Source organism: Ranitomeya imitator, chromosome 9 (assembly GCF_032444005.1).
Source record: "Ranitomeya imitator isolate aRanImi1 chromosome 9, aRanImi1.pri, whole genome shotgun sequence".
Classification (NCBI taxonomy): Eukaryota; Metazoa; Chordata; class Amphibia; order Anura; family Dendrobatidae; genus Ranitomeya; species Ranitomeya imitator.
Genome location: NC_091290.1, coordinates 31,655,763 through 31,727,851, shown reverse-complemented (window position 1 = coordinate 31,727,851; position 72,089 = coordinate 31,655,763). Strand labels below are relative to the sequence as shown.

The 72,089-nt window shown below is 42.7% G+C and overlaps 1 protein-coding gene across 1 annotated transcript; it reads left to right on the top strand.

Annotated features, from left to right (window-relative positions):
- Nucleotides 1-22,485: 22,485 nt before the first annotated feature.
- C9H11orf24 (chromosome 9 C11orf24 homolog) lies at nt 22,486-55,276 on the top strand. The gene is made up of 4 exons (XM_069739985.1): nt 22,486-22,660; nt 43,619-43,835; nt 52,305-52,415; nt 53,703-55,276. The coding sequence occupies exons 2-4, from the start codon at nt 43,679-43,681 to the stop codon at nt 55,124-55,126; spliced, it is 1,692 nt and encodes a 563-aa protein (XP_069596086.1). The 5' UTR covers nt 22,486-22,660; nt 43,619-43,678; the 3' UTR covers nt 55,127-55,276.
- The last annotated feature ends 16,813 nt before the right edge of the window (nt 55,277-72,089 follow it).

Below are 72,089 nucleotides of genomic sequence, written 5' to 3'. Positions count from 1 at the left end.
CACAGGTGTGCCCTGTCAGGTTTAATAAGTGGGATTTCTTGCCTTATAAATGGGGTTGGGACCATCAGTTGTGTTGTGCAGAAGTCTGGTGGATACACAGCTGATAGTCCTACTGAATAGACTGTTAGAATTTGTATTATGGCAAGAAAAAAGCAGCTAAGTAAAGGAAAACGAGTGGCCATCATTACTTTAACAAATGAAGGTCAGTCAGTCTGAAAAATTGGGAAAACTTAGAAAGTGTCCCCCGAGAGGAGTGGCAAAAAACATCAAGCGCTACAAAGAAACTGGCTCACATGAGGAACGCCCCAGGAAAGGAAGACCAAGAGTCACCTCTGCTTCTGAGGATAAGTTTATCTGAGTCACCAGCCTAAGAAATCGCAGGTTAACAGCAGCTCAGATTAGAGACCAGGTCAATGCCACACAGAGTTCTAGCAGCAGACACATCTCTACAACAACTGTTAAGAGGAGACTTTGTGCAGCAGGCCTTCATGGTAAACTAGCTGCTAGGAAACCACTGCTAAGGACAGGCAACAAGTAGAAGAAACTTGTTTGGGCTAAAGAACACAAGGAATCGACATTAGACCAGTGGAAATCTGTGCTTTGGTCTGATGGGTCCAAATTTGAGATCTTTGGTTCCAACCACCGTGTCTTTGTGCGACGCAAAAAGGTGAACGGATGGACTCTACATGCCTGGTTCCCACCGTGAAGCATGGAGGAGGAGGTGTGATGGTGTGGGGGGGCTTTGCTGGTGACACTGTTGGGGATTTAATCAAAATTGAAGGCATACTGAACCAGCATGGCTACCACAGCATCTTGCAGCGGCATGCTATTCCATCCGGTTTGCGTTTAGTTGGACCATCATTTATTTTTCAACAGGGCAATGACCCCAAATACACCTCCAGGCTGTGTAAGGGCTATTTGTCCAAGAAGGAGAGTGATGGGGTGCTACGCCAGATGACCTGGCCTCCACAGTCACCAGACCTGAACCCAATCGAGATGGTTTGGGGTGAGCTGAACCGCAGAGTGAAGGCAAAAGGGCCAACAAGTGCTAAGCATCTCTGGGAACTACTTCAAGATTGTTGGAAGACCATTCCTGGTGACTACCTCTTGAAGCTCATCAAGAGAATGCCAAGAGTGTGCAAAGCAGTCATCAAAGCAAAAGGTGGCTACTTTGAAGAACCTAGAATCTACCATATAATTGTCTAAGGGTCACTTCCGTCTTTCTGTCTGTCTGTCATGGATATTCATTGGTTGCGGCCTCTGTCTCATGGAAATCCAAGTCGCTGATTGGTCGCGGCAAAACAGCCACGACCACTCAGCGACGGGCACAGTCCGGAAGAAAATGGCCGCTCCTTACTCCCCGCAGTCAGTGCCTGGCGCCCGCATACTCCCCTCCAGTCACCGCTCACACAGGGTTAATGCCGGCGGTAACGGACCGCGTTATGCCGCGGGTAACGCACTCCGTAACCGCTGCTATTAACCCTGTGTGTCCCCAATTTTTACTATTGATGCTGCCTATGCGGCATCAATACTAAAAAATGTAATGTTAAAAATAATAAAAAAAACTGCTATTCTCACCCTCCGTAGTCCGCCGAGCCGCACACGCCTGCCACCATCTTCCGTTCCCGGCGATGTGAGACCGCTAAGTCATCTGGGTAATTTCGCAATGCATCATGTGAATGGAAGATGGCGGCAGCCGTGCACGTATCGCCGGAGCTTCGCTGGATCCCAGGAGGTGAGTATATAACTTTTTATTTTAATTATTTTTTTTTAACAGGGATATGGTGCTCACACTGCTGTATACTACGTGGGCTGTGTTAGATACCACGTGGCTGCTATATACTACATAGACAGTGTTATATACTATGTGGGCTGTGTGATATACTCCATGGGCAGTGTTATATACTACGTGGCTGTGCTATATACTACGTGGGCTATGTTCTATACTGCGTGTTATATACTATGTGGCCACTGTTACATACTACGTGGCTGCTATATACTGCGTGGGCAGTGTTATATATGTGGCTGCAATATACTGCGTGGGCTGTGCTATATATTACATGGCCAGTGTTATATACTGCGTGGCTGCTATATACTGCGTGGGCTGTGTTATATAGTACATGGCTGTGTTATATACTGCGTGGCCACTGTTATATATTGCGTGGCCTGTATTAACGCATCGGGTATTCTACAATATGTATGTATATAGCAGCCACATAGTATATAGCACAGGCCACGTAGTATTTTTCTGCTATATACTAAATGGCTCCTATATACTACATGGCCTGTGCTATATATTATGTGGCTGCTATATACATACATAAATACATATTCTAGAATACCCAATGCGTTAGAATCGGGCCACCATCTAGTATAAGACATAATTTCAGTTGTTTCCCACTTTTTTGTTAAGTATATAATTCCACATGTGTTAATTCATAGTTTTGATGCCTTCAGTGTGAATGTACAATTTTCATAGTCGTGAAAATACAGAAAAATCTTTAAATGAGAAGGTGTGTCCAAACTCTTGCTCTGTACTGTATTTATGGATTTTAATTTTTCTCTATGACAAAGGCCATTATTACCAATAATACCACTATACTGGGCTAAATTAATACTGCCACATCATGAACACTAACGTCACCGCTACATAGTGAATACATGACAAAACACACTGTACAAAAAACAATAATACCACTATATGAGACTAAATTAATTGTCACAATTCCACCACTCATTGTTTGCTGGACACAGTGAGCGTACTGAGCTTTCAGTATTTGAGTGACATCCCAGTCGTGCAATCTGAGGCAGGGGCATACTGAGCTGTCGGTATTGTGAGTGACAGTCCAGCCATCAATCAGGGCAGGGGCGTGCTGGATTTGTTCCAGGTGTTTTCCGTTCTAGGTGATTACCTGGCTGTCAGTATCTGATTAGTCATAGCTTTAGCTCGGTAGTGTGTGCCTTGTTCTCTAGTGCTCTGTTTCTGATATTTTATTACCAAACCTTGCCTTTGACCATCTGTTTGCCTAGCCCCTTTGTCTTGATCCGCTACTTTCCTGGAATTCTGACCCTGAATTTTGACCTGACTACACATTTGTCTTACCCCTCTGTTTAGGATTAGTTTTCTTGGTATCTAGCCCTGGACCTTTTGACTACCCTGTCTCATGGCTTGTCCGTGAGTAGTGACTCAGCATCACGTTTGTAACTCAGTGTCCCATTACAACTGGCCATATACTTTTTTTCCCCAGATGGTGAATCTAACTCACATGATTCAGGATCTGGCTAAAAAGCACCAGAATCTAGAATCGTGACAGTTCCAGCTGCAGGGTCGATTTTGTAGATGAGTGTTTCCTTGAGCTCTCTGCCGGCAATAGCTATGATGTCTGTACCTTCTGACTTGCAGTTGGTTTGTCCTGGATCTGTAGTGGCCCTTCCTGATAAATTTTCGGGGATAAAGAAAAAAAACACTTTAGGGTGTTCAGTGGGAGCTGTAGTGTATTTTGTACTCTACAACCCCAGTCTTCAGGGGATGAGTCCCAGTGGGTGAGAATAATCATGTTGTTACTGCGAGTGGGCCCTTGGACTTGTGCATTTTCTGCGTCCCCAGAAGCCCTGTTCAAAACAGCTGACGTGTGCCAGGAAAGATGTGGGTTCATCAAAGGGAGGGTGTCCAATAACTATTACGCCCGATGTCGGAAAGGGGTTAATACTGCCACACCATCAAATCTATATAGTGAATGGATACTTATACATAAGAAAACACTGTGGAAGGTCCAATATTACCAAAAATGCCACTATACCAGGCTAATTAAATATCACCAAGCCATGAACACTAACCTCACTGCTAAATAGCGAACACATGATACTTTTACATAACAACAAACCACACTGTGCAAAGATCAATATTACCAATAAAACCACTATACTGGACTAAATTACTACCGCCACACCATGAGCACCAACTAAATGCATAATACAACCATTCATAATGTGCCAAATGTTTTCTATTAGTGAAAGTTCTGGATTGTCAGGGACCGGTTCGTACCCTGAACTCTTCTTCTGTGAAGCCATGATGGTGTGATGGATATGGTTTGCCACTGTCTTTCTGAAATATACAAGGTCTTCACTGTAGTAGATGTTGTCTGGATGGAGCATATCTTGTTCTAACACCTCTGTATACTGCTCAGCATTGATTGCACCTTTTATGCGTGCGCCGTCGATGCCATAAGCCCTAATGCAGCTCGCATACCATCAGAGATGCAAGAACTGTGCATGGATAACAAGCTGGATGGTCCCTCTCCTCCTCCGAAGGACACATCCTCTGTGGCGCCCATAAACAATACAATTAATCCGACCACAGAACCGGTTCCATTTTCCCTCAGTCCATTGTTAATAAGCTTTGGCACAGAGAAGACGTTTCTGGATTTTGTTTGATATATGGCTTCTTCTTTGCATGATGGAGCCGTAACCTGAATTTATAGAATTCAGGGCGAACTGTGGAATGGTGAACATATGGATTTCTCTAGAATTTCTGAATCTTTTGATGGTATTATGTGCTGTAGGTGGTGGGATATTCAATCTCTTCGCAGTTTTCTGAAATTGTTCCACATTTCTAGATACGTTTATTCACAGATTGGTGAACCTCCGGCGATATTCGCTTCTGAGAGACTCTGCCTCTCTGACATGCCCTTTACACACATGGCAAATACAGACTATGGATTGGGATCCAGAATCAAGTAAAATCAAATGTTTATTAATTATTCAGTAATAACTTTAAAATATAAAAAAAAACACTAGGTGCCTCACGTCAACTGGGGAACACAGCAACACGTATAAATTACAAATACAAAAAGTGTACTAGACACAATACATACATTTATATTGGTTTTCATGTGAGGTTACTGTACATGTATAATTTACACATTTTTTTTCTTCTCGTAAGCTTTGGATAAGTGTGGGAAAGTGTAGATGCAGCAAGTTAAGAAGGTGCTTGGTGCATCTTACATGGAGAAGCATTTCACTCACAAAGTGCATAGTGTTTAATGATGTACAGTGGGGCAAAAAAGTATTTAGTCAGTCAGCAATAATGCAAGTTCCACCACTTAAAAAGATGAGAGGCGTCTGTAATTTACATCATAGGTAGACCTCAACTATGGGAGACAAACTGAGGGAAAAAAATCCAGAAAATCACATTGTCTGTTTTTTTAACATTTTATTTGCATATTATGGTGGAAAATAAGTATTTGGTCAGAAACAAACAATCAAGATTTCTGGCTCTCACAGACCTGTAACTTCTTCTTTAAGAGTCTCCTCTTTCCTCCACTCATTACCTGTAGTAATGGCACCTGTTTAAACTTGTTATCAGTATAAAAAGACACCTGTGCACACCCTCAAACAGTCTGACTCCAAACTCCACTATGGCGAAGACCAAAGAGCTGTCAAAGGACACCAGAAACAAAATTGTAGCCCTGCACCAGGCTGGGAAGACTGAATCTGCAATAGCCAACCAGCTTGGAGTGAAGAAATCAACAATGGGAGCAATAATTAGAAAATGGAAGACATACAAGACCACTGATAATCTCCCTCGATCTGGGGCTCCACGCAAAATCCCACCCCGTGGGGTCAGAATGATCACAAGAACGGTGAGCAAAAATCCCAGAACCACGCGGGGGGACCTAGTGAATGAACTGCAGAGAGCTGGGACCAATGTAACAAGGCCTACCATAAGTAACACACTACGCCACCATGGACTCAGATCCTGCAGTGCCAGACGTGTCCCACTGCTTAAACCAGTACATGTCCAACCTGGGAAACACACATTCGCCAGAAGACTCGCTACACTCATCAGGAGGGCGTTAAACTAGAAGAAGAGGGGACGGGAAGAAAAACATTAGACTCGAACAAAGACGACCCAGGAAAACATACTCAGAAGGGAGGTAAGAACATTTCTAAAACAATCCACAGTGAGGAGATTGGAACAAAACAAAATCCTCTAAACTGCATGCTCGCAAACGCCAGAAGCCTGACAAACAAGATGGAAGAACTAGAAGCAGAAATATCTACAGGTAACTTTGACATAGTGGGAATAACCGAGACATGGTTAGATGAAAGCTATGACTGGGCAGTTAACTTACAGGGTTACAGTCTGTTTAGAAAGGATCGTAAAAATCGGAGAGGAGGAGGGGTTTGTCTCTATGTAAAGTCTTGTCTAAAGTCCACTTTAAGGGAGGATATTAGCGAAGGGAATGAGGATGTCGAGTCCATATGGGTTGAAATTCATGGAGGGAAAAATGGTAACAAAATTCTCATTGGGGTCTGTTACAAACCCCCAAATATAACAGAAAGCATGGAAAGTCTACTTCTAAAGCAGATAGATGAAGCTGCAACCCATAATGAGGTCCTGGTTATGGGGGACTTTAACTACCCGGATATTAACTGGGAAACAGAAACCTGTGAAACCCATAAAGGCAACAGGTTTCTGCTAATAACCAAGAAAAATTATCTTTCACAATTGGTGCAGAATCCAACCAGAAGAGCAGCACTTTTAGACCTAATACTATCTAATAGACCTGACAGAATAACAAATCTGCAGGTGGTTGGGCATTTAGGAAATAGCGACCACAATATTGTGCAGTTTCACCTGTCTTTCACTAGGGGGACTTGTCAGGGAGTCACAAAAACACTGAACTTTAGGAAGGCAAAGTTTGAACAGCTTAGAGATGCCCTTAATCTGGTAGACTGGGACAATATCCTCAGAAATGAGAATACAGATAATAAATGGGAAATGTTTAAGAACATCCTAAATAGGCAGTGTAAGCGGTTTATACCTTGTGGGAATAAAAGGACTAGAAATAGGAAAAACCCAATGTGGCTAAACAAAGAAGTAAGACAGGCAATTAACAGTAAAAAGAAAGCATTTGCACTACTAAAGCAGGATGGCACCATTGAAGCTCTAAAAAACTATAGGGAGAAAAATACTTTATCTAAAAAACTAATTAAAGCTGCCAAAAAGGAAACAGAGAAGCACATTGCTAAGGAGAGTAAAACTAATCCCAAACTGTTCTTCAACTATATCAATAGTAAAAGAATAAAAACTGAAAATGTAGGCCCCTTAAAAAATAGTGAGGAAAGAATGGTTGTAGATGACGAGGAAAAAGCTAACATATTAAACACCTTCTTCTCCACGGTATTCACGATGGAAAATGAAATGCTAGGTGAAATCCCAAGAAACAATGAAAACCCTATATTAAGGGTCACCAATCTAACCCAAGAAGAGGTGCGAAACCGGCTAAATAAGATTAAAATAGATAAATCTCCGGGTCCGGATGGCATACACCCACGAGTACTAAGAGAACTAAGTAATGTAATAGATAAACCATTATTTCTTATTTTTAGTGACTCTATAGCGACAGGGTCTGTTCCGCAGGACTGGCGCATAGCAAATGTGGTGCCAATATTCAAAAAGGGCTCTAAAAGTGAACCTGGAAATTATAGGCCAGTAAGTCTAACCTCTATTGTTGGTAAAATATTTGAAGGGTTTCTGAGGGATGTTATTCTGGATTATCTCAATGAGAATAACTGTTTAACTCCATATCAGCATGGGTTTATGAGAAATCGCTCCTGTCAAACCAATCTAATCAGTTTTTATGAAGAGGTAAGCTATAGACTGGACCACGGTGAGTCATTGGACGTGGTATATCTCGATTTTTCCAAAGCGTTTGATACCGTGCCGCACAAGAGGTTGGTACACAAAATGAGAATGCTTGGTCTGGGGGAAAATGTGTGTAAATGGGTTAGCAACTGGCTTAGTGATAGAAAGCAGAGGGTGGTTATAAATGGTATAGTCTCTAACTGGGTCGCTGTGACCAGTGGGGTACCGCAGGGGTCAGTATTGGGACCTGTTCTCTTCAACATATTCATTAATGATCTGGTAGAAGGTTTACACAGTAAAATATCGATATCTGCAGATGATACAAAACTATGTAAAGCAGTTAATACAAGAGAAGATAGTATTCTGCTACAGATGGATCTGGATAAGTTGGAAACTTGGGCTGAAAGGTGGCAGATGAGGTTTAACAATGATAAATGTAAGGTTATACACATGGGAAGAGGGAATCAATATCACCATTACACACTGAACGGGAAACCACTGGGTAAATCTGACAGGGAGAAGGACTTGGGGATCCTAGTTAATGATAAACTTACCTGGAGCAGCCAGTGCCAGGCAGCAGCTGCCAAGGCAAACAGGATCATGGGGTGCATTAAAAGAGGTCTGGATACACATGATGAGAGCATTATACTGCCTCTGTACAAATCCCTAGTTAGACCGCACATGGAGTACTGTGTCCAGTTTTGGGCACCGGTGCTCAGGAAGGATATAATGGAACTAGAGAGAGTACAAAGGAGGGCAACAAAATTAATAAAGGGGATGGGAGAACTACAATACCCAGATAGATTAGCGAAATTAGGATTATTTAGTCTAGAAAAAAGACGACTGAGGGGCGATCTAATAACCATGTATAAGTATATAAGGGGACAATACAAATATCTCGCTGAGGATCTGTTTATACCAAGGAAGGTGACGGGCACAAGGGGGCATTCTTTGCGTCTGGAGGAGAGAAGGTTTTTCCACCAACATAGAAGAGGATTCTTTACTGTTAGGGCAGTGAGAATCTGGAATTGCTTGCCTGAGGAGGTGGTGATGGCGAACTCAGTCGAGGGGTTCAAGAGAGGCCTGGATGTCTTCCTGGAGCAGAACAATATTGTATCATACAATTATTAGGTTCTGTAGAAGGACGTAGATCTGGGTATTTATTATGATGGAATATAGGCTGAACTGGATGGACAAATGTCTTTTTTCGGCCTTACTAACTATGTTACTATGTTACTATGTTACTATGTCTGGGCCCGTCTGAAGTTTGCTAGAGAGCATTTGGATGATCCAGAGGAGTTTTGGGAGAATGTCCTATGTTCTGATGAAACCAAACTGGAACTGTTTGGTAGAAACACAAGTTGTCGTGTTTGGAGGAAAAAGAATACTGAGTTGCATCCATCAAACACCATACCTACTGTAAAGCATGGTGGTGGAAACATCATGCTTTGGGGCTGTTTCCCTGCAAAGGGGCCAGGACAACTGATCCGGGTACATGAAAGAATGAATGGGGCCATGTATCGTGAGATTTTGAGTGCAAACCTCCTTCCATCAGCAAGGGCATTGAAGATGAAACGTGGCTGGGTCTTTCAACATGACAATGATCCAAAGCACACCGCCAGGGCAACGAAGGAGTGGCTTCGTAAGAAGCATTTCAAGGTCCTGGAGTGGCCTAGCCAGTCTCCAGATCTCAACCCTATAGAAAACATTTGGAGGGAGTTGAAAGTCCGTGTTGCCAAGCGAAAAGCCAAAAACATCACTGCTCTAGAGGAGATCGGCATGGAGGAATGGGCCAACATACCAACAACAGTGTGTGGCAACCTTCTGAAGACTTACAGAAAACGTTTGACCTCTGTCATTGCCAACAAAGGATATATTACAAAGTATTGAGATGAAATTTTGTTTCTGACCAAATACTTATTTTCCACCATAATATGCAAATAAAATGTTAAAAAAACAGACAATTTGATTGTCTGGATTTTTTTTCTCAGTTTGTCTCCCATAGTTGAGGTCTACCTATGATGTAAATTACAGACGCCTCTCATCTTTTTAAGTGGTGGAACTTGCACTATTGCTGACTGACTAAATACTTTTTTGCCCCACTGCATGTCTATTGGATATAAGGCATATTCAGTAGAGAAATCCAGTGTTAAATTCAGCGCCCTCAGAAGAAGTCAAGCGAAACGCGCATCGGGGTGAGGGACACAGCCAGCATTCACATCTCCCTTGGCCTTCATGTAGGTAATCTTCTTGGACCATATCCTTATTCATTCATTCATTTAACACTGGATTTCTCTACTGAATATGCGCTATTTTTTTTTTTCAATTTTATCATCTTTTACATACACTTCTTGATCCTGGATCCCAAACCAGAGTTTGTATATGTTATGTGATGTGAAGTGTGACCTTCGAGTATAAGGTCTCTTCGGCTGATGTGTTGGATCTTTTTACACACAGTCAAGTGACTATTTGAAAATTGACCTTCAGGATGTTTGTCATTAGTACCACTTATTTTTCCAGCCTTTCGCTAACCCTAACCCAACTTTTTTTTAGAGGTGTGTTGCTCCCATCAATTTCTAAATGAATTAATTTTTTCAAATGAAATGGAAAAATGTCTATCGTTCACCTTCTGATCTGTGTTCTGTTGTGAATAAAATATGGCTATAAGAGGTTTCCAAATCATTGGATTCTTGTTTTCTTTACACTTTAGACAGTCACACCATTTTTTGGAATTAGGGTTTTACTTCTACATAACACTGCACAATATTCCCAATAAAACCACTCTGCAAGGCTAAATGAATACTGCCACACCATGAACACTACCATTACAGATTATAGTGTAAATAATGACACTTTACACCTCTGCAAACGATGTAAAAAGCACTATAAAAGGCCAGTATTTCCACCATAAAGTGACCATATTGTGGTAAATAACAGCTCAGCAAATTTCAGTTATTTCACTGCAGTTACAGATGGAACATCACTTTTACCACATTTTTCCATCTGGTCCAAACCTCCATGGGGATTTCTTGATGATTTCTATCTACCTCTCAGGTGTGTGCCTTGATTATTGTTTTTTAATAGTGATGAGCGAGTGTATTCGCTGCTCGGGTGGTCTCCAAGTATTTATGACTGCTCGGAGATTTCGTTTTCATTGCCCCAGCTGAATGATGTACAGCTACTAGCCAGGCTGAGTACATGTGGGGGGTGCCTGGTTGCTAGGGAATCCCCACATGTAATCAGCACGGCAGCTCAGTGGTTAGCACTGCAGCCTTTCAGCGCTGGGGTCCTGTGTTCAAATCCCACCAATGACAACATCTGCAAGGAGTTTGTATGTTCTCTCCGTGTTTGCATGGGTTTCCTCCGGGTACTCCGGTTTCCTCCCACATTCCAAAAAAAACCATACTGATAGAGAATTTATATTGTGAACCCCATTGGGGACAGCAATGATAATGTGTGCAAACTGTAAAACACTGCGGAATATGTTAGTGCTATATAAAAATACCACCAAACAAATGTAAATATTAGACAAAGATAACAGAAGTAAACACAAAATGTAGTTTTTTAAGCCCTTAACGACCGCCGATACGCCTTTTAACGGCGGCAGTTAAGGGTACTTAAACCACAGCGTAGTTAATTAACGGCACTGTGTAAAAGTGTATAGCACCCCCCCAGAGTCAGATTTTCTCCGGGGTCTCGGCTGTGGGGGTAGCCGAGACCCCAGAGAACATGATTCAGGTTGGTTTTTACCAACCCCCGGGTTGCGATCGCCGGTAATTGTAATTCAATGGGGCCGCAAAAACAACGGAAGGTTGTTTTTGCGGTGCACCGGGACTTCCAGTTTTGCGGGACGCCATTTTTTTTTTTCAATACTTTTGCCATATTATTGCAAACCCAAAAAACGGCGATCCACAAGTTTTTTGTGGTCAGCCCGCAAAAAAGGTCCGCAATAACGGGCCGCAAAAAAAAGCAGATAAGTGTAAAAGAAGCCTTAGGTTTGGGATTAGGGTTAGGTTTGGGATTAGGGTTATGGTTAGGGTTGGAATTAGGGTAAAGGTTGGGATTAGGATTAGTGTTATGTTGGGGTTAGGGTTGTGATTAGTTATGGTTAGGATTGGGATTAGGGTGAGGGGTGTGTTGGGATTAGGGTTGAAGTTAGAATTGGCGGTTTCCACTGTTTAGGTACATCAGGGGGTCTCAAAACATGACATAGCTGCACCATTGATTCCAGCCAATTTTGCGTTGAAAAAGTCAAGTGGTGATCCCTCCCTTCTGATCTCTGCCATGCACTCAAACAGTGATTTACCTCCACATATGGGGCTTCAGCGCACTCAGGACAAATTGGACAAAACTTTAATGGTCCAATTTCTCCTGTTACCCTTGTGAAAGTAAAAATTTGCGGGTGAAAAGATCATTTTTGTGAAAAAAATATGATTTTTTATTTTCACAGCTCTACATTATAAAATTCTGTGAATCACTTGGGGGTTCATTGTGCTCCCCACACATCTAGATAAGTTCCTTGGGGGGGGGTCTAGTTTCCAAAATGGGGTCTCTTGTGGGGTTTCTACTGTTTAGGCACATCAGGGGCTCTGCAAATGCAACATGATGCCCGCAGACCATTCTATCAAAGTCTGAATTCCAAAACGGCGCTCCTTCCCTTCCGAGCTCTACCATGCGCCCAAACAGTGGTCCCCCCACATATGGGGTATCAACGTACTCAGGACAAATTGCGCAACAACCTTCATGGTCCAATTTTTCATATTACCCTTGTGAAAGTAAAAATTTGGGAGTGAAAAGATAATTTTTGTGGAAAAATTATGATTTGTTATTTTCACGGCTCTACGTTATAAACTTCTGTGAAGCACTTTGGGGTTCATAGTGCTCACCACACATCTAGATAAGCTCCTTGGGGTCTATTTTCCAAAATGGGGTCACTTGCGTTTTTTTTTTTTTACTGTTTAGGTACATCAGGGTCTCTGCAAACGCAACATGATGCCCGCTGACCAGTCCATGAAAGTCTGCATTTTAAAACGTCACTACTTCCCTTCTGAGCCCCGCTGTGTGCCCAAACAGTGGTCCCCCACATATGGGGTATCGGCGTACTCAGGATAAACTGGACAACAACTTTTGGGGTCAAATTTCTGACATAGCGCTCTGATTTAAGGGTATAAAAATTCAAAGTTTGAAAATTGCAAAATTTTAAAAGTTTTCGCCATGTTTACGTTTTTTCATAAATAAACGCAAGTAATATTGAAGAAATGTTACCACTAACATGAAGTACAATATGTTACGAAAAAACAGGCTCAGAATCAGCGGGATCCGTTAGAGCTTTTCAGAGTTATAACCTCATAAAGTGACAGTGGTCAGAATTCTAAAAATTGGCTTGGTCATTAAGTACCAAATTGGCTCTGTCACTAAGGGGTTAATTAAGGTCTTTATGATGGGGGGGGGGGGAAATCCAAACCTACAGGGCCCTGTGTGAAAAAGTTATTGCTCCCACCCCGCTTTAAACATAACTGTGGTTTATCACATCTTTGAGTTCAAATTCCCTAGCCATACGCAGGCCTGATTACTGCCACCTGTTCTCAATCATGAAATCACTTAAAGGGAACCTGTCACCCCCAGGCATTTGTATCTAAAAAAGCCACCTTGTGCAGCACTAATGCTGCATTCTGACAAGGTGGCTCTTTTAGTTCTTGTTCCTGCCACTGCTGAAAGAATCATTTATCAAATTTGTCCCTAATACCTTGAAATTGCCAGGGGGGCAGGTCTTTCCCCCCTAACACAGAAGCACCACAGCTGTCACTCAGGGCCTCTGCGCGCCTTCTCTTCTTCCTTCATTAGCGTCCCTGGCGCCTGCGCTGTAAGTTGTTTTTTGGGCATGCGCAGTTGTGTCGGGAAAGGTCAAAGAGGCACAGCACCTGCGTACTGCAGTACTTTGCCCTGCCCTCAACAGGGCAAATCAGTACGCCGCAGCCACGGCAGGAAGACAAGAAGAGGACATCATCGCATGAAGATGGGAGGCGCCGGACCCGGAGAAGGACTTGGGGATCCTAGTTAATGATAAACTTACCTGGAGCAGCCAGTGCCAGGCAGCAGCTGCCAAGGCAAATAGGATCATGGGGTGCATTAAAAGAGGTCTGGATACACATGATGAGAGCATTATACTGCCTCTGTACAAATCCCTAGTTAGACCGCACATGGAGTACTGTGTCCAGTTTTGGGCACCGGTGCTCAGGAAGGATATAATGGAACTAGAGAGAGTACAAAGGAGGGCAACAAAATTAATAAAGGGGATGGGAGAACTACAATACCCAGATAGATTAGCGAAATTAGGATTATTTAGTCTAGAAAAAAGACGACTGAGGGGCGATCTAATAACCATGTATAAGTATATAAGGGGACAATACAAATATCTCGCTGAGGATCTGTTTATACCAAGGAAGGTGACGGGCACAAGGGGGCATTCTTTGCGTCTGGAGGAGAGAAGGTTTTTCCACCAACATAGAAGAGGATTCTTTACTGTTAGGGCAGTGAGAATCTGGAATTGCTTGCCTGAGGAGGTGGTGATGGCGAACTCAGTCGAGGGGTTCAAGAGAGGCCTGGATGTCTTCCTGGAGCAGAACAATATTGTATCATACAATTATTAGGTTCTGTAGAAGGACGTAGATCTGGGGATTTATTATGATGGAATATAGGCTGAACTGGATGGACAAATGTCTTTTTTCGGCCTTACTAACTATGTTACTATGTTACTATGAATATACACATATTTGGTATCGCTGTGTTCCAAATTGCCAGATCTATCAATATAAAAAAAGAATTAAACCGATCTTTAAATGGCTTAATGAGAAAAAATTCAAAATGCCAGATCGCTTTTTTTGGTTGCCGCTACATTGCAATAAAATGCAATAACGAGCAATCAAAACATTGTATCTACACCAAAATTGTATAAAAAAAAAGCGTCAGCTCAGCGCGCAAAAAAAAAGCCCTCGCCCAGCCCCAGATCGTGAAAAATGGGGACGCTATCGGTATCGGAAAATGACGCCAATTATTTTTATTTTCAAATTTTGGAATCTTTTTTGCCACTTAAATTAAAAAAACCTAGACATGTTTGTTATCTGAAGACCCGTAATGATCTGGAGAATCATAATAGTAGGTCAGTTTTAGCATTTAGTGAACATGGAAAAAAAACCAACAACTGTGGAATTACACTTTTTTTTGCAATTTCACCACACTTGGAATTTTTTCCCATTTTCCAATAGACGATATGTTAAAACCAATGATGTCGTTCAAAATTACAACTTGTCTTGCAAAAACCAAGCCCTCACATGGCCATATTGACGAAAAAATAAAAAAGTTATGGTTCTGAAATGAAGGGGAGCAAAAAACGGAGAAACAAAAACGGAAAATGACCTGGGGGTTAAAGGTAATTATATAATTAATATAGTAGAATAAACGTGGCATAAATATGTAAAGTAGAGAGAGTAAATATATAGAGACGATGCCACTGTCACCAAAGAAATTATTGTGGATATTTTATCACGTTATTAGCGGAATATATATAATTAACTACAAGCCATAGATTTAGTATTAAGAATTAGTTTAAAGGGAACCTGTCACCCCCAAAATCGAAGGTGAGCTAAGCCCACCGGCATCAGGGGCTTATCTACAGCATTCTGTAATGTTGTAGATTAGCCAACGATGTATCCTGAAAGATGAGAAAAAGAGGTTAGATTATACTCACCCAGGGGCGGTCCCGGTCCGGTTCTGGTTCGATGGGCGTCGTGGTCGCGGTCCGGGGCCTCCCATCTTCTTACGATGCCGTCCTCTTCTTGCCTTCACGCTGCGGCTTTGGCGTACTAGTGATTAGCGAACATGCTGGGATAAGGTGTTATCCGAGCATGCTTGTGTGCTAACCGAGTGTCTTTGGCTTGCTTGAAAAATGTGGTCGAGTCCCCGCACCTGCATGTCTCACGGCTGTTCAACACCCGCAACACATGCAGGGGTTACCTGTTTGTTAAGCAATCCCTTCATATGTTGCGGCTGTCGAATAACAGCGAGACATGCAGGCGCCGGGACTGAAACATAGTGTTCAAGCATGCTCTGATAATGTGTGACGGGGTGTACGGCAGAGCAAGAAGGGACAACAGGCCAAGGGATGATTCCACAGATTTATTATCAAGAACGCTGGAACAACACATGCAGGTAGATCTACAGAATCCACAATTAGTCCAGTGGAACAGGTTCGGGGGCACCTCCCGATAATCCTTGTGCCAGGTAGTAAAGCAATAGTCCAAGCATGGACCTGTAGAAGCGCCGTAGCGCGAAACAGCTGCCGTCCGGTCTCTCCTCACTCCCGCTCCCTCACAGATCACTGCGTATGCCGGTTCATACTATGCATAGTATGTTTTGCTGAATAAAGAGCACACTTGGAAGAAGCGCAAGGGTGAGTGCTGCATCATTTTTCTTCTCATTATATGGTCTTGTACAAAACTCTGACGATTGCATAGCACCACCCGCAGCTCACAGCAAGGGAGACCTCATCTGTCCTTCTGAAACAGATCGTTTAAGCGAATCTCCAATTGCGCTATAGTGAAGCTCTGTGCCGATCATCTTTCTGTTTCTTGGTATAACGAAGTAGTTCAATGACAATCCCAGGTCCTCGATGGATTGCCTCAGGCCGAACCACTCGGGAATCAGCCAGTGTGAGGAAAGCCCCTGAGTCACAAAATCCAATAAGTCTCTGTCCATCCAGCACGACCTCCTGCAAGTGCTTACCTCGATGAGCAGAAGTCGTCATAGCTGCAGGTCGCACACCATAAACTCCTAGTGCAACATGGGTGGGTGAGGCACAAGGCCAGTCCTCACGTAGTGGTGACACGTCGTCCTCCATGGCACTTGGCTGTACATAATTAATAATACGACTGGGTACAGGATAAATCCTCATTGGAACAGCTGGGCAGGAGGCTTGCAGATGCCCCGGCTGTCCACATCGATAGCATCTGTGCTGGGTCTCACTCCATCCAAGGCGTCCTCTTGGGCGAGGGGTAAGGGAACCTGGAGGCCGGCCCCCACCTGAAGGTGCTGTAGGGTTTTGCGGACGACTCCTCCATGGGCTGGCTGGGCATGAGGCCTGCAGATGCCCCGGATGCCCACAACCATAACACCTGCGCTCTGCTACTTCCTCTCCTCGTCGTATTCCAGAAAACGCAGTAGAAGCAACTGGAGGCACATTTACACGGGTATCAGCATGAGGTGGTGGCTTAGAGGAACGGGGAACAATGGGGACAGAAGAACAGGGGGCCACCAGTGTTGTGGAGCTGGTAGGCCTCTCTCCATCCTCCAACAGAATCCTCCACTGAGGCTTGATGGTGAGAGCCTCATCAGCTAGAGCTGCAGCTTCCTCCACAGTGGCTGGTCTCCTTTCACGCACCCATTCCCGGATCTCAGCAGGGCACTTGAAGTAAAACTGCTCTTTTAGGATAACCTGGAGGAAGGTCTCCCAGGTTAAGGCCTCCTCTGCCTCCAGCCAGCGATGACATATCTGTTTGAGTCTGTGGGCATACATCTTGAAAGACACTTCCTCATCACAGGCTAAAGTACGGAACTGAGTCCTGTAAGTGTCTGGGGTAACAGCATAATGTTCTAGAATAGTCCGTTTAATCTCCGCATACTCACAGTTCCCCTGAGGGTCCATAGCTCTATAGGCTGCGGCAGCTCCACCCTCTAAGAGCCCCACCAGATGTCGGACTCGGTCCCTTTCTGGGACTTCCATTAATCGACACTGATGCTCAAAGTCCTGGAAGAAGCCCTCAATGTCGCCTGCAGCCTCATTAAAGGGTTTGAAGTCTTTGCGGGACACTCTGGGGAGTTCCCTCATGGTGGGTGCTGGGGTTAGAGTCTGTCTGGAGCTTCTAGCTGTTTCCAAAGCGATCTGCCTCTCCAGCAATGCCATCTCCTGAGCTCTGTCCTCGGCTCTGTGAATGGCCTCCCTCTCCTCGGCTCTGTGAATGGCCTCCCTCTCCTCGGCTCTGTGAATGGCCTCCCTCTCCTGAGCTCTGTGAATGGCCTCCCTCTCCTCGGCTCTGTGAATGGCCTCCCTCTCCCTCTCGGCTCTGTGAATGGCCTCCCTCTCCTCGGCTCTGTGAATGGCCTCCCTCTCCTGAGCTCTGTGAATGGCCTCCCTCTCCTCGGCTCTGTGAATGGCCTCCCTCTCCTCGGCTCTGTGAATGGCCTCCCTCTCGGCTCTGTGAATGGCATCCCTCTCCTGAGCTCGGTGAATGGCCTCTTTCTTATAGTCTATGGTGGCCTCTTCTCCCAGCAATGCCAACTCCTCCTCGTACCACACAACCCACTGACTTTTTTGGGTATTTACCTCCGGCTGCAGTCTTTCCTCCATTTGCTGTGAGGATCCTTCCTCAGCGTCATCTTGCAGGTGAACACCTTCCAAAGCCTCAATAAGCTGCTCCTTGGAGAGTCCCTTAAAACGGACTCCTACTTCACGGGCCTTTGATTGTAGGCTCCCCAAAGTCCAGTTCTTGTACTCTGCGGTGTTGGTTCCCGATGTTGATGGGCCTTTGTCCTCCATTCCTTCTGCTCTGGTCCCTCTGCTGCCAACCAGTTTGTGACGGGGTGTACGGCAGAGCAAGAAGGGACAACAGGCCAAGGGATGATTCCACAGATTTATTATCAAGAACGCTGGAACAACACATGCAGGTAGATCTACAGAATCCACAATTAGTCCAGTGGAACAGGTTCGGGGGCACCTCCCGATAATCCTTGTGCCAGGTAACAAAGCAATAGTCCACAATTAGTCCAAGGGATCCTAAAACAATCTCACGAACGACGAGATATGTCCTCAGCTCAAGTCTCGCCCCATTCGCTTCCGCAGTCCCAGATGGACATGGGGTCTTGCCTCAGCTAAGAATCCCCACTCCTTCTCCTTCAAGGATCAACTCACATCTGATCTCAAAATAAGAATGGATTGTCTGAGCTCCTGGGATCCGCCCATGAAGGGGGTAGGGGTCACACCTTCTATTCAATAGTTGGGTCCACCAGAAGATTCTAGACTGGTGGGCTCCGCTTAATCTATGTAGTATGTACATTTGACTAGCCACCTGCTGTGAGGAAGAATGGCTATTCCTCCACTAGTGATGTTGACAAAGCTTAATTACATTAGAGCTTAGGGCTGCAAGTATTGGGGGAAGGAGACATATTGTTACAGGTGAACTCTCAGCACAAGAAAATACATAAATTACAGCTAATAGAAACCAGAGAACAGTTACATACATCAAATGGCATATTATTCAAATACAGGACAGGGCAAAAGTACATATCATGACATAATGCACTTTTGGTCATCACTATTTAAAGGGAATCTGTCACCCCATTTTGGCCCTATAAGCTAAGACCACCAGCATCAGGGGCTTATCTACAGCATTCTGTAATGCTGTAGATAAGTCCCCATGTCACCTGAAAGATAAGAAAAACAGGTTATATTATACTCACCCAGGGGCGGTCCGGTTCGATGGGCGTCTCAGGTCCTGGTCCGGCGCCTCCTATCTTCAAACAATGTTGTCTTCTTCTTTGCTTCCTGTCGCTGCTCCGGTGCAGGCGTACTTTGTCTGTCCTGTTGAGGGCAGAGAAAAGTACTGCAGTGCGCAGGCGCAGGGCCTCTCTGACCTTTCCCGGCACCTGCGCACTGCGGTACTTTGCTCTGACCTCAACAGGGCAGACAAACTACACCTGCGCCAAAGCCGCAGCGTGAAGGCAAGAAGAGGACGGCATCGTAAGAAGATGGGAGGCCCCGGACCGCAACGCCCATCGGACCAGAACTGGACCGGGACCGCCCCTGGGTGAGTATATTCTACCCTCTTTTTCTCATCTTCCAGGATACATCGGGGCTTATCTACAGCATTACAGAATGCTGTAGATAAGTCAATTGATGCGGGTGGGCTTAGCTCACCTTCGATTTTGGGGTGACAGGTTCCCTTTAATATTCTTTCATTTTTTTATTACTATAGGCCTTGTTAATGAAGACCAAAGGAAAACTCAAAATAAAAATGCTGATACCTTGTGAACTATAAGGCTGTCGTCACACTATCAGTATTTGGTCAGTATTTTACATCAGTATTTGTAAGCCAAAACCAGGAGTGGGTGATAAATGCAGAATTGGTGCATATGTTTCTGTTTGGCCGGAGTCACACTAGAGCGTAGTATAGACGAGTGCTATGCGATAAAAAATCGCATAACACTCGGATCAGTATTTCTCTATGGGGCAGCTCACCTAACCGTTTTTTTCCTCAGCCGTTTTCAGTGTGCGAGTGAAATCGCAGCATGCTGCCATTGTCACCGACACTCGGCCGAGTCTCTGCTCACTCGCAGTCATATAAGCCTATGGGTGCGAGTGAGACAACGCACATCACTCAGATACAGGGCAGACAAAGTACGCCTGCGCCGGAGCTACGGCAAGAAGACAAGAAGAGAATGTCATCGCAAGAAGATAGGAGGCCCCGGACAGGACCGCGATGCCCATCGGACCGGGACCGCCCCTGGGTGAGTATAATCTAACCTCTTTTTCTTATCTTTCAGGTTACATCGGGGGCTTATCTACAGCATTACAGAATGCTGTAGATAAGCCCCTGATGCCGGTGGCCGCAGTTCATCTTCGATTTTTGGGGTGACAGGTTCCTTTTAACACCAACTCAAAAAGGCTGTAAACACCGAGTGGAGGGGGAAACTAGTGATGAGCGAATATACTCGTTACTCGAGATTTCTCGAGCACGCTCGGGGGTCCTCCGAGTAATTTTTAGTGCTCGGAGATTTAGTTTTCAATGCCGCTACTGAATGATTTACATCTGTTAGCCAGCATAAGTACATGTGGGGGTTGCCTGGTTGCTAGGGAATCCCCACGGTCATCAAACTGGCTAAGAGATGTAAATCATTCAGTTGAGGTGAGGAAAACTACCGTATATACTCGAGTATAAGCCGAGATTTTCAGCACATTTTTTTGGGCTGAAAGTCCCACTCTCGGCTTATACTCGAGTCATACCCAGGGGTCGGCAGGTGAGGGTGAGCGGGGGCTGTCTAATTATACTCACCTACTCCTGGCGCGGTCCCTACAGGTCCCTGGCTTCCCGGCGCCGGCAGCTTCTTCCTGTAGTGAGTGGCCACATGGTACCACTCATTACAGTAATGAGCCGGTAACGGTGACCGCTCAGTACAGGATGAAGCTGCGGCGTCGGGGAAGCAGGGACTGCACAACGCCGGGAGCAGGTAAGTATAACCGGGAGGGGAGCGCAGCGCTGCGCGATACTCACCTGCTCCTCGTTCCGACGCCGCTCCATCTACAGCAGTGGCGCTCAGGTCAGAGGGCGCGGTGACGTGGTTAGTGCACACCCTCAGCCTGAACGTCAGTGCTGAAGATGGAGCGGCGCTGAAACAATCAGCACATGAATATTGAAAGCGCCGGGGGCCTGAGCGACGGAGAGGTGAGTATGTGATTTTTTTTTATCACAGCAAATGGGGCAAGTGTCTGTATGGAGCATCTATGGGGCCATAACGTTTGTGCAGCACTATATGGGGCCATAACGTTTGTGCAGCACTATATGGGGCCATAACGTTTGTGCAGCACTATAAGGGGCCATAACGTTTGTGCAGCATTATATGGGGCCATAATGTTTGTGCAACACTATAAGGGGCCATAACGTTTGTGCAGCACTATAAGGGGCCATAACGTTTGTGCAGCATTATATGGGGCCATAATGTTTGTGCAGCACTATAAGGGGCCATAACGTTTGTGCAGCACTATAAGGGGCCATAACGTTTGTGCAGCATTATATGGGGCCATAATGTTTGTGCAGCACTATATGGGGCCATGACGTTTTGCAGCACTATATGGGGCCATAACGTTTGTGCAGCACTACATGGGGCAAGTGTCTGTATGGAGCATCTTATGGGGCCATAACATTTGTGCAGCACTATATGGGGCAAATATCTTTATGGAGCATCTTATGGGGCCATAATGAACTTTATGGAGCATTATATGGGGCTCCTGACTCAATATGGATATTCAAAAACACTTAACCTACTGATGTCTCAATTAATTTTACTTTTATTGGTATCTATTTTTATTTTTGACATTTACCGGTAGCTGCTGCATTTCCCTCCCTAGGCTTATACTCGAGTCATTAAGTTTTCCCAATTTTTTGTGGCAAAATTGGGGGGGGGGGGGGTTTCGGCTTATACTCGAGTATATACGGCAAATCTCCGAGCACTAAAAAATACTCGGAGGACACCCGAGCGTGCTCGGGAAATCTCGAGTAACGAGTATATTCGCTCATCACTTGGAGAAATGCTTCAAAAACCGCTTTGAGGGGGAAAAAAATAAAAAAGAAAATTCTTGAAATGAAAGAAAAAAAAACCCTGGATTTTTCCACCTCGGGACATATTTTTTGACTGCTTTGTGAGGTGATTTTTTTTTTTTTTAAGAGGATGAGAAAGAAACTCTGTGAACATAATCCAATCCACATTTCCATTATTTTTTTTCCTGCGTGTTCCCCGTCACAGGGGTGTTTTTTTTCTCACATTTAGGCGGCGCCCTATTATTAACATATTTTACTAGTGATATTAAAGACGAAAAAATCCGGTCTGTGAGCGAAGATCTGTGACCGGCTGCCCGCGCAGCTACAGACCAGTAGACTGTGAGTGCAGCGAACGCTTGAAACACCCGCGAATTTATACTCCCCGGGCTGTGGCGGTCGTGACGTCACCGTCCCGCCTCTTTTCCTCCATGCATAGGAATGTGGGCGTGTCCCGGCGGGGGTGGGCGTGTCCAGGGTCGCGGCCGTGGAGGTGACGTTGCATGTGCGGTGTCGCTGACCCTGTACTTGTCACGTTGTCTGATTCACACACAGCGTCAGAGCACAGACTCCGGACTCTGCCTCGTGATGTGACGCCCGTGCTGCGCGCTGCCATCTCTGTGAGCGGATCCTCTGCCGGAACAGGGTGAGTAGTGACTGAGCTGCTGTCACTTGCAGTGGGAGGCATAATGCGGTGCACGGGAGGACTTCCTGCACACACCGGCTTCCTAGTGCTGAGCCTTCTTCACAGGTGTGAATGGTGACCAGGAACAGCCCCATAATGTCTCCTTACATGGGACTGCACACCCCCTTCATTGAGCACATCTGCGCCAGAAGTTTACAGAAAATGACAAAACTTCCAATTTTCATGGACCCCCGTGTGATGCCCCCGCTCCGCCTGTGGTCCTGTAGCGCCGTACTTACCTGTAGGACGTGGTCCCCTCCATATATTTGGGGCATCTGGGGGTCTGTGTCTGTCCCACGCTGCACCATTTTGTGACCGTGCCCTGAATGTGGACGAACTCCGTCTTTAGATTTAGCGTCATGACGAACACGCACACGAAACCGACTGGAACCCCCCACTAAGGCTACTTTCACACTAGCGTCGTTTGGCCTCCGTCGCAATGCGTCGTTTTGGAGAAAAAAACGCATCCTGCAGAGTTGCCCACGTGATGCGTTTTTTCTCTATAGACTTTCATTAGCGACGGATTGCCACACGTCACATGCATCGTGCGACGGATGCGTCGTGTTTTTGCAGTCCGTCTGACAAAAAAAAATGTTCCATGCAACGTTTTTTTTGCCAGTCGGTTCCGCTTTTTCCGACCGCGCATGCGCGGCCGGAACCCCGCCCCCTCCTCCCCGGACCTTACAGTGGGGCAGCGGATGCGTTGAAAAACTGCATCCGCTGCCCCGTTGTGATTTTATTTCACAGTATGCGTTGGTCCGACGCACTGCGACAGGCCCGTACCGACGCTAGTGTGAAAGTAGCCCAAGTGTGGCATTTCTTCTAGGAGTCTGGTAGGTGCGTCCTTTTTCTCGGAGCTCCTTCCAGCCTCCGGGAGGGTCGGGTGTTGGCAGATGTGCCCTACTAAATCCATAAAGAAGTTATCTAATGTTATAAAATCTGCGCCCTCATAGGGATGCTTTTCTATGTTTCGAAAAATGGACCCCAAATGCTTTAAAATACCTTAAAGGGGTCGTCCAGGACTTTTTTTTTTACTATAGTCCTAAGAAGTTGCTAACTACCGGCATGTTGTACTCAGCAGTCACAGACTGCTCCTGCCAGCGATTCAGCTGCTTCGACAGAGCTTCTTTTCTGTTGATGGGATGTGACTGCGGACATTATGCTAATTGACTGTCGGCTCCCCACACCTAAGGCCGGCTTCACACTTGCGAGTTTTACGGACGTAAGAGCGCAGAAACTACGTCCGTAAAACTCGCAAAAAATACGGCACAATTATTCTCTATGCCCCTGCTCCTATCTGCCGTATTTTACTGATCAGTATTATACGGCTTTCTACGGCCGTACAAAATCGCAGCATGCTGCGTTTGTCACCGTACTGCGCAAGAAATACGCCAATGAAAGTCTATGGAAGCGTGAAAAATATGGATTACACACGGACAAGCAGTGTGACTTGCGAGAAATACGCAGCGCTGTTAGAGAGAAAAGCCGGTAATTCAGTGCGGTGTACAGTAAAATCACACTGACAGCTTACAGTCCAATAGGTAGAATAAATGTGTACACATAGAATAGGTATATATATATATATATATATATATGTCAGTGAGACACATATATGTATATATATTAATATTTTTTCCAGCGCTATACAGCTTGAAAGCCGGTAATTCAATTACCGGCTTTTTCTTTCTCCTTCCTAAAACCCGACATGATTTGAGACATGGTTTACATACAGTAAACCATGTCTTCTCTCCATTTTTTTTGCAGATTCCACACTACTAATGTCAGTAGTGTGTATCTGCAAAATTTGGCCGTTCTAGCTCTTAAAATAAAGGGTTAAATGGCGGAAAAAATTGGCCTGAGCTCCCGCGCAATTTTCTCCGCCAGAGTAGTAAAGCCAGTGACTGAGGGCAGATATTAATAGCCTGGAGATAGTCTATGGTTATTGCCCCCCCCCCTGGCTACAAATATCTGCCCCCAGCCACCCCAGAAAAGGCACATCTGGAAGATGCGCCTATTCTGGCACTTGGCCACTCTCTTCCCATTCCCGTGTAGCAGTGGGATATGGGGTAATGAAGGGTTAATGTCACCTTGCTATTGTAAGGTGACATTAAGCCTAATTAATAATGGAGAGGCGTCAATTATGACACCTATCCATTATTAATCCAATTGTAGTAAAGGGTTAAATAAAAGACAAACACATTATTTAAAATTATTTTAATGAAATAAAAACAATGGTTGTTGGAGTATTTTATTCTACGCCCAATCCAGTCACTGAAGACCCTCGTTCTGTGAACGAAAAAACATAATAAACCAACAATATACTTACCCTCCGCAGATCTGTAACGTCCAACGATGTAAATCCTTCTGAAGGGGTTAAAACATTTTGCAGCAAGGAGCTTTGCTAATGCAATGCTACTCCTCGCTGCAAAACCCCGGGGAATGAGTCTAAATATAGATCAATGAGCTATATTTAGCTTCATTTGCGGTGAGGCGCCCTCTGCTGGATGTTCATAGATCGTGGGAAATTACCTAGAAAGCCTGGGAGCTTTCTAGGAAATTTCCCACGATCTATGAACATCCAGCAGAGGGCGCCTCACGCAAATGAAGCTAAATATAGCTCATTGATCTATATTTAGACTCATTCCCCGGGGTTTTGCAGCGAGGAGCAGCCTGCATTAGCAAAGCTCCTTGCTGCAAAATGTTTTAACCCCTTCAGAAGGATTTACATCGTTGGACGTTACAGATCTGCGGAGGGTAAGTATATTGTTGGTTTATTATGTTTTTTCTTTCACAGAACGAGGGTCTTCAGTGACTGGATTGGGCGTAGAATAAAATACTCCAACAACCATTGTTTTTATTTCATTAAAATAATTTTAAATAATGTGTTTGTCTTTTATTTAACCCTTTACTACAATTGGATTAATAATGGATAGGTGTCATAATTGACGCCTCTCCATTATTAATTAGGCTTAACCCCTTAATGACCGCCAATACGTCTTTTAACTGACCTGAGATATAAGAGAATAGCCTCCCCATACAGGTGATAACCCAGCATCTGTCAGTTGTACACTATAGCTGACAACTTGCTGCACCAGCCACGATCAGTATTTGCACCTTCTAAATCTGTTTAACCCCTTAGATGCTGCTGTCAATAGTGACTACATCATTATAAATGGTTAACAGAGTGTGGGGGCTTCCTCTTTATCCCAATTGGTGCCCTCAGATCATGATTTTGCGGTCCTGATGTTTGCGATGGCAATTCATGACCAAATAGCGGCCTTAGAGTCTGACGGCTGTAGTAATCTGTTTAGAAGTTAGCAACATTTAGGTGGTAAAAATACACATTTTCATTTCTGTCATACCACTTTGCATTAATTCCTGTAAAGCACCTGAAGGGTTAATAAACTACCTGACAGCAGTTTTCAATATGTTTAGGGGTGCTGTTTTTAAAATGGTATCACGTTTGTGGGTTTCCCAATATATGGGACCCCTAAAGTCACTTCAATCATGGATAAGTCCCTAAAAAAATAAATTTTGTAAATTTCTTTGAAAAAATGAAAAATTGCTGCTACATTTTTAAACCTCCTAAAATGCTAACAAAATAAAATAACATTTTACAAATGGTCCTGATGTAAAGCAGACATGTGGGAAATGTTATTTATTAATGGTTTGCTGTGGTATGACTATCTGGATTAAAGGGATAATCATTCAAATTTAGAAAATTGCTAATTTTTTAACATTTTTCTCAAATTTTTGATTTTTTTTTTATAAATAAACACAAAAAATGTTGAACTAAATTTACCATTATCATAAAGTAGAATGTGTCACGAAAAAACAATCTCAAAATCACTGGGATTTGTTGAAGCGTTGCAGAGTTATTACCACATAAAGTGACACTGGTCAGATTTCAAAAATTTGGCTCGGTCACTAAGGGGTTAATGTCACCTTACAATAGCAAGGTGACATTAACCCTTCATTACCCCATATCCCACCGCTACACGGGAATGGGAAGAGAGTGGCCAAGTGCCAGAATAGGCGCATCTTCCAGATGTGCCTTTTCTGGGGTGGCTGGGGGCAGATATTTGTAGCCAGGGGGGGGCCAATAACCATAGACCCTCTCCAGGCTATTAATATCTGCCCTCAGTCACTGGCTTTACTACTCTGGCGGAGAAAATTGCGCGGGAGCTCACGCCAATTTTTTCCGCCATTTAACCCTTTATTTTAAGAGCTAGAACGGCCAAATTTTGCAGATACACACTACTGACATTAGTAGTGTGGAATCTGCAAAAAAAATGGAGAGAAGACATGGTTTACTGTATGTAAACCATGTCTCAAATCATGTCGGGTTTTAGGAAGGAGAAAGAAAAAGCCGGTAATTGAATTACCGGCTTTCAAGCTGTATAGCGCTGGAAAAAATATTAATATATATACATATATGTGTCTAATGACATATATATATATATATATATATATATATATATATATATATAGACAGTGTATATATATATATATATATTTTGTTCTTTTTGGGAAACATGGATCATTTCTATAGCGGTATGTTGGTTTTGCAAGCCTGCGAGAAAACCACGCAGTACGGATGCCATACGGATTACATACGGAGGATGCCATGCGCAAAAAACGCTGACACACCCTGCCTACGGAGGAGCTACGGACCACTATTTTCGGGACATTTCAGCGTATTACGGCCGTAATATACGGACCGTATTTTCATACGCTGAGTGTGAAGCCGGCCTAAGGCTGCGTCACACTATCAGTATTTGGTCAGTATTTTACATCAGTATTTGTAGCCAAAACCAGGAGTGGAACAATTAGAGGAAAAGTATAATAGAAACATATGCACCACTTCTGTATTTATCACCCACTCCTGGTTTTGGCTACAAATACTGATGTAAAATACTGCTAGTGTGACGGCAGCCTAACTGCGGGGAGTCGGCTATCAGTCAGTATTATGTTGTCAGTGACAACCTGTCAACAGAACAGCCTGGAAGAGGAAGAGCTGCTTTGTTGACCCAGAGCAACTAAATCGCCAGCGGGAGCGTTCAGTGACCGCTCTGAGCCAGTGCCGGGCACAACAGGCAGGTGGATGCCGGTGTTAGCATCTACCTATCTGTTAGTTTTTAGGCCCGTAATAAAAAAAATTGTACTAGACCTCCCCTTTAAATAACAAACGGAGCAAGTGCTCACCCTCCCGGAATCAAATGCCGGCTCCTCGTCCTTCCTCAGCTCTCGGCGTTTGGTTGCAGCGGTGATGTCACGTCCACAGTGCATATCAAGCTAAAAGGCTAGGGTCACATTGCGTTAGTGCAACCCGTTTAGCGCTAGCGGGTTGCGCTAACGCAATGTTTTTAATGGGGCCGCGTCCTGGGGTCGCGGTAACGTCCCTGCTCTCGCAGATCCCCGATCTGCGAGAGCGGGGAACGGACCGCGGGCGCGCCTCGGATGCTGCAAGCAGCGTCCGCGGCAAGCCAGGAAACACCGGCGCGTCGCTAGCGCGTGCCGAACATGGCACGCGCTAGTGCTGCGCGTTCCCATTGCCGTGAATGGGCGCGCTAACGGACGCGTTGCACGGCGTTAATTTCGCCGTGCAACACTGTCCGTTAAGCGCGTTCCCATAACGCAATGGGAACCCAGCCTAATTACTGACTTCAGCGGCTGTGCCAAGGTTGACGATACAAACCGCTGAGCTCAGTGATTGGCTACAGCGGTAATACACGCTTTCAATGATGTCATAGCTGCAACCAAAACACTAAGACCCGAGCAGTGGCAGGGAATCATCGCTTGACCCCGGGAAAGTGAACATCTGCTCTATTTTTTTTTTATTTTTTTTAGAGTATTTGAAGTCCACTTTTCTATAAGTAGAAAACCCCCGTGGTTTGCACCAGTGGAAGCGGTGATGTCTCATTCTTCCTTCACCTGTCCAGGATTGATAGCAGCGGTCAGGAGATTGGAACAAAGAATCAACAGGGACACATTTGATGCCATGCCCAATTCCAGTTACCTGAATGCTGCAGACAATCACAGACCTCAGCGGTCAGGGGAGTCAAGAATGGGAAGGTCACTGCGGCCAGTCCTAGCACAGACCACCGGGCGCGGCCTTTGTTGGATCCACGTGGGTAGCAGCAGGTGAGTTTAGCTCGGTTTATTATTTTGTGCGGTTGCCAAGTTTTTTTTTTTTTAATACCTACGCTTCGGACCACTCTTGGTCACAGATTTTCATTAGTTAGGTATCACCTGAACTTACTCGCTAACTTTTGCCAGAGAAAGTGCTTCAGGAAACGCTGCCATTTTTTTCTGGCATCTTTTTGAATTTTTTTTTATCATAGTTTTTGCCAGTGTTTTTTTTGAGACATTTGGTATAAAGAACGGTCACATCATTTCTTTTAGCCACTAAAACCTGAAAAAAAAAAAAAAAAAAACTCTTTAAAGTTTTAGCATTTTTTGTTTTAAGGCAACGTTCACAATTGCGTTCTGCTGGGCTGCGTCGGGCGCAGCCGCGGCGACGCATGCGCCCCTATATTTAACATGGGGGCGCATGGACATGCGTTTGCATGCGTTTTGCGATGCATGCGTCTTTTTTGCCGCAAGTGTTAGGGCGCAGAGGACGCAGCAAGATGCTTTTTTTTTTTTTTTCGTCCAAAATCCGGCAAAAAAAGGACGCATGCCTCGCAAAACTATGTGTTTTGCATGCGTTCTTGTTTGCGTTGTGCGTTGCGTCGCTGACACAGCACCGCACAACGCAAATGTGAACGTAGCCTAAGCGCTATTACTGAATCCGCATGATAGAGACATTGTGTGCGCGTGCCCTTTAGTTTTCTCAGGCGTTTTCTTGAGCAGATCCACTCCAAAAAGCCTGGAAAAAATCATTTTAAAAGAAAAAAAAAACATTTTCCTATTCATATTTATTGTAAAACCACTTTGATGGTTATATGTTCTGTCATTGGAACATTTTATTTTTCCACTTTACGTACTGAAAAACGCCACGGTAGGTGAAAAGAAAGTGCGTGTCACTGCTTTGAAGCTACTTCTGATGCAAACTATGAACTGTCCAATCAAAAAACTTTAAAAAAAACAACAACAAAAAAACACACTTTAGGGAAAAAGGAATCTTCAAGGCTGATACAGGAAATGGTTGAGGAAATCAAACCCCCTGAGGCAATGTTCACACGTTGCTGTTTTTTTTGGGGGGCTACTAAACTTTATCACTATGCTCAAAAGACAGCAAAAACTGTTTAAAATTTGCATTTAAAAAAAATGCAACGTGTGAACATAGCCTAAGGGTATGTGAATACAACGTCTTTTCAAGGTGGGTGAACTTACCTTGTTTTTTTAAGAGAAAGACACTTCAGGAGATGCTTGTGTTTTTTTTTCGTGGCTGTTGGCGATTTTTGTTATTTAGGACGTTTTTTTTAACTGGAATTATTTGGATGTTTTTGTAACTACATTCAGCAAGGAAGAAACTGCTAAGAGTTTTTTTTCAAGCTGAAACACTGGCAAAACGTTCAAAATGAAGTTGGAGTGTGTTCCGGGTGTCTATTGTGCATTCCCAGTGATTTGCGTTGTAAAATATAGAGCAGAAAATACCGGTAGAATGGTCGGGTCACTTATTCTAACCGCTTGACATCTTTGGACACCTAAAGGTCTTAGAAGAGCCTCAAAATACTAAACATGAAAATAAAGTACGGTAGTTTTTAGATATAAAGGCATATGTTTATTTCTTTTTGAGTATTTAGCTTGTGTTTTTTTCAGGGGGTTTCAGCACGGACCCGACTTGAAGAGACGTTGTATGCACATACCCAAAAGTTCCCCAAAGGAGCATTTTCTGAATGTTGTCTTCTAAAATCAGCATATCCACAGTGTTGTGTTCACATCCTTGGCTGGTTCTAGCGGAGCTTTGCTGTCCTCTCCTCTACAACAGCAGTGCAAAGCTGTGTTTGTTAACCATTGCAGACAGATCAGTGATGTGAAACTGTTGATGCATATAGCAAAAGATAATCCTTTGTGATATGCATCAACAGAGTGGCAAAAAGTCAGTGGTTTTGACCTCCTAAATAAAGAAAAAAAACCTCCATGTGCGCATTCCCTTGTACCTTGTAACCTCTTTTCCCCTTGATCTATTTATTTGGTTGGCACTCACTGCTAAATATACTTACAGAACTGGTTTTGAATATGTCAAAAGAAAAATTCACTACAAGTTCTTCCTGTTCCCCTACAAAGTCTTTGTTAGAATATCACGCCAAGGGTGATATTTTTTTGTGTTTCGCTATATTTAATATTGCTGTCATTTGCAACAAATTAATCAAAAATGTGTTAGGCTGGTTTCACATTTGCGTTTTAAAAACGCAGAGTTTTAAACGCAAACGCAGGTGGTGAAAAAAACGCGTGCAAACGCTGCGTTTTTTAGACGCATGCGTTTTTGCATGTGGTAAAAAAAACGCTGCGTTTTGACGCGTTTACATGCGTTTTTTCCTGCGTTTGCGTTTTTGAAACGCATGATGAGAAGTGTGTGACAGCTGCCAATCATCAAAATCAACTAGAAAACCCACTATAAACAGAAATAGCTAAGGTTAGGGTCCCTAGGGTTAGGGTCCCTAGGGTTAGGGTCCCTAGGGTTAGGGTCCCTAGGGTTAGGGTTAGGGTCCCTAGGGTTAGGGTTAGGATCCCTAGGGTTAGGGTTAGGATCCCTTTAGGGTTAGGATCCCTTTAGGGTTAGGATCCCTTTAGGGTTAGGGTTAGGATCCCTTAAGGGTTAGGGTTTGGATCCCTTTATCACCTTTATGGTGGGGGGTGGCTTATCAGTGTGTATTCTTGTTTTTTTCTATTGAAACGCATGCGTTTAAAAACGCAAGCAAACGCATCTGCTTAAAAACACATGCGTTTACATAGACAGCAATACGTTTTTTTGTCGCAAAAAAAGCATGCATTTTTTTGCGGCAAAAAACGCCTCTAGAAATTACTACATGTTGCATTTCCGCAACAAAACGCAAGCATAGAAACGACGCATGCGTCGGCAAAACGCATGCAAAAAAACGCATGCGTTTTTAATGTTAAGTATAGAAGAAGAAAAACGCATGCGTTTTTTTTGCGCTAAAACGCAGCGGCAAAAAACGCAAATGTGAAACCAGCCTTAAAGGGGGTTGATAAATGTATCGCAAGCTTGTCTAGAAATGTTTGTGCCACCTTCTCCCGGATTGAGATGGTACAAAAATTTGGTGATATTTTTAAAGGGTCATGTTCATAAATAAACGACCACTGACGTGCATGGTGCAAATGGGTAAAACATGCGTCTGACAGCAGATAGGACTTTATTTGGGGGAAAAAATTGCAGAATAAGTCACAAATGCATGGAGAAACATGGGCTAAAAGGTTTATATACACGGCTGTATTACTCTATGTACGGAATTAAAACAGGGCTCCCGTGAAGGAGTGTGAACTGTCCGATATACCGCCTATATGCATCTGAATTCATACATAGGTTTTTCTCTTTTGACATGCTTTTTTGTACTCCCTGTGCATGGAGGTATTCTCCCCATGAAACTTTGCACTTCCTCTAAAAATCCATACCCTAAAATTATTGTCTATATTGCATCCAACACCTAGTCCTCTAAAGACAATCTCCATGCTGAGCTCTGCAAAACCACTCCCATACTCCTGATTGGCAGTTATCTGTTTACTCTTTAAGCAAGCAGCCAATCAGTGGTAGGGGCGTGATTACACAGACTAGCTGGACTACATGGCACAAGACACCTAGTCCTGCAGTAATCTCCTTATGGTATTGAAACTACGGCTAGCTGATAAGCAAGTGTGACACATCACTGGAATCGGGGTCTCAGCCCCTACGTCATGCTGCTCTCAGATTAAATATCAAAAATCTGCTGACAAATTCCCTTTGACAATAAAGGCAAGCAGAGCAGACTTCAATTTACTATATAAAGTGTCACTAAAAATAATGTATTTCACGTGGTACAGTGGAGACCTTGAGTATTTGATACTCTGCCGATTTTGCAAGTTCTCCCACCTGCAAAGAATGGAAAGATCTGTAATTTTTATCGCAACTGTGAGAGACGGAATCTAAAAATAAAAACTAGAAAATCCCATTGTATGATTTTTACATAATTAATTTTATTGTATGAAATGAGTATCTGATACAATAGAAAAACAGAACTTAATATTTGGTACAGAAACCTTTGTTTCCAATCACAGAGGTCAAACGTTTCCTGTAGTTCTTGACCAAGTTTGCACACACTGCAGCAGGGACTTTGGCCCCCTCCTCCATACAGATCTCCAGATCTTTCAGGTTTCGGTGTTGCTGCTGGTCAACAGTGAGTTTCAGCTCCCTCCAAATATTTTCTGCTGGGTTCAGGTCTGTAGACTGGCTTGGCCACTGCAGGATCTGGAATTGCTTCTCGCAGAGCGACTGCTTAGTGGCCCTGGCTGTGTGTTTTGAGTTATTGTGCTGAAAGACCCAGCCACGACCCATCTTCTGTGCTGTTACTGAGGAGGTTGTTGGCCAAAATCTCACGATTCATGACCCCATCCATCCTCCCTTCAATACGGTGCAGTTGTCCTGGCCCCTTTGCAGAAAAACATCCCCAAAGTATGATGTTTCCCCCACCATGCTTCACAGTTGGGACTGTGTTCTTGGAGTTATACTCCTCTTTCTTCCCTGAAACACGCCGAGTGGAGTTGATACCAAAAAGTTCTGTTTTGGTCTCATCTAACCTCCCATGCCTCCTTTGGATCATCCATCCAGATGGTCATTGACAAACATCAAACGGGCCTGACCATGTTCTGGCGTGAGCAGGGGGACCTTGTGTGCCCTGCAGGATTTTAATCCATGGCGGCTTATTGTGTAATGTTTGATCCCAACTCTCTTCAGGTCATTGACCAGGTTCTCCCATGTAGTTCTGGGCTGATTCCTTACATTTCTCAGACTCATCCTTACCCTACAAAGCGAGATCTTGCATGGAGCCCTAGACTGAGGAAGATTGACAGATGCCTTGTATTGTGCCATCAGATGTTGCCTTCACGCCAAGCTGCTGACCTACTGTCCTTATCCCAGCCCAGCTTTGTGCAGGTCTACAATTTTGTCCCTGGTGTCATTAGACAGCTCTTTGGTCTTGGCCATGGTGGAGAGGTTGGAGTGTGATTGAATGTGTGTGAACAGGTGTCTTTTATACAGGTAACAAGATCAAACAGATGTAACTAATACAGGTAATGAGTGCAGAGTAGGCGGCTTCTTAAAGAAAAACTAACAGGGCTGTGAGAGGCAGAATTCTTGCTGGTTGGTCAGTGATCAACGACTTATTTAATGCAATAAAATGCAATTTAATTAGGTAAAAATCCTACAATGTGATTTTCTAGATTTTATTTTTAAATTCTGTCTCTCACAGGTGAAGTGCACCTATGATAAAAATTACAGACCTTTCCATTCTTTATAGGTGGGAAAACTTGCAAAATCGGCAGCGTATCATATACTTATTTTCGCAACATGCCCTTAGTCTCATCTACCTAGTAATGTTCAAAGATTATCATAATTTACACCCGTCCTTTTTCCCCAATGGGATCCCAGTCTGATTCTCCTGTATCACACATACAAGCTAAAGACTTTTTTTTTTTTAATGGCGAATACTGGCCAGACACAGTCTAGTGGAAATGTGACCAGGAGTATGCAAATCACATAAATGTGGACACATGAGCGCCAGCAGCGCCTTTAATTGGAAGGCACGTATGTTTGGGACCAAGAAAGTGGCTTCTATGGGCACTCTTGGCCATTTTAGTAGAACTGAGGCCCCACAGGCCTATTAGCTTTGGATTGTAGCCTCTGACTGGTCTTCAGGGTCCCATCATTTAGCTGTAGGACATTTGTTAGAAGCTTGTACTGCTGACAGGTTGCCCTTTAAATGAGTACAGAAAACGTAGCCAACAGACTGCATTCTAGATATCTGCAGATGACTAATTAGGTCTTGTTGCAACAATGAATCACCATCTTGATCACAGCCCAAAAGTTTTATTTTCTTGGAGCGTATTCAGAAGTATGATTTACGGTCCTGAATCTCAGTAATCGCCTTTTTTTTTTTCGAGAATTTTTAGGTAATGCACGCAACTAATTTTACACCGGTGCCTATCGGAAAACACCTTTTCTGCAAGCTTGCATCCCAACAGCAGGGAGGCTATAGCTGGTAGATAAGACCTGCGGAATGCTGCTGAAAGTGGCGCTACGGTCATAAGTCGTGAAAAGAAAAGGTTTGAGTATAAAGGCCATTATTGTAGTTGTGTAATTTCTCACAAATATCACCTGCCTGGCCACATTGTAACAATGATCGCGTAAAATGTATCTGCGGAGTTATATTTATATGGATGCACACTAGGTGAACAAAAATATTGAATTCAGTCTTTTCATTCTATCCATTTGCCACAACTCTATAAAAACCATCCCTTCACCCCGCCATCTGTGTTTACAAACTTTTTTGTAAGGGAAGAGTCAGACAGCCATATAACTTGGCCAAAGGTCGCAACACAAAGCACGGACTGGCCGATGTCTCTCCCGACCCGAGCGTGATGACTTCATGTACTCCTACTAGTGATGAGCGAGCACACTCGGGTGACCTCCCAGTATGTATGACTGCTCGGAGATTTAGTTTTCATCGCGGCAGCTGAATGATTTACAGCTACTAGCCAGGCTGAGTACATTTTGGGGTTGCCTGGTTGCTAGGGAATCCCCACATGTAATCAAGCTGGCTAGTAGCTGTAAATCATTCAGCTGCCGCGATGAAAACTAAATCTCCAAGCAGTCATAAATACTCGGAGGTCACCCGAGCGTGCTCAGGAAAACTCGAGCAACGAGTACACTCGCTCATCACTAATTCCTACACTCTGGTCGGAATAGCTGAAGGCCAGTCCGAGCATTGCGTTGCGATCCTCGTCTGAGTCGTCCCTGAGAATGGATCGTTCTGAAGAGCTCACTGAATCCTGTTGTTGTCCTGTGGTAAGGCCTCCATCATTTGTAACAAGACAGTTCATGAAATTTCCCTCCGAAATATTACACTCTCAACTATGAGTGGAATTATTGAAAAGTGGAAACATCTAGTAACTCATCCAAAAGGTTACAAGTGATTACAGTACAGATACAGATAATGATTTACTGCTGACGTTCTTTCTGATGGAATCGTTCACTTTTCCCGTCTTGTCTATCAGGCCCAGACCGACATGACAACTTCTTCCAGCCACGACTCGGCTGCAGAGAATACAACGAAGAAATATTTTACGTCTCGTATTTCCAGCCCCATCACCATCTATTCCCAACCTGCACAAACTCCTCATCCTGCTGATACCCCGATACTGAGCCGCTGCTGCCGTATGTGACCCTATAACTACACCTGCTGTGTGGTACCATAACAGTGCTCCTCTTACTGCCCCACGTAATAATGCCCACCACTGTGCCCCTTACATAATAATGCCTCCTTTGTGCCCTCTAGATGGTAAACTTGCCCCCTAGAAAATATTAGTGATCTCCACTGTTTCAGGGTCCCCCGTTGTTTATGTCGTCACCACAAGTTTTAATTAAAATAAAATAAAAGCCATAATATTTTAACCAATGTCGTCACCGCACCGTGACTTTGAAGTCCTGCAAATGCGTCGGCGCCTTGACCGTTCTGTAAACCACAGGCTTAATGCGACCTGCTGTCTACAGAACAGAGACCGCGTCTCCCTGCTCTGTCGCAAAGCTTAATTTGTATCGGCGTGATGTGCATGCCGATACAGTTAAGTGTTGTGAGTTCTGTTTTTGGGCTCCCTCTGGTGGTTACTGATGGTACTGGGTGACTTGTCTTTCCTGGGTTTCTGGGTTCCACCTGTTCCATCAGCATATGGGAGTTTCCTATTTAACCTGGCTTTGCTGGCATTTCCTCGCCGGTTATCAATGTATCCAGTGTGTCTTGTTACCTCTGCTCCCTGCTCCTAGAACCTTCTGGACAAGCTAAGTTTGGATTTTCCTGTTTTGTGTTTTGCTTAATTTGGTTTTTAGTCCAGCCTGCAGATATGTGATTCTCTGCTGCTGGTTGCTCTAGTGGGCTGAAATTGCTTTTCATGTACCATGAGTTGGCACATGAGTTCAAGTAATTTCAGGATGGTTTTTTGAAGGGTTTTTCGCTGACCGCGCAGTTCACTTTTGTATCCTCTGCTATCTAGCTTTAGCGGGCCTCATTTTGCTGAAACTGTTTTCATACTACGTATGTGCTTTCCTCTCATTTCACCGTCATTATATGTGGGGGGCTGCTATTTGCTGTGGGGTATTTCTCTGGAGGCAAGAGAGGTCTGTGTTTCTTCTGATAGGGGAAGTTAGATCTTCGGCTGGAGCGAGACGTCTAGGATCATCGTAGGCACGTTCCCCGGCTACTTTTATTTGTGTGTTAGGTTTAGGGTCGCGGTCAGCTCAGGTTCCATCGCCCTAGAGCTTGTTTGTATCTGTGCTTGTCATTTTTGTGATCCCCTGCCATTGGGATCATGACAGTTAAGGGTATTGTAGCTCCGGGTGGGCTCTTCTGAGCTCGGGACCTGGGGTGACTGCACCCTCTTCCCCCCTGGTAGCTTTGCTGCTGGTTCTATACCTCATTCTGCCCCATTTTTCATCTCTATGATCATGCAGTACTGTCTACTCCAATGGAAAGATCTTGGAACACTCGTAGATTTCCAATGGAAATAAAGAGCTAATAAAACAATTAATAATAAATGTATATTATACTCAACCTCCATATCTGCACCTTCCCCACCCAACCCTCCGCTATGCAACCGAAGCCCAGATTGATGAGCTCTGATGTCCTCCTGCATCTTGCAGTCTCAATTTGACTCAACTGTTCTTTGTCTAAATTTGGATAAATGGAAAAATAAATGGGTTACTCTTCACTTAAGGGAAGGAAAGATAAGAGATGCCACGTCCGTTTAAGGCAGTTTATTCGCCAACGCATTTCGAAGTAACTTCTTCACCAGGACTAACCACGTCCTCCTGCATCTTGCAGTCTCAATTGGACACAACTGTTCGTTGTCTAATGCCACCCAACTCCCCAACCAAACTAAGACGAGCTTAGGCATTTCTAAACTCAAAACAAGTCTTTGTGTTGATCGCATGTGCTAAGGTAACGAGTGTAGCTAGGAATGTTCTGGTGCACGTCAGTCCCTGGTACCTCCCTTCCCAAAGGCTAAATCAAAGCTGAAACTAAGAATATTAACGTGGTATAATAAAGTCAAATTGTGGAAAAAAAAAAATCAAAAAGTTTTTCATAAGGAAACACCTGTAAGGTGGGGTAGAAGTAAAAGGTTCCCCTTCGCCCCCTCTATAGCACCTCCTAAGTTGTAATAAGAACACATCTATAATGACCCTACGGTCCTTCCAGAAAGTCTATCCGGTAGAAGGGCCATTAGTAGTGTACATCTAATAGGCAGTAAAAAATAAGGGTAGGATCTTCAGACATTCATGCTCAAAATAGAAATTATTATATAAATGATCTGGATGAGAGGTCTACACGGTTCAGAGTCGCATCGACCACTTGTCCTGACAAAGGGGTCGGTGTTCCCCAAAACGCGTAGACCATTCGATCTTCTATTTCTATGTTCAGCATGAATATCTTTAAATAGTACGACTACTACTACTTCCCTAATTTGTTACTGCCTATTTGTTGTACACCCTTAAATTAACCCCTTACAACGCAGCACCTCACTGAATAAAGTTTTGTTCCCGTCACGTTGTCTTCAAGTGTATGTCTAGGACAGTGTTCCCCAACTCCGGTCCTCAAGAGCCACCAACAGGTCATGTTTTCAGGATTTCCTTAGTATTGCCCAGGTGATGGAATTAATGCCTATGCAGGTGATGCAATTATCACCTGTGCAATACTAAGGAAATCCTGAAAACATGACCTGTTGGAGGCTCTTGAGGACCGGAGTTGGGGAACACTGGTCTAGGATATGTCAGGACAATTAAACTTTGGAGGTCTGACCTCTGGAAACTCCATCTAGACTAAGTGGGCAATACAACAGTATTCAAGTTATTGGGGGAAACCCTGAACTAGCGCTGCCTTCTTCATACCGAAGACCTTATAGATCCTGGGAGTGAATTCTTCACCGATCACTAGGTGATAGCATATCCAGATGAGCGGATTGACTCCTGTCCAGGTCATTGGTAACTGACAGCTAGATAGGAGGCCTGCAAATCTCTTACTTTCCAGCGGCCCCAGCATGGCGCCATGTAGTGATGTAAAGCTGTGTAAAATATGTAATAGGTAGAAGGAAGATTAGGGAAAGTTTGATCTGCTGTTGCATTACTGCTATGTCATTAAAGGATTCAACCCATTGTACAGTATGTGTTCGGGACCTCAATACTCCCCACATTGCCCAACCTGCTGACAGTTCAGGCCATCGGCATCATCGCACCGCTGGCATCATCGCACCGCTGGCTCGAACGTTCATGCTTGCAGCTGGAGAGGACAGGCTCAGTCCGACATGGGCACGACCTCACAGACCAACATCGGTCTAAGTGCAATACAATTGCACAAGTCCCAAAGAAGCCGATAGGAAGTACGAATGTTGACTAACCGCCCACTGTTGCAGTCCCCTGAGCTGTAAGCTATAAAATAAAAAGTGACATTTTGGAGGTTAGTGGGGACAATTTAAAAGGTAAGTAATTTACAACGTAAATTTTATTTTTTTCCAACGACTTCCTAAACCTACTCGTTTAAGACTGTGGTTTAACCCTGTAAAGTGCTCTAAACAGAGCAATAGCGCTGGTTGGATAACTGTTTTTTTTTGTAGCTGCCATGCAGTAGCCTCACTTGGAGATGAAAGTGGATATAAAACCCACGCTGTTGAGAATCCAATATACAATAGGTAAACAGGTGCGGTTTTATTTGTCAACACTTTTCGAGGTGATCATACCTCTTCATCAGGACAAACCACAATGATCGTTGTCCACACGTTTCGAGGTGATCATACCTCTTCATCAGGACAGACCACAATGATCGTTGTCCACATGTTTCGAGGTGATCATACCTCTTCATCAGGACAGACCACAATGATCGTTGTCCACATGTTTCGAGGTGATCATACCTCTTCATCAGGAGAAACCACAATGATCGTTGTCAACACGTTTCAAGGTGATCATACCTCTTCATCAGGACAAACCACAATGATCGTTGTCCACACGTTTCTAGGTGATCATACCTCTTCATCAGGACAAACCACAATGATCGTTGTCCACACGTTTCGAGGTGATCATACCTCTTCATCAGGACAGACCACAATCATCGTTGTCCACATGTTTTGAGATGATCATACCTCTTCATCAGGACAAACCACAATGATCATTACAAAAACTTGATTCCAGCTCACCCAGTTGCTCTATGCTCATCCACCTGGGGCTCAGACATCGGCCTCGCCCTGGTCTCACATCAAGGAAAATAGAAAAAATTGGAGTCTGGCTCAGCAGAAAAATGTACATGGTCGACATGACCCAGTCGACGCGTTTCGACTGCACTAGGCAGTCTCGGTCATGAGTAAGTAAGTAAGACTGCCTAGTGAAGTTGAAACGCGTCAACTGGGTCATGTCGACCATGTACATTTTTCTTTTGTATGCACTATATTTTGTTTTGAAAAAGAAAAGGAAAATCCAGTCCTGTTGAGCCGGACTCCAATTTTTTCTATTTTTCTTGATGTGGGGCCGGTGTCTGAGCCCCAGGTGGATGAGCATAGAGCAACTGAGTGAGCTGGAGTCACGTTTTTATAAAGATCATTGTGGTTTGTCCTGATGAAGAGGTATGATCATGCAAGTCTATGGTCCGTCAAAAAAAAAAATCACAACCCTTCTCAGATGACGTTGAGTACAGTCTGATTTTCAGAGACTGACAGAATGGAGAAGATGGATAATTATTTTTTCCATCTTCTTCACATCCGAAAAAAGTCAGATCGCACTGTGATCCATGTCTGATTAGAGTTTGACCAGACTGTGATTTTCTCGGATGAGAGAATATACGGTGGTCTGACCCTAGCCTTAGTGGCCTACAGGTCCACGTGTCTCCTCCATGGCCCCGCACTAGAGTAATCTTACATGTGACATTAGATCACACCGGCATCCAAAAACAATAACTGAAATCCTGGGTGTAAGCTGCATCATTTTTTGCTTTTGGAGAAGAATCGAGAACCCCAAAGGAAATGTGAAGAATATATACTATCCATGCAGATGGTCGCCAGCCCAATGCCCCAGCGCTGCAGGCAATCCTCCCGGCCTCCCTGCTGTTAGGACCAGCGCTTGCTCATAGTTGGTGCACTTCTCCGCTTTTATTTTTTTTGCTTTGTGAAACTGAAGTTGCTGCTTATTTGCCTTGTAGGTAGAATAAGTTTGTCAGGGTGTGATCATGTACAAAGTAAACAGAGACATGGCAAAGTAGTGAAGACCTGGCAAAAGCTGCACGTTTCCGGCGGCAGCTCAAAAGAACTTTGTCGCAGAGTTTTGGTTGAGAAAATCTGCAGCAAATCTGCTACATCTGGACTTAGCCCTATTGGGTATAAAATTCTCAAGATCGTTCTTTGCAAGAGCCTCTCTGCTTCCTGCTTGACAGGGGTGGTGTTTAGTGATGAGCTCACGTGCTGGGATAAGGTGTTATCTGAGCATGCTCGGGTGCTAAGAGTGTCTTCAGCGCGCTTGGAAAATATGTTCGAATCCCCGCGGCTGCATGTTTCGTATCTGTTCGACGGCCTCAACACGTGCAGGTATTACCTGTTTGTCAGGCAATCAGAGGTAACCTAGGCAAACTCTAGAATTAAACAATTGAGAACAAGTAAATTTGCAAAATTGCTAGTTTTTTACAAGTATTTTGCAATATTAACCATATATCATGTTGTGACCCCCCTTTTAAAGGTCTGAGCTGAGCTGTGTATAACCCCACCCACATCACTGATTGGCAGTGTACACAGGAAGCTGCCAATCAGTGTTGGGGGCGTGGTTATACACAGCTCATGAATATGGAAGACTACCTGGCACAGGTTTACTAGTCCTTTAGTGATAATCTACTGCAGAGAAAAATTTGATTTTTATCAAAACTACAGCAAGCAGCCCAGTAAGTGACACATCGCTGGTATCGGGATCTTTGTCTTTACATTATGCTGCTCTCAGATTAGGTGACAAAAATCTGGTGACAGATTCCCTTTAAGTTCACAACTCGCTCATCTTTTACATATTGAACTGTGATTTCTGTTACGCTGTAATGTCTATTGTCTGTACAAATCCCCTCTATCATTGTAAAGCGCTGCGGAATATGTTGGCGCTATATAAATACAATTATTTATTATTATTATTCGAGTGCTGTAATTTGTGAAAGGACTTTTCGGGATTTCTTTATTATTATTATTTATTTTTTACATTTGGCACAACGATAGAGTAAGCCTACTGGCATTATGCTGCACCAAATGCGAACCTTAGTGGTTTTCGATATTTGCAGACCATGACAAATATCTAAACTTGCTACGTGATGTTTGAAGATGCCCAGTACCCCAGATATACCACAAGAGGGCGCACAAAGATAAGTCTCGTGCTACATTTGTAGTATATATGCATTGTATATAGGGCACAAGTGACTGATATCTGAGGAACAAACAATGCGTGCTCTCAGCCCATGCGACACAATTTACGGTATGTGGTCATTTATGGCTCTTACGGTACAATCGTTGCTATCGGAGGAGATGTAACACGCGGGATTCACTATGTACAGAAGCATCGACCCATTGGCAGTGGGCACCTCTCCTAAATCGTGCCACCAATGGGGCTCTATCCCAGCCGTAATCAAGGATCAGACAAAAATGTCTTCAGTGGACTTGTTCACACGTTGCGTTCGATTTGCATCCGTAAATGGGATCGCGCTCGGCCATGCAAGTCTAAGGATCCGTCAAAAAAAAAAAAAATCACACCCACGTGGATGGAGAATAATTTTTTTTTTCCATCTTCACATCCGAAAAAAAATCGGATCAAACTCTGATTCTCTGATTTGCCCAATTTTCTCGGATGAGGGATAATCCGCTGGTCAGACTTTAGCCTCATGACTCAAGCAGGGAAAAGATACCTCCTGTTTCTGCATAGAGCTTAGAAGGATTCAGCTCGTCGAATCTTAATCACGTGATGTCATAGACCAAGGGGAAAGAGAACAATTAGCTGGTAGAAAGGCAAAATGAGCAATTGTAAGTACACAGCGCTGTATAATACGATGACGGCAATATATTTAGAGGATAAAAAAAGTCTGATCTATCAAAATATAAATGATTAGCCCAATCAGTAAACCCCTAATTTTATGGAGGTTTCGTTATGGTGGAATAACCAGGGTCGGTAACGATAAACCTGATAATTTGGTTATAGAGTGGAATCTTTCTACAGCGGCATGTTCTCTGCAGACCGTTGTGAAAATACGTGGGACCTTCACTGTGTTTTTAGTCATATTAATTCAGAACGTCCCAAGGTCTCCTCTTGGCCAGATCCTAGCCGTCATGTTGATGTCCTCATTCTGATGCAATGGTGCACATTGGTCCTAGGCCAACGTTACCAATCCCAGGGTCGTCCACGTTTGCATTGACAGTAAGGCCTCATATTAGACGTCCGTTTTTCACGTTCATGTTCTACCCGTGTGTTTCCCAAATCCAACATATATCCATCATATAACGTGCACGTGTCCATTTTTTTTTTTTTGGGGGGTGGGGGGGACCAATTTTGTGCCCGGGACATATGTCGGTTATTGATCCGATTTGCGAATCCAAATCCACCTTTTCAAGTGAACGGTTCAATTAAAAAAAGTCAGCATTTCCGCGCGTCACCCAAGCGTTGTCTAGTTTTTACTGTTTGTGTACAGTCGTTGCATTGTGTCGTCGTAGGTTCAACATGCTGCTCTGAAGCGGACGCTTGCCGTGGATGACTGTCTACGGATTCCCACCATGATGTGGAAGACTGTCGCGCTGGTCTGGACAGTGGGCCTGTGCCTATGTGATAGCAGGGTTGTGTCGGCAGAGAAGGCGGTCCGTCTGCCGGAGGTGTCCGAGATCAGCAATGAGGATGAATGCAGACAAGTCTGCAGGGAGAGCCTGTCCCCAGGTAAGTCATCATGCTGTCCGTCCATTCTTGCCGCACATTTCCACTGGATGGCTTTCCTCTTTCCTGGTGTTTATTTTTCATGGACCCATAAACTTTCACTCAGACCAAAATCAGACATGATTGGGCACAATGTCACAATTCCTGTAACCCCAAAACTTCAGTCTAAGATCTTTCCGTTAGACCATCCCTTTTAACATACATTTTTTACGGTTGTTTTTAGCTTTTTTTTCCCCCCCATGTCCAGGTATATTTGTCTCCTTAATACACGATTGCAGTCCTGATTTTCTTTTAAGGTTGTCAGTAATTTCAGATGTTTTGCTGCATCATCTGAGAGCAGCATGATGTAGGGGCATAGACACTGATTCCGGTGACGTATCACTTACTTTACCGGGTGCTGCAGTTTTCTTTTATTAAAAACTGATTTATCCGCTACAGATCTAGCAGTTCTCTGAAGGCTGCGTTCTGTTTAACCCCGCCCACACCACTGATTGGCTGCTTTCTGTGTACGCTCTGCATAACCAGAAAGCGACCAATCAGTGATGGGGGCGTGACTGGACTACCTGGCAGCAGGCCAACTAGTCTTCTGTCGATAATCTCCTGCTGATAAAACAGTGATGTTAGAAAAACTACACAGAGGAGCCCAGTAAGTGATACATCACTGGAATCGGAGTCTCCTCCTCTACATCATGCTGCTGTCAGATTAGGTGGCAAAAAAACGTGGTTTCAGATTCATTTCAGAAATGGTCCTAGTGTAAGCCGCCCATTAAATATGCAATTTAGTTTTCCTTCCTATGCTCTATATAAAATGACAAAGAGAAATAAGGTAAAAAAAAAATAAAACATTCAGCATGGCAGCGTGTTTTATCTTTTACAGGACCGGTAGGTTTGCCAGCAGCTTTGACTCTGGCAGCCGTTAGTGGGCACTGGTGTCTTTACTACTTATTGTATACAGCTCGGAGTGTCACATACTTGTGTACAAGTTGCATTTGCGTGGCAGCGCGTCATTATACGTATGGCCCGTGCTGTATGTGGATGTTTCGAATCTGTAGCTGTCACATATATTTACTCTTCCTAAATGCCCAATTCCCAGTCTCACGCTGATTGTACACAAAGGACATTTTAGTAAAGCGCCATGTGATTGTGTTTGGGGCCAAACAAGTCGGCATCTGGCGGTTCTAACGATGATGGATGATGCGGAACGCGCTGCTTTCTGAAGACCTTTTACCTGTTTATACCACAAACGCTCCGCGAGATGTTTTCACAGCTTGTATTATATCGTTTGCTGCAGTTTACACCAATTACATCGGCTCAAGATGTTCAAATACCGACGACATCAATTATGACTTTTTTTTTTTTTAACCCCTTTACCCCCAAGGGTGGTTTGCACGTTAAGGACCGGGCCAATTTTTACAATTCTGACCACTGTCCCTTTATGAGGTTATAACTCTGGAACGCTTCAATGGATCTTGGTGATTCTGACATTGTTTTCTCGTGACATATTGTACTTCATGACAATGGTAAAAATTCTTTGATAGTACCTGCGTTTATTTGTGAAAAAAACGGAAATTTGGCGAAAATTATGAAAATTTCGCAATTTTCCAACTTTGAATTTTTATGCAATTAAATCACAGAGATATGTCACACCAAATACTTAATAAGTAACATTTCCCACATGTCTACTTTACATCAGCACAATTTTGGAACCAAATTTTTTTTTTTGTTAGGGAGTTATAAGGGTTAAAAGTTGACCAGCAATTTCTCATTTCTACAACACCATTTTATTTTAGGGACCACATCTCATTTGAAGTCATTTTGAGGGGTCTATATGATAGAAAATACCCAAGTGTGACACCATTCTAAAAACTGCACCCCTCAAGGTGCTCAAAACCATATTCAAGAAGTTTATTAACCCTTCTGGTGCTTCACAGGAATTTTTTGAATGTTTAAATAAAAATGAACATTTAACTTTTTTTCACAAAAAATTTAATTCAGCTCCAATTTGTTTTATTTTACCAAGGGTAACAGGAGAAAATGGACCCCAAACATTGTTGTACAATTTGTCCTGAGTACGCTGATACCCCATATGTGGCAGTAAACCACTGTTTGGGCGCATGGCAGAGCTCGGAAGCGAAGGAGCGCCATTTGACTTTTCAATGCAAAATTGACTGGAATTGAGATGGGACGCCATGTTTCGTTTGGAGAGCCCCTGATGTGGCTAAATATTGAAACCCCCCACAAGTGACACCATTTTGGAAAGTAGACCCCCTAAGGAACTTATCTAGAGGTGTGGTGAGCACTTTGACCCACCAAGTGCTTCACAGAAGTTTATAATGTAGAACCGTAAAAATAAAAAATCATATTTTTTCACAAAAATTATCTTTTCGCCCCCAATTTTTTATTTTCCCAAGGGTAAGAGAAGAAATTGGACCCCAAAAGTTGTTGTACAATTTGTCCTGAGTACGCTGATACCCCGTATGTTGGGGGAAACCACCGTTTGAGCGCATGGCAGAGCTCGGAAGGGAAGGAGCGCCATTTGGAATGCAGACTTAGATGGAATGGTCTGCAGACGTCACATTGCGTTTGCAGAACCCCTAATGTACCTAAACAGTAGAAACCCCCCACAAGTGACAGCATATTGGAAACTAGACCCCCCAGGGAACTAATCTAGATGTGTTGTGAGAACTTTGAACCCCCAAGTGTTTCACTACAGTTTATAACGCAGAGCCGTGAAAATAAAAAATCTTTTTTTTCCCACAAAAAATATGTTTTAGCCCCGAGTTTTGTATTTTCTCAAGGGTAACAGGAGAAATTGGACCCCAAAAGTTGTTGTCCTATTTGTCCTGAGTACGCTGATACCCCATATGTTGGGGTAAACCCCTGTTTGGGCACACGGGAGAGCTCGGAAGGGAAGAAGCACTGTTTTACTTTTTCAACGCAGAATTGGCTGGAATTGAGATCGGACGCCATGTCGCGTTTGGAGAGCCCCTGATGTGCCGAAACAGTGGAAACCCCCCAATTATAACTGAAACCCTAATCCAAACACAGCCCTAACCCTAATCCCAACAGTAACCCTAACCACACCTCTAACCCAGACACACCCCTAACCCTAATCCCAACCCCATTCCCAACTGTAAATGTAATCTAAACCCTAACTGTAACTTTAGCCCCAACCCAAACTGTAGCCCTAGCCCTAATCCTAACCCTAGCCCTAACCCTAGCCCTAACCCTAGCCCTAACCCTAACCCTAGCCCTAACCCTAGCCCTAACCCTAGCCCTAACCCTAGCCCTAACCCTAACCCTAGCCCTAACCCTAGCCCTAACCCTAGCCCTAACCCTAGCCCTAACCCTAGCCCTAACCCTAATCCTAACCCTAGCCCTAACCCTAGCCCTAGCCCTAACTCTAACCCTAGCCCTAATGGGAAAATGGAAATAAATACATTTTTTAAATTTTTCCCTAACTAAGGGGGTGATGAAGGGGGGTTTGATTTACTTTTATAGCGGGTTTTTTAGCGGATTTTTATGATTGGCAGCCGTCACACACTGAAAGATGCTTTTTATTGCAAAAAATATTTTTTGCGTTACCACATTTTGAGAGCTATAATTTTTCTATATTTTGGTCCACAGAGTCATGTGAGGTCTTGTTTTTTGCGGGACGAGTTGACGTTTTTATTGGTAACATTTTCGGGCAAGTGACATTTTTTGATCGCTTTTTATTCCGATTTTTGTGAGGCAGAATGACCAAAAACCAGCTATTCATGAATTTCTTTTGGGGGAGGCGTTTATACCGTTCCGCGTTTGGTAAAATTGATAAAGCAGTTTTATTCTTCGGGTCAGTACGATTACAGCGACACCTCATTTATATCATTTTTTTATGTTTTGGCGCTTTTATACGATAAAAACTATTTTATAGAAAAAATAATTATTTTGGCATCGCTTTATTCTCAGGACTATAACTTTTTTATTTTTTTGCTGATGATGCTGTATGGCGGCTCGTTTTTTGCGGGACAAGATGACGTTTTCAGCGGTACCATGGTTATTTATATCTGTTTTTTTGATCGCGTGTTATTCCACTTTTTGTTCGGAGGTATGATAATAAAGCGTTGTTTTTTGCCTCGTTTTTTTTTTTTTTTTTTCTTACGGTGTTTACTGAAGGGGTTAACTAGTGGGCCAGTTTTATAGGACGGGCCGTTACAGACGCGGCGATACTAAATATGTGTACTTTTATTGTTTGTTTTTTTTTATTTAGATAAAGAAATGTATTTATGGGAATAATATATATATTTTTTTTTTCATTATTTTGGAATATTTTTTTTTATTTTTTTTTACACATTTGAAAATTTTTTTTTTTAACTTTTTTACTTTGTCCCAGGGGGGGACATCACAGATCGGTGATCTGACAGTTTGCACAGCACTCTGTCAGATCACCGATCTGAGAGCAGTGCAGGCTGCTTCACAGTGCCTGCTCTGAGCAGGCTCTGTGAAGCCACCTCCCTCCCTGCAGGACCCGGATCCGCGGCCATCTTGGATCCGGGGCTCGAGCAGGGAGGGAGGGAGGTGAGACCCTCGCAGCAACGCGATCACATCGCGTTGCTGCGGGGGGCTCAGGGAAGCCCGCAGGGAGCCCCCTCCCTGCGCGGTGCTTCCCTGCACCGCCGGCACATCGTGATCATCTTTGATCGCGGTGTGCCAGGGGTTAATGTGCCGGGGGCGGTCCGTGACCGCTCCTGGCACATAGTGCCGGATGTCAGCTGCGATAGGCAGCTGACGCCCGGCCGCGATCGGCGGCGCTCCCCCCGTGAGCGCCGCCGATCGCGCTGGACGTACTATCCCGTCCATGGTCATAGGGGCCCACCCCACATGGACGGGATAGTACGTCCGATGTCAGAAAGGGGTTAAATATTGAAAACCGTATGCGGCACACCCATAAGTGTACATTCACACAGATAAAGCCTGATCTCTTGGCAGGAACGAAGCTGCAAAAAAAAGCATGTTTTCCTTTTTTTTTTTTTTTGCCTTTTTTGCTGCGGTTTTGGCACGCTAGATTTGTCTCTTGTGCATGCTGGTGAAGTTTAGTGTTGGAAAAAAGTCCTATTCTATGGAATCAGGTTTTGGCACAAAAAGCGCATTAAACCCGATACCTGCGTTTTTGCTGCAAGTTTTCAGTGTTTTTCACCACGGGTTCATGTCAATGGGCGAAAAACACTGAAAGAAGTGATATGCTCTAGGTCCAAAAAAAACCACGCAAAGCACAAAATACTGACGACAAAAAAAAAACCGGTGTGCATGAAATCTCATAGGGTTTGCTGGTACTAAAAAAAAGAAAAAAGAGCAGCTGAAAATTTGCATTAAAAATGCTGGAAAACCACTTAGTGTGAACTAACCCTAATTATCGCTTTAAACCCCATCACTATCCTGAAATTGCATTACCCAAAGTCAGTAATCATCTGCTATCTGCCAAAGCCTCACAACATTGCTCCGTGCACCACCTTCCAGACTTGTGTTCTGCATTTTACTGCCTATTCTGCCCGGTACCGATATCTGCCAGTGCAGAGCAGCCATAGACCACTTCTGACGGCGATTCTGCTCCTTCACTTGACCTTGCGTCAAGGCGATTCTGCTCCTTCACGTGACCTTACGTCAACAGAGCAGCTCTTCCTCTTTCAGGGCATCACTGGCAACGTCATGCTGATTGACAACAGTTAGGCAGCAGAGAGCTGTCAATCAGCATGACATCGGCAGTCACACCCCATCAACAAAGAAGAGCAGAAGCTGCTGTAATTTTTGTGTGGTTTTTAATGCAGTTTTTTTTTGTTTTATGTGTTTTGGTGTTTTGTTTTTTTAAGCCAAAGTTTTCAGCTAGAAAAAGTCTGAACCCTGCAATTGTCACGGGGCTACCGCGACAGAGAGGGTCCAGAGAACCGCAGCGCTCTGGGCCTCGTTCACACACAGTGAACAAAAGCTCTTCTCCTGTATTCTCACCTGGTGGCTTTGTGCCAGCAGTGCAGGAGTTAATCTTGTTGCCGAGTTGCTGTGAGCTGGGTCTCTCAGCTGAAGTGGATTTTTGTAATCTCCTCCTCCTATATAGACCTAGCCTTGACTTCAGCTATTGTCAGTGATCAGTTCAGCTGCCTGGCTTGGAGGTTGAAGGAGCGTGGTGTATTAGGAGCTTGGAGATTTATTTACAGAGATTGGTGTCTACTGTTTTGGTTGCTTGTTAAACCTGTTTTCCTACCTAGTTTTTTCCTTCTCTTTCCTTCTATGTGTTACCTCTGTGGTTGTGTGAGCATTTGGTGAGTTTGAGACTTTGTTACCTTGTCTGTATACCCTGTTTATTGTTGTATTTTTTCACTGGTGCAGTCCAGTGTGAGGGGGCCATTGATGGGGCCTGCACAGGAGACAGGGATACGCTGGCGGCTCAGGCCTCCTAACCATCATAGGTACCCCTGAGATAAGGGAACGTCAGGGCCCCATTATAGTGGCAGGGACTGGTGCGGGTCCCAGTACGCCGTCCTGCCCCTTTATCGCTGTTAACGGCGTGACAGCAATATTGAAAACTGTGTATTTTTTTATATTTTCCAATGGGAAAGCTGGAATATAAAAGCGCAATATGGGGTCTAAACCCACATAGATGATGGAAAAGCAGGAGGCGCAGAGTTGGAGGACCACAACGCCATAAAAGCTCAAAACAACGACTGCTGCAGACCCAAGAGTGTATTCTAGGAAGGGAGATAATCAGAAGATGGACCTTTTTTTTTTTTTCCACTGCTAAAGATGAATGAAGACGCCAATGATGGTTTCTAAAGATGATGGAATGATCCAGGAGGCGATATGTAGAGAATTGCCGTTTTATCGTTAACGTGTTTCAAAGTTCACAGACTTGTTCATCAGGACCAGCGCAGTGTGGACCGACCACATCATCACCTCCTGGATTCTTTCATCACCATCAGTGGAAACCATTATTGTCTTCGGCTCTGCAAAAAAAAGGTCCATCTTCTGTTTATCCCCCTTTTTTGTATTTGGTTCCACGAGACCTATATTTTGTACTGTGAATTGTGCAGGTGAAGACACCAGCGTCATTTATACTGAACCAATAAGACTACAGGAGAAGTGCAGCATCGGAGTTTGCAACTTTGGTACTATGAATTTGTAAAACGGCACATGTAGGGTTAACAGTTTCAATTATTCTAAACTCCTTGGATGAATTGTTTGCATTTTTCTTTTCTTTTTTTTTCTTTTCTTTTCTTTTTTGCTGCTTAAGAAACCAAAGTCAAATTAGTGACCGTTTTTATTTTTTTAGTTTAGTATGTCTTTTTGTTGATTTGAATGATTTATAGTAAGAGAAACAATTTTTTTTTTTTTTTGCTACATTGCCAATTTGAGCATTTGAGTTTTTAATGTTGCAGATTTTCTGCATCTTTTAGGTGACTTGCTTTTTTTCATTACATGTTGTTTTGGTTTTTTATGTGCATTATTATTACTATTATTATTATTATTATTATTATTATTATTTTTATTATTATAATATATATTTTTTGTTTGTTTGTTTTTTTTCTTTTTGTTTCACTCTGAAAAGTTTTTGTCTTTGTTTTTGATACTTCCTGGTATTTGGCTGTGATCTCATGTGTCAGTTCCTTTCAACTCATCCTATTTACTTCCGTTTTTGCAGATCATCCAGGTTCTTTGGGAATTAATAAAAAAAACTGATGAAAAATGGAAGACATCCGTTATACATCAGTTTTCCATCCTTTTTTTTTCGCTTGGTTTTAACTAATCTATTGCGAAGTATCAAGAGAAAAAACCAGTTCAGATAGGTCACCTCCTTCAGTTGTTAAAAAAATTGAATAAAACTGATTTAGAAACTGGTGACACGTGGCAGTAAAATTGTTCATTTTTGAAGGATTTGTATTAGGCTAGGCGCAGGTCATTGTGTATTCTCTCATCCGAGAGAATCGGGCGAATTATGATATTCGCACTCTGAGTGTGATCATAATGCGATCCAGTTCTCAAAGATGGAGAAAAAAAAGGTCTCCATCTTCTCCATTGTCAGTCAGTAGAAATCAGATTGCTCTCAGATGTCATCCGAGTGCAGTCTACTAGTTTCCACGCACTCATTAACTTGATTGGCGAATATCGGATCAAACACTGACATGCTGCTGTTTTTTTTTTTTTGTTTTAATTTTTCCACGGGCTACCTCTGTTCAATGAAAAAATCTGACATGTGCACAGCCCCATAAAATAACATTGGTCCAAGTTAGATCCAGTGTTTTGTCGGAACGAAAATACACTGTAGCTTCTCAGAACCATGAGATCAGTCAACTGCTTAGAATCGTAGAATGTCAGAGTTGGACGGGACCTCCAGGGTCATCGTGTCCAACCCCCTGCTCAATGCAGGATTCACATAAACTTTGAGGATCCCTTTACTTTTTGGGGAAAAAATTTAACTTTTATGTCTGTCATTTTTTTCCCCAGATAATCTTAACTGCAGCAAATCTTTGCTACTCAACAAGTGGTGTGCAGCAATTCTTTGTAACCGATTATGCCGCACACGTGAAGTTACAATGGTCACAGATCCTCCTTTCGGTAAGTTTTGGGCACTCTACACTTCATAATACATATGCAAACCTTCACAACCCATACTAAGCACAATAAAACCCCGTATACACTTTACGCTATTGTCGGCCGAGCCTGCAAATATCGACAGGTTCGGAGGACAATTTAAAGTGTGTGAGGTCCCCAGACAATTTCTTGTTTGGGGAAATATCAATCCGGCATGTCTGATTTCGGACTGCCGATTGTATTCTCTCCCAGAGATAGGCCACCGCCATTGATGTCTGGCGATGGGTCTCTCAAAGAGAAAACGGGGCATTCGGGCCAACCAGCTCCCCGGTGTAAGGCAGACCCAGCGGAGAGGGCTGGCAACTGAACGATCCATCAGATTAAAGGGAATCTGACAGCGGGATTTACCCCTATTAACGAATTACATCGCTGTGTTGAGGGCAAAAGAGGGGTGACTTAAAGTTTTATTTTATTATTTATAACTTTTTTTTTTTCCCCTACATTTTACTAGCTTCAGTAGTCCCTTTAGGAGACTCGAAGCTGCGTTTTTCCAATCACTTGTGCTCGACATATCATCGCTTCAGCCCTGCTATGTGTAGCAGAAGTCGTCATCTCCTATGAACGCCAGCCGCGGGTGGATCGCGATTCCACCCGCGCCTGTTAGCTGCACAAGACAGCTGATCAGATCAACTGTCCTGTGCAGGGAAAGATGCAGGCTCAGCGCCGGAGCCCGCATCAAAGGGAGGGACACGACTTTGGACGTAACTATTTGTCCAAGGTCGTTAAAGGGGTTGTCAGGATTCAATTTTTATTTGCCCAAAGGCTTGGAAATCTAAAAACGAACAAATACAGCTATATGGCTCTCCCTGCCTTTGTTTACAGGCTGCAGTGGTGAAGTCTCAGCTAGAGCGCACGTGACCCCTACAGCCAATCACTGGGCTCTGCAGCTTGTTCCACCTACATTAGCATTACCGCTGAGCCCCGTTATTGAATGTGCTAGTCAATGTGAAAATATAAGCATCATGTCACCGCTGAAGCCTTTCAGCAAAGACCGCGGCAGAGGAGAGGCATCTCTGATCCTGGAGTGTGAGCGTGTAGTTCTGTCCGTTACTTTCTACAGCCGCAAACCTATGGATAAATAAATATTAATACCGGACAATCCCATTAAATTGCCACAAGTTAGGAAGTGTTCAACTGTTTGTCAGTGCCGACATCTTCCTTTTCTGACCTGGTTCGTAGGTTTGGATAATATTTTCTTACTGAAATACAAAAGCGGATTGGTAATTTTATTTATTTTTAACTATCTGACAGATATAAATTATTTAAAGAAAAGAAGAAAAAGAGATAAGGAAATAAAACCTAAAGACAAGAAGCAACATCCCGCAAAAAGGACTGTAGCAAATAAAGTGACTCCAACTCCTTCTCTACCCTCAAAAAGATTAATAGGACCTACACCAACAATAAAAATTACCCAAAATGCAACAACTCAACTAACAACAACCACCACTAAATCTGTGCCTCCTACTACCAAACATTCAGAAATTCCAGGTAGACAAGAAAAAAAAGACAAGAAGCAACATCCTGCTAAAAGGACTGTAGCAAATAAAGTGACTCCAACTCCTTCTCTACCCTCAAAAAGATTAATAGGACCTACACCAACAATAAAAATTACCCAAAATGCAACAACTCAACTAATAACAACCACCACTAAATCTGTGTCTCCTACTACCAAACATCCAGAAATACCAGATGCCAGAACTGAAAAAGCAATAACTATTTTAGAAACCTCTACAACGGCAGCAATCACAACAAAAACTACTACCGAGTCCACAACTAGTACCAAACAAACTACCACAACCACTGAGGAAGCAAAAAAACCTAATCCAACAACCTCTAGAATAGTAGAAGAAATCACGACAACTGCTGAATCTACAACTAGTACAACAATAAAAAGTTCTCCTAAAAACACAACTACGAAAGTAACTACCGGCATAGAAACCACAGTAAAATCTATTCTCACCGAGAAGCCTAAAATCACAACAGCAAAGGCAACAACAAAGCAAATTATTTTAATAACTGAGAAAGAAAAAATACCTGATACGATCACAGTCATGGTTCCAACGGTTATCAAGAGCACTGAGCCAGTAGTTTCGACAACAAAATTACCCGTGACGACTCAACTATCGGCTATAGAGGATATTATCACTACGAGTCCACACGAGACAACGGCCAAACCTGAAACCACCTCTACAACACAAATCCTCAATCCTACAACACAAATCACCAATTCAAAGGAAAACGAAAAATTAATCACCACGATACAGCCAAATACAACAGCTCCGAAAACAACAGCCCCCGTTCCTACAAAGTTGTCGGAGACCTCTTCACCTACGGTAACGAATTCTACCACCACACCGGGAGTTCTATCACCCGGCGGTAACCCATCCACAAGCCAAACTTCTATGCCAAACTCTCAACTCTTGCCGCCTACCGTGTCTTCTTCAACGGATGGAAACCAAGAGAAAGATGACGGCAGTATCGTTATTATTGCCGGGGAGGTAACGAAACGCGTCCAAAATACCAGCTTTCTACTGGCAGTGCTGCTCCTAGGAAACTTGTTCTTTTTAGCTATAATTGTCCTCTTTATACTTCAGGCTTACGAGAGCTACAAGAAAAAAGACTATACTCAAGTAGATTATTTAATTAATGGGATGTACGCCGATTCTGACATGTAAGAACGCGTCAAGTCGGACCCTATATTTTAAGGATGGTAACTTTTTTGCTATTTTTTTAATTCTCTTTGACCACCATCGGTGCATTTGTGACAACTTTTTGTGCAGTAAGCGACTGAAGAATTTTGCAGCCAATGACACACTCCGGATAAGTGCAATCTAAGCAGAAGTAAAGGTCTGATTTCACATGGGGATCACGGCGGAGACTGAAACCAACATTTACCTTTTTACTCCTGTCCTTCAGGTTAATAATAATAATAATTTTTGTTCTTTTGCACATTTTTCTAAATGTATTTTATAGACACTTAACACGAAAACACCGTCAAGAATAATAAATATAATATACTATGCATTGCAGGACTTGGTGCCATCAGCAGAAGACTCAGCCAATTATTGTAAAAAAAGGATGAAAATGTCTATTAATTTCCGAGTAGTGATGAGCTCGGGTTTGGGGTTATCCCTCCATGCTTGTGTGCTAACAGAGTGTCTTCGGAGTGCTCGAATAATATGTTCGATTCCACGCAGCTGCATGTCCTTTTTTTTTTTTTTGTTTTGTTTTTCATAAGCCAAAGACTTTAGATAGCAGAAAAAGTCTAAAACTTGCAATATTATTGCAATATTGAAAAGTGTTTGTATTTTTCTTTAATTTTTCAATGGGAGAGTTGGAAAACAAAAGCGCAATAAAGGGTATCACCCAAATAGATGATGGAAAAACAGGAGGCGCAGGGTTGTGGGACCACAACACCATAAAAGCTCAAAACAACGACTGCTGCAGATCCAAGTGTATATTCTAAGAAGGGAGATAAACGGAAGATGGACCTTTTATTTTTTTGCACCGCTGAAGACGCCAATAATGAATTTCACAGATGGTGATGGAAGAATCCAGGAGGCGATGTGTAGAGAATCGTGGGTTTATCGTTAACGCGTTTCAAAGTTCAGACTTCTTCATCAGGACCAGCCAAATGTGGACCGACCACATCATCGCCTCCTGGAGGATTCTTTTATTGATGTCTTCGGATCCACAAAAAAGGTCCATCTTCTGTTTATCTCCCGTTTTTGTATTTGGTTCCTCTAGACCTATATTTTGTACCGTGAATTGTGTAGGTGAAGACACCAGCATCATTTATACTGAACCAATAAGACTACAGGAGAAGTGCAGCATTGGAGTTTTCAACTTTGGTACTATGATTTTGTGGAACGGCACATTTAGGGCTAACCGTTTACTAAACGCCATTATAAACTCCTTGGATGAGTTGCCTGTATTTTTTTTTTATTTTTTTTTTTGCTGCTTAAGAAACCGGTTTGTATTTTTTGAGTTAAGAATGTCTTTTATTGACTTGAATGATATAGAGAATTTTTTTAAAAATTTTTTTTAGGCTACGCTCCCATGTTGAGCAATGAGTTTTTGATGTTGCAGATTTTCTGCACCTATTAGGCAAGTTGCATTTTTTTTCATTACATTATTCAGTTGTGTTTTTTTTTTTATTGCGTTTTTGACGACGTGCCTTTGTTTTTGATACTTCCAGGTATTTGGCTTTGACGAAACTTTCTTGATACAGTCATGTGCGCAATACGTGCGTATTTTATCGACCGATTTCGACATTTAGTGCAAGACTTAGGGGAAAATCCCGCGCATCAAACTCCGCAAGAGAAATTGACATGTAGCGAATTTGAAACACGCACCATTTATGATATTTCTATAAATCCCATCCTCTTTGCTGGAACTGTAAGATGCGGCTTTTTTTTTTGCACTACTAAAAATGTCAAAAACTTATCGTGGGAACGTCCCCCAAAAAAACATACTCGAATTATAAAACCCTATCGCAGCTCGACTTGAAGTAAAATCCCGCTCTGTTCGTACTGTCTGATGAAACTCATCACATTAGATATATTAAAAAGAGTTGATTTTTATTTTCTGTGAAATGTGTTAAAAACATATATATTGTCCGGGTAAAATATTTGCCATCTTTAAAAACTATAAGGACCAATAAAATTAAGACTTGTTCTGATTTTACTAAACACTCTTAAAACTCTCTGCTTTCTGCCAAGTACATGTTTCTACGTCTGTTTTGATTCTTATGTCTAAATTGTGCCATTACAAGCCATATGTATTATTTTTATATGTGCTAAAGAAATAAACACAATAAATTAATAAAATTAGACATAATCTTCTGACCGTTGGTATTTAACTGTCCAGTCCTGTTCTTGCAGTGCCCTTCACAGGGTTCGGGGACAGGCTACTGGCATTGTACAATTTTCATCCTGGGTTCAATTATTTTTTAAAGAGAATAGCATAGTAAGTAGTGGTAGCCATACCTTGGAAAATGTGGAGACTGGATGAATTTCAACACAGGTAGGCAGACAAGGATTAGGACAGGCAACTGTTACACACCTGTTCCAGATATCCCGGGTTCTGCTTCCTTCCCCTGGGTCCACTGCCCTCTCTTGTCCTCCAAATCGAGTCTTGCTTGGATCAGGACAGGCAACTGTTACACACCTGTTCCAGATATCCAGAGTTCTGCTTCCTTCCCCTGAGTCCACTGCCCTTTCTTGTACTGAAAATCGAGTCTTGTGTGGATCAGAACAGGCGACTGTTAAACACCTGTCCTGGGTTTCCCAGGATCTACTTCTTTTCCATGGATCCACTGCCCTCTTTTGTCTTCCACATCAAGTTTTGCAAGGTGCCCGGCGTGGATCAGGACCGGCAACTGTAAAGCATCTGTCCCTGGTATCTCGGGCTCTACTTCCTACCTCTGTACCCCTGCTCTCTCTTGTCCTCCACATCGAGTTTTGCACGTTGCCTGATGTGGATCAGGAACAGCAACTGTTACACATTTGTCCCGGGTATCCCTGGCTTTACTTCCTTCCCCTGAATCTGCTGCCATCTTTTGTCCTCCACATCGAGTTTTGCAAGTTGCCTGGCGTGGATCATTGACATAATCTCTTTAGACCTCTTTAAAGCCCATTAAGACGCACACCTGTGTCTTCCAAACAACGAAACTGGGAAATAAAGCGCAATAGGGTTTTAACTGGTAACAAAAAGGAGGCAAGGAAAGATCCACTCACCTTATATAGTTGCTACAGAGCTACATGTAACTGGCATGAATAGATAGCTGCTGCAAGGACATCGGTCACTAGAAGGACCAAACAGTGCAAGACGATCGGGAGGGAGATGTCGCTTCTGCGCCGCTGATGAATGCACAATGGTTTCGAACGGATAAAAAAATTATTAATAAAACAGGTTTACAGGGTCAACACGTTTCAAGGTCACGCAGGACCTCTTCATCAGGACAGAAAAGAGTCATTTTTGTCCAAGTCATCACGGTATCCTCGATGAAGCTACATCAACCCCTTAGGTCCATGTGCCCACCCAGACCTAAGGCTCATCTGGTGAGGCTAACAGCATCAATCCCATTACTCTAGTCCAGGGTTGGGGAACCTCAGGCCCGCGGACCGTTTACGGCCCTCGATGACCTTTCATCCGGTCCCTGGGCAGATTCCCACGGACCATAATACTTAGGCTAGCACCTGTGTTTTGCTGACCCAGTACTTTGCTCTGTGAGCACACGCCCGCAATGTTCACTACTCAACGGTGCCATCGTCAGGACCTACTTTGTGGGCAGTGTTATCGCACAATTTGTACAGCCCCCAAAGGATGGTATAAATATCCAAACGGCCCTTGGCAGAAAAAAAAAGCTTCCTCGCCCCTGCTCTAGTCAATCACTACAAAATATATGATTAAAACATCAAGTCTGAGGAATAAAGGTATGTTCACACTTGGCGTTCAAAAATTTGAATTCAAAGATGCGAAATGAAATAAACCTGTGTAAGTACATGGCTACATGCTGGCTTTCTAAAGAATCCAAAATTCCATTATTATAGAATTTATTGTATTATATTAGTTACCTCCAAGACTTTGTCCATTTCACCTCTGTAATAATCAAGAACCTTGCGCTTTTGCGTGCGAGGTTCTTGGGAGTTCTTCAACTTAATACAAGAAAATCAAATTTTCCTGGTTCTATGAGTGCCACAAATGAATTTTCTTCTGTGATGCTATTTTCAAAACTGTTTAAGGGCTCATTCAGACATCCATTTTTCGTGTGGTAGTTTTTCTTTGTCAGAACTCGTACCCAGTATAGAGGGCAGGTCATAGGTCCAATTTTTTTTGTTTTATTTCACAGACCGAGCCGTCGCCGCAAAATCCGATATTGATTTGAGTGATGGGTCAAAATCGTCAATGTAAGTCAAAGTTGAACAGCATGCGGGTGCCATCCATATGTATATCTCCTTCACCATCCTATGGATAGGTTATAGATCTCATAAAGGCTATGTGCACAGGTCAGGATTTCTTGCAGAAATTTCCTGAACAAAACCGGACATTTTCTGCAAGAAATCCGCATGTGGATTTTTCGTGTTTTTTTTTTTTCGTGTATTTCTCGCTTTTTCTGCGCGTTTCTTTTTGCGTTTTTTTTCGGAGGTTCTGGGATGTAATAATGTAGTGGGAAATCCTCAAAAAATACGCAAAATTAATGAACACGCTGCGTTTTTTTATGCACAAAAATTGCGTAATGCATTATAAATGATGGGATGCATGTGTGTGCGTATTTTAAGCGTTTTTATAGAGAAAAAAAACGCAAAAAATCAGGAACGTGTGCACACAGCCAAAGAGAATCTTTTCTCAGGCTTCTGCTATGTAATCTGACGTAGGGGCTGAAACCCCGATTCCAGCCATGTGTCGCTTACTAGGCTGCGTGTTATTTCAATACAATCAAGGATTTTTTTTTATCAGCTGGAGATTATCAATGCAGGACTAGGTTTCTCATGCCTCCTAGTCAACTGCCCTGTGTAGCCCCGCCCACACCTCTGATTGGAAGATTTCTGTGTACACTGTAGAAAACTGCCAATCGGTGGTGTGGGCGGGGTTATACAGGGCAGTTGACTAGGAGGCATGAGACACCTAGTCCTGCAGTCCTGTAACAACTGCCGCACCCAGTTGATTGAGTGATAAATCGCTGGAATCAGGGTTTCTGTCCCAAGCTAATTCTGTCAGATGGGGTAGCAAAAATCTGCTGACAGATTCCCTTTAAGACTGGAAAAGCTCTTTAAACTACTGCCCTAAAGTCGTGGGATTGACCGAGTACTGAGCCTATTTCCGTTGCGGGCTATGGAGGTCATATAGGTAAAATCTAACCTCGTAAAACACGTAAAGTATAGAAGGTACATAATACCATATCGGGAAGAAAAGTTAGAAAACAGAATGGCCGTTTTGTAATTGGGATTCCTGCTGTAGTATAAGTTATGTGCTTGCAGTCGCCTGCGGCTCTATGGAAAGTTCTCAGCAGTTCCTTCCAGCCCCTGGCTACTTCCAGTTGTAATAAAGACTTTTATGCAGCCAGTTCTCATTTATTTCTATGAGTCGGCACATCCTTTCCAGACTCCCTCTGGCGGATCTTCTTCTCTAAAATCCATTTTCCTTCATAAAAAGAAGCCCTGTTATAAAACTTCCAGCTGAGCTGCCCCTAGGTTTCTTTTACAACAATGCATGAAAGTAACCACTAACCCAAACTATCACAAACGTTTGATGAGTTTCCTATGGATATTTAGAGACTTGGACACATTTCCGTATTCGCTAATATGACATTCTCGTCTATGATGCTTATTTAAACGATAGGAAATTTAATGTTTAATACCGCGCAGGAATATTATGAGTTTTGCTCCAATTTTGGAATGTGTACATTTTTTTTGGGAGCACCCAGAATTTGCACTAACTTTTGTAACTTTCTTCCCTTCCTGACGCGAAAATGTGGGTGGGATTGTGCAGGAAGGGGCATGTTGAAAACTTTTCTGGTATGTTTACCAAAGTTAAAGATTAAAAAAAGAAAAATATACAAGTTTAAACCTCATAAATTTCTGACTTTTGTACCGTTATGTGCACACGGTGTCTTTTTCAGGTGGTTCAGCTCCGAAAACCACCTGAAAAAGCACCGGCTATACGCTCAAAAGAACGTACATGTTCATTTTTCTGTATAAGCGACTCGCTGCTCATTTGTTCAGTCTTTTATGCGTCTTTTAACCACTTTAAGCGTACAAAGAGGTCATGCGGTTAAAATAATTGACGCAACTATTCTTCAGGCATTTTCTGCTCTGCAGACGTGCCATACTTTATAATAAAAGTCAATGGGAAGGCTGGAAAAATATGTCCTTTTGAATGTTTTGCCAGTTTTTGCTTCAAAAACTGGTAGCATTTTCTTAATAATTGATTAAAGGTAAAAAAAAAAAAAACACGCATCAAAGATTTAAAAAAAACAAAAAAAAAACACTGGGGGTCAAAAACAAAAAGCGTTCAGGAAACGAAGAAAAAAACACTAGGAAGGACTCTGGCGTATCTTGAGGCATCTAGTTGAAAAACTCGGTGTGCCACTCTGAAAAAAAACGTATGCACATACCCTTAGAGGGGTTTCTTCTTTATGACGTCCTATTAGGCTAGGGTCACACATCCATATTTTCTCTCATCTTAGAGAATCGGGTCAATTATGGAAATCGCACTCAGAGGTTGAGCAGAGTGTGATCCGATTTTCTTAGATGAGAAGATGAAGAAAAAATGTATCTAGCTTCACCATTGTGTCAGTCTGTGGAAATCGGACTCCGATGTCATCAGAGTGTAGTGCGATGGTTTCTACGCACTCATTGACTTGCATGGCCGACTGCAATCCGAATATAGTCTCAAACTCGGGCATACAGATGCATTTTTTTCCTCAGACTGGCTCAGTCCAAGAAACAAAATGGGCATGTGCACGACCCCATAACATAACGTTGGTCCAGGTGCAATCTGAAGTTTTGTCGGATCTCGCTGGGACTGATTTATATAGTTATCTTTTCGAGCACTTGGGTACTATGGGAAGAGGTTGAACCCAAATCTTTTTTTACTATCTCTCTTGAGACTTGTTTCAGAGGCTATTACCAGGCTTAGTTCTTATGATACTTAACTATCAAAGAAAAGTATTGTGCAGGTTGAGATTAGACATCGGACAGACACTGTAGGTAATTGGGTTTTTTTTCTGGAATTTTTCAAAAATGCACATCAAAACAAACTTGAAAGATAAACCGTAACTGTTTGAACAGTGATGTATGCAATTTTATCATAACATTAAAAAAAAACAACTAAAAAATAATAAGTAGAGAAAGAGGCCTTACTTTGGATCTACATTATTTGGATCTACAAATTAGGCACTGCTGCAGATCCCACTACGGTGCCTTACACTTCGACCCCAAACACCAACACCAATAACTGTAACTCTAGACAAAAAGCAACCTGCCAAAATGATTTAATATATTAGAGTAAGTAGAGCACTGGGGTCCTGGGGTCAAATTTCACCAAGGACAACATCTACACGGAGTTTGTATGTTCTCCCAGTGTTTGCATGGGTTTCCTGCCACATTCGAAAGACTTATTGATAAGGAATGTAGATTGTGAGCCCCAATGGAGACAGTAGCAAAAGTGCTGTGGAATATGGTGGCGCTATATCAACAAATCATAATAGACAAAACCTGCATTACCAGTTGCATCCCATTACTGGAGTCTAAGGGAGCCCAAAAGGTCCATTTGTCTGCTGTGAGACTACTAATACTATTATATGATAGTTGAAGAGTCAGAGATTTTACATTGGGGCCTTTTAGCTTCAAGTTACACCACTGGGGGCCACATAGTTGGGGCTTTTTAAAAAATGAGAGGTTCCATTCTTTGTCCCAACCAACTAAAAAGTGCCGCCACTATATCAGGATTATGTATCACCGCCATATAGTGACTAAATATTACATATGGTTATAGCTCTTTCACGTATTGTATTTTTTGGTACATGCACTAGCCATTGTTTTTGTGGATAGAACAAGGATATATTACAATCAATGCACTTTTTGTATGTGTCTTTTTTTGTGGAACGATTGGCCTCTTGTATTTTGATTTGTGTTGCGGATCAAACTCACCAATGTAACTCCATGGTCCCATGTTATAAATAAATGTGTATATATATGTGTATATACAGGTCCTTCTCAAAAAATTAGCATATAGTGTTAAATTTCATTATTTACCATAATGTAATGATTACAATTAAACTTTCATATATTATAGATTCATTATCCACCAACTGAAATTTGTCAGGTCTTTTATTGTTTTAATACTGATGATTTTGGCATACAACTCCTGATAACCCAAAAAACCTGTCTCAATAAATTAGCATATCAAGAAAAGGTTCTCTAAACGACCTATTACCCTAATCTTCTGAATCAACTAATTAACTCTAAACACATGCAAAAGATACCTGAGGCTTTTATAAACTCCCTGCCTGGTTCATTACTCAAAACCCCCATCATGGGTAAGACTAGCGACCTGACAGATGTCAAGAAGGCCATCATTGACACCCTCAAGCAAGAGGGTAAGACCCAGAAAGAAATTTCTCAACAAATAGGCTGTTCCCAGAGTGCTGTATCAAGGCACCTCAATGGTAAGTCTGTTGGAAGGAAACAATGTGGCAGAAAACGCTGTACAACGAGAAGAGGAGACCGGACCCTGAGGAAGATTGTGGAGAAGGACCGATTCCAGACCTTGGGGAACCTGAGGAAGCAGTGGACTGAGTCTGGTGTGGAAACATCCAGAGCCACCGTGCACAGGCGTGTGCAGGAAATGGGCTACAGGTGCCGCATTCCCCAGGTAAAGCCACTTTTGAACCATAAACAGCGGCAGAGGCGCCTGACCTGGGCTACAGAGAAGCAGCACTGGACTGTTGCTAAGTGGTCCCAAGTACTTTTTTCTGACGAAAGCAAATTTTGCATGTCATTCGGAAATCAAGGTGCCAGAGTCTGGAGGAAGACTGGGGAGAAGGAAATGCCAAAATGCCTGAAGTCCAGTGTCAAGTACCCACAGTCAGTGATGGTGTGGGGTGCCATGTCAGCTGCTGGTGTTGGTCCACTGTGTTTCATCAAGGGCAGGGTCAATGCAGCTAGCTATCAGGAGATTTTGGAGCACTTCATGCTTCCATCGGCTGAAATGCTTTATGGAGATGAAGATTTCATTTTTCAGCACGACCTGGCACCTGCTCACAGTGCCAAAACCACTGGTAAATGGTTTACTGACCATGGTATTACTGTGCTCAATTGGCCTGCCAACTCTCCTGACCTGAACCCCATAGAGAATCTGTGGGATATTGTGAAGAGAAAGTTGAGAGACGCAAGACCCAACACTCTGGATGAGCTTAAGGCCGCTATTGAAGCATCCTGGGCCTCCATAACATCTCAGCAGTGTCACAGGCTGATTGCCTCCATGCCACGCCGCATTGAAGCAGTCATTTCTGCCAAAGGATTCCCGACCAAGTATTGAGTGCATAACTGAACATTATTATTTGTTGGTTTTTTTGTTTGTTATTAAAAAACACTTTTATTTGATTGGATGGGTGAAATATGCTAATTTATTGAGACAGGTTTTTTGGGTTATCAGGAGTTGTATACCAAAATCATCAGTATTAAAACAATAAAAGACCTGACAAATTTCAGTTGGTGGATAATGAATCTATAATATATGAAAGTTTAATTGTAATCATTACATTATGGTAAATAATTAAATTTAACACTATATGCTAATTTTTTGAGAAGGACCTGTATATAGTTATATATTAGTGTAGATGGATAGATGGATGTCATCTACAGTATGTACATACTTTGCTGTTTAATCGGTAGTGGAAACTAAGATTTAAAAAAAGAAAAATTCACACAAGAGAAACGGATGCAACACGGCGTTTAAAAATTGACAGATGGCCCAAAAATGGATCCAGCGCACTGAAAAAAAAAAAAAACTTCGGGTAATGATAAAGTTATCATAAACATGGCTATTTCCTGCAGATGCGAGAATACACGTTTCCCCTAGATGGCGCTATAAATCATGTATTGATGTTAGTCCCTGTCATTTGGCTCAATGATTCATGTGATTCCAAGATTTCTCATAGAGGCACATGAGTAGTTATCTAAAAAATGCAATAAAAACGCTATGGATTTAGGAATATATGGTGAAAAAACACTACATAGCAGCAGATTAAAAAAAACACCATATTTAGGATATGCAGCGTTTTTATAAAATGGCAACACTGGCAAAAAAAAAATTGAAGGCAATACATTTTCTGCTTTTTAAAATATTTCTTTTTAAAACTCTACAAAAAAATAAAAAGATAACCTGTAACAGGCTATGGGAGAAAAGCGCAATAAAATTGGCTGAAAAATATACCATACCCATAGCATCCTACAATGTAAAAACAAAAACAGAAAATAAACCACAATCGCAAAATACTTTAAAAAAAAAAAACGGTAAATCTAAAGTTTGTTTCCCTATTTAAAAAAAACTTGACCAGAATTTGTTTTGGGCCAAAAAATAATGCAGGAATAAAGAAAATAAAAACACCCCAAAAAATCTGATAGAAACTTCTAAAGCACCGTACACAGGATTCTTTTTTTCCACTTTACTTGGATCTCTTGAGATTGTTGCTTTTTTTTTTTTTTTTTTTTTTAAAGCCCTATGCTTTACAACTGGCTTTTTTTCTGACTTTTTGTCATATTTTACTCATAAAACTCTAAATTTTTAATTGACTAAACATATTTAATTGTGACTTGCATTCTTGAAATTGCAGCATAAGTGGTTTAAAAAAAGCGCATCATAAAATGAGTATAAAGACACCATTATTTAGCAAAAATGCAACAACAACAAAAATGAAAAATTGCATAAAAAATGCAGGATTTTGTGCGTTCATTTTTTCTTTTGCATAAAAGTATATGTGAAGATTTCCTATGGGAAAATCACACACATTCTCTGCTGCAGATCTAGCAGTTCTCTCAATGCTGAGCTCTGTGTAACCCCGCCCACACCCCTGATTGGCTGCTTCCTGTGTACACTCTGCATAAGCAAAAAGCTGCCAATCAGTGGTGGGGGCGTGGTTGGACAGAGCAGGAGGACTACATAGCACAAGACCACTAGTCCTGTTGTGATAATCTCCTGCTGATAAAACACTTATTTTAATGGAACTGCAACAAGGAGACTAGAAAATGATACATAACTGGAATCAGAGTCTCTGCCTCTATATAATGCTGCTCTCAGATTATATAGGTGGCAGATTTCCTTTAAATAGTACAACTGCCCAAGTACTGCAATAAAATGCCACAACATCTGGTGTATGATTAGTTTTCAAAAATACTTGATGACCAAGCACACCTCCAGACTATTTGTAGGACATTTGAGGCAGGCCTCATGAGATAACCTAGTCTTCACAGTCATCTGACTTATAGATATAATTTGCTTATGATGTGTACATTATAACCTCTTCATAAGTGCTGATAAAGCTTCCAAGGTTCTTCTCATTATGAAGTTGGTTGAGAGAGTACCAAGTGGTCAAAGCTCTCACTATGGCAAAAAGCAGCTGCTAAAATTTTTTGATGAATTTACAACTGTTTTAATATATACAAAATAGTAAAAAAAAATATATTAATATGAGTTGGAGTTTTCAAAACGTTTGATTCTCTATTTGGTGATTTCAAATGGTAAAGCTGACATATTCTGAGGGCCCCAAGTACAATCCTTACCTCTGTCAAAGGGATGCATATCATCGTCAGTGATAGGACGAAAGGCATAACACGCGTACGTATGAGATATTGGCACTTAGATATGTAATACTATGCCAATATATCCTATATTAATAACAAAGTAACTTTGGCTATTGATTTCTCATATTCATTCATTGTTAAAGGGAATTGGTAAGTAGAATAAACCCTCCTAGGCCGTCTATATGGTTATGTAGGTCATAGGAAGATGAGTAAAATGATACCTTGATATCTGTGATCCGATGTCTTATTCCAGAGAAATCCTTTTTTTGAATATGTAAATAAGCTGTTAAGATCTATGGGCCAGACATAGATCTCCCCGAGAATCTGCCTCCAGAGCTTATTTTAAACGAAAGGGAGCAGTACCAATGTGAGACTTGTAATGACTTACAATTTTGATCTACATGCCTCTAATGCCCATATAGACAGCTTAGGAGGGTAGATCACACTGACAAATGCCCTTTAAAAGGTATGGCTAACCGACTAGCAATAGATGCGACAAACTGCCCAAAATGCTAATATATAAGACCGCCTCGGATATCATAAATCAATAATGTATGTCCAGTGTGACATAATAAAAAAAAAAGTACCATTATTAAAATTATATGACAGGTGCATTTAAAGGGAATTTGTCAATAGAAAATGAAGAAATAGAAAATGTAGAAATATCTACAGGTAACTTTGACATAGTGGGAATAACCGAGACATGGTTAGATGAAAGCTATGACTGGGCAGTTAACTTACAGGGTTACAGTCTGTTTAGAAAGGATCGTAAAAATCGGAGAGGAGGAGGGGTTTGTCTCTATGTAAAGTCTTGTCTAAAGTCCACTTTAAGGGAGGATATTAGCGAAGGGAATGAGGATGTCGAGTCCATATGGGTCGAAATTCATGGAGGGAAAAATGGTAACAAAATTCTCATTGGGGTCTGTTACAAACCCCCAAATATAACAGAAACCATGGAAAGTCTACTTCTAAAGCAGATAGATGAAGCTGCAACCCATAATGAGGTCCTGGTTATGGGGGACTTTAACTACCCGGATATTAACTGGGAAACAGAAACCTGTGAAACCCATAAAGGCAACAGGTTTCTGCTAATAACCAAGAAAAATTATCTTTCACAATTGGTGCAGAATCCAACCAGAGGAGCAGCACTTTTAGACCTAATACTATCTAATAGACCTGACAGAATAACAAATCTGCAGGTGGTTGGGCATTTAGGAAATAGCGACCACAATATTGTGCAGTTTCACCTGTCTTTCACTAGGGGGACTTGTCAGGGAGTCACAAAAACATTGAACTTTAGGAAGGCAAAGTTTGAACAGCTTAGAGATGCCCTTAATCTGGTAGACTGGGACAATATCCTCAGAAATGAGAATACAGATAATAAATGGGAAATGTTTAAGAACATCCTAAATAGGCAGTGTAAGCGGTTTATACCTTGTGGGAATAAAAGGACTAGAAATAGGAAAAACCCAATGTGGCTAAACAAAGAAGTAAGACAGGCAATTAACAGTAAAAAGAAAGCATTTGCACTACTAAAGCAGGATGGCACCATTGAAGCTCTAAAAAACTATAGGGAGAAAAATACTTTATCTAAAAAACTAATTAAAGCTGCCAAAAAGGAAACAGAGAAGCACATTGCTAAGGAGAGTAAAACTAATCCCAAACTGTTCTTCAACTATATCAATAGTAAAAGAATAAAAACTGAAAATGTAGGCCCCTTAAAAAATAGTGAGGAAAGAATGGTTGTAGATGACGAGGAAAAAGCTAACATATTAAACACCTTCTTCTCCACGGTATTCACGGTGGAAAATGAAATGCTAGGTGAAATCCCAAGAAACAATGAAAACCCTATATTAAGGGTCACCAATCTAACCCAAGAAGAGGTGCGAAACCGGCTAAATAAGATTAAAATAGATAAATCTCCGGGTCCGGATGGCATACACCCACGAGTACTAAGAGAACTAAGTAATGTAATAGATAAACCATTATTTCTTATTTTTAGGGACTCTATAGCGACAGGGTCTGTTCCGCAGGACTGGCGCATAGCAAATGTGGTGCCAATATTCAAAAAGGGCTCTAAAAGTGAACCTGGAAATTATAGGCCAGTAAGTCTAACCTCTATTGTTGGTAAGATATTTGAAGGGTTTCTGAGGGATGTTATTCTGGATTATCTCAATGAGAATAACTGTTTAACTCCATATCAGCATGGGTTTATGAGAAATCGCTCCTGTCAAACCAATCTAATCAGTTTTTATGAAGAGGTAAGCTATAGACTGGACCACGGTGAGTCATTGGACGTGGTATATCTCGATTTTTCCAAAGCGTTTGATACCGTGCCGCACAAGAGGTTGGTACACAAAATGAGAATGCTTGGTCTGGGGAAAATGTGTGTAAATGGGTTAGTAACTGGCTTAGTGATAGAAAGCAGAGGGTGGTTATAAATGGTATAGTCTCTAACTGGGTCGCTGTGACCAGTGGGGTACCGCAGGGGTCAGTATTGGGACATGTTCTCTTCAACATATTCATTAATGATCTGGTAGAAGGTTTACACAGTAAAATATCGATATTTGCAGATGATACAAAACTATGTAAAGCAGTTAATACAAGAGAAGATAGTATTCTGCTACAGATGGATCTGGATAAGTTGGAAACTTGGGCTGAAAGGTGGCAGATGAGGTTTAACAATGATAAATGTAAGGTTATACACATGGGAAGAAGGAATCAATATCACCATTACACACTGAACGGGAAACCACTGGGTAAATCTGACAGGGAGAAGGACTTGGGGATCCTAGTTAATGATAAACTTACCTGGAGCAGCCAGTGCCAGGCAGCAGCTGCCAAGGCAAACAGGATCATGGGGTGCATTAAAAGAGGTCTGGATACACATGATGAGAGCATTATACTGCCTCTGTACAAATCCCTAGTTAGACCGCACATGGAGTACTGTGTCCAGTTTTGGGCACCGGTGCTCAGGAAGGATATAATGGAACTAGAGAGAGTACAAAGGAGGGCAACAAAATTAATAAAGGGGATGGGAGAACTACAATACCCAGATAGATTAGCGAAATTAGGATTATTTAGTCTAGAAAAAAGACAACTGAGGGGCGATCTAATAACCATGTATAAGTATATAAGGGGACAATACAAATATCTCGCTGAGGATCTGTTTATACCAAGGAAGGTGACGGGCACAAGGGGGCATTCTTTGCGTCTGGAGGAGAAAAGGTTTTTCCACCAACATAGAAGAGGATTCTTTACTGTTAGGGCAGTGAGAATCTGGAATTGCTTGCCTGAGGAGGTGGTGATGGCGAACTCAGTCGAGGGGTTCAAGAGAGGCCTGGATGTCTTCCTGGAGCAGAACAATATTGTATTATACAATTATTAGGTTCTGTAGAAGGACGTAGATCTGGGGATTTATTATGATGGAATATAGGCTGAACTGGATGGACAAATGTCTTTTTTCGGCCTTACTAACTATGTAAACCTCCTAAGCTGTCTATAGGGGCATGTAGGTAATAGGAAGCTGATTAAAAGGATACCTTGATATCTGAGATCCGATGTTTTTTTTTTTCTTAGTATGTAAATGAGCTGTTAAGATCTATGAGTAAGACACAGCTAATTTACATATTAAGAAAAACTTGCATATCTCCGAAATAAGACATCGGATTGTAGATATCAAGGTATCATTTTAATCAGTTTCCTATGACCTACATGCCCATATATACGGCTTAGGAGTGTTGATCCTACTGAAAGATGCCCTTTAAGTCTCGTCTGAAAATGTGCCCCAAGTGACTTCATTAGTAGTGTTGAGCGATACCTTCCGATATCGGAAAGTATCGGTATCGGTTTGGATCGGCCGATATTCAAAAAATATCGGATATCGCCGATACCGATACCCGATCCCAATGCAAGTCAATGGGACCAAAATATCGGAATTAAAATAAACCCTTTCTTTCCTTGTAGGTTCATTCTACCTGAAGGAAAACAACTAAGAATAATGTAGGATGTATGGGGGAGGTGGCGGAGACATTAAAGGCAATGAGGATTAGTCCAATCAAATAGAATAGCATGTTTTTTTTTTTTTTTTAAAGAAGTTCGGATTGAAAAAGATATTGAGTATGTAAATTTTTTTTATTTTGTCAGATATTGATGTTTCACTATTCCACGCCCTTCCCCTTCTTTTTTTTCTTTTTTTTTTTTTTTTCTTTTCCCACACTTTCATCTTCATCATCATCAGCATCCTTGACATCAACTTCTTCACCTTATTCATCTTCTTCTTCATCTTCTACCTATTTTTTTTTTTTATTACATTCTTCATATTCATTTTCTTCAACTATTATTATTCTTCCTATTCTACATATTCTTTTTATTCCACTGTTATTATTCTTCCTATTCTACTTCTTCATCATATTCTCATTTGTGACAGGCATTCCCGTAGTTGTTGTCTATAAAAGTTGGAAGATTACACCTTCCGTTCTGCCAGTCACAAAAGTTACATTTGTCCGCGTTCAGTTTGGCCTGCAGCATCAGGCTTTATCCAGGGGCACCACGAGGAGGAACGGACTCACCCCCATACACTGCTTAGTCTTCTTCTGCATATAATTTAGATAATATCTTTTGCTCTGATATTAAGTCTTATGCTTAATGTTCTTCTGCTCTTTGTTCTGCAGCCTCTTGTTCTTCTGCTTCTCGGTCTTCCATGTTGTCGTCTCCAGGGTCTTCGTCTCCAGTGTCGTCATCTCCGCCGTCGTCGTCTCAGCCGTCGTCGTCTCCGCCGTCGTCGTCGTCGTCGTCATCGGGGTGGTCTTCCGGGTCGTCGTCATCGGGGTGGTCTTCCGGGTTGTCGACGTTAGGGTCTTCAACTTGGAAATGTAGCAGAAGGTACAAGAAGGCTGAGAAAATGCCAAGAACCAGCTGATGGAACTGGAACTCGGATGGCTACCCGAAGGTTCAAGAGCCTATGGAACTACCGAGGACCAGCTGACGTTACTGGAACCCGGTTACTAAGCAGGAGGTACCCGTGCTAAAAAGCACTACCAAGGACCGCCTGACGTTGGCGGAACTCGGATACCCAGAAGGAGGCACCTAAGCCAAAGGCTCTGCCCGGAACCAGATGACGTTACTGGAACCAGGATGGGGAGCAGAAGGTACAAGAGCAAAAGACACTGCCGAGAACCAGCTGACGGTACTGGAACCCGGATGGGTAGCCGAATGTCCAAGAGCCAATGGAACTACCAAGGACCAGCTGACGTTACTGGAACCCGGTTACTAAGCAGGAGGTACCCGTGCCTGAAAGCACTACCAAGGACCACCTGACATTGGTGGA

Coding starts and splice junctions, on each gene's coding strand:
- C9H11orf24 (XM_069739985.1), top strand. CDS start 43,679: ATGATGTGGAAGACTGTCGCGCTGGTCTGGACAGTGGGCCTGTGCCTA. Junction 43,836..52,304: donor CAGGGAGAGCCTGTCCCCAG/GTAAGTCATCAT, acceptor TTTTTTCCCCAG/ATAATCTTAACTGCAGCAAA. Junction 52,416..53,702: donor GGTCACAGATCCTCCTTTCG/GTAAGTTTTGGG, acceptor ACTATCTGACAG/ATATAAATTATTTAAAGAAA.